The following is a 72089-nucleotide window of genomic DNA, read 5'->3' on the forward strand; positions in this document are numbered from 1 at the left end:
GGACATGACTGAACGACTTCATTTTCACTTCTCACTTTTATGCACTGGAGAAAGAAATGGCAACCCACTCCAGTGTTCTTGCCTGGAGAATCCCAGGGACGGGGGAGCCTGGTGGGCTGCCGTCTATGGGGTCGCACCGAGTTGGACACTACTGAAGTGACTTAGCAGCAGCAGCATAATGTTTTATAAGGCAAAATATATAAACAAATATAGGTAATATATCAATAGAGAAACAAAATGCAAATAGCAAAAGCTATTTCATTTGAGAAGAATAACACTTTTCTGAATGTCAGGGAGAAAGCAAAGAGGGAAAGGATAATGACCTGAACTACACTGACTTCTTCATATCTAGTATAAAGTCATCTTTCTTCTGATATATTGATTTACTTTGAAATATACAGAGAAACAGCATTTTTAAATTAAATCTTTGTCCTTTGTTCTGTACTTGTGACATTTTTAGGTGATAGCCACTATTTGGGGGGATATTGTGGAAGACAATTTATGTTACTCTAAAACTCTGCAGGACATAGTTGCCTTTTGGGGCATCATGTTACTGTGGGGCATCCCACAGACGCTATGGTTTTGACAGATATGTTTCTGTAATTGATGATGCACCAAGCCAATTGTTCCTTGTATTAAGGGGGGGGGGGAAAGCCTGTTATAGTTTAATTACCTCCTGATCATTTATATTTATTGGATAAAAAACATCATACTTTTTTTAAACTTATCTATCTACTGAATGAATATATTTCAAATTTAATTTTATTCTCAAGTTGAATCTGGAAAAAAGATACAATAATGAATCATTGTTGCATTATTAAAATGGCAAACAACATCTGAGGTATTTTTTTTAATTAGTTTAGGTGAGACAACTCAAATTGTCAAAAATTTCAAATAAAATGAGGTGAAAACAATTCTAATTTTAGATGATTTAATGATAGACTCCATATTTTAAAAATTGAAATATTAAACCTCTTTTTTCTTTTACTTTGCTCATGCTTATAATTGTTTGCAGCTCTAATTATATAACTAATTCATTTTAAAACATCTAAAATAAAGATTAAGCTTTAAAACCTAAAACATTAAAAACATGAATTGGACTTCTTTTCTTAAAATACATTCTTTCCAAATATGAGAACCAGATCAGAAAATGTTACATGACTAATGTAAAATCTATATTACCAAAATGTTAGTAAATCAAATGAATGATCAACTATAAGTGTTTGATTTTTCTTTTACTTATGAATTATTTCACAGAATTCAATAGTGGCACATAAGTAGATTACTAATTATTATATGTTTTCAATATTGTCATTACTATTAACTCACGCATACATACAAATGGTCATTTTTATTTCTGAAGTGAAAGTGTTGGTTGCTCAGTTGTGTCCATCTCTCTGTGATCCTATGGACTGTAGTCTGCCAGATTCCTCTATTCATGAGATTCTCCAGGCAAGAATATGGGAGTGGGTTGCCATTTTCTACTCCAGGGGGGTCTTCCTGACCCAGGGATCAAACCTAGGTCTGTTTTATTGCAAGTGGATTCTTTGCCATCTCGGCCATCAGGGCTTACCTTTTTATTTCTAATTTAATATAATTGAATCACAGGATTTTTTTAAAGGTTTCATCTTTACTTAGGTAAAATTTGTTTAAATGAGTAATAAACCACATTTTACATTTGAATTGGTTTCATGGAGAGATCCATGATCCCAAGGAAAGTGAACTAGCTTGTCAGTGGTTTAAAAAGGTAGAAATTGGTGAGCTGCATATTGGCTTCTTTTACTCACTTTAATTATTTTGTTTGTATCAATAGTTGTATACATGTAAACTAATAATTGTATATCAACATACAATTATTCAGCCTCAGTTCAGTTCAGTTCAGTCGCTCAGTTGTGTCCGACTCTTTGTGACCCCATCAATCGCAGCACACCAGGCCTCCCTGTCCATCACCAACTCCCAGAGTTCACTCGGACTCACATCCATCGAGTCAGTGATGCCATCCAGCCATCTCATCCTCTGGCGTCCCCTTCTCCTCCTGCCCCCAATCCCTCCCAGCATCAGACTCTTTTCCAGTGAGTCAACTCTTCGCATGAGGTGGCTAAAGTATTGGAGTTTCAGCTTTAGCATCATTCCTTCCAAAGAAATCCCAGGGCTGATCTCCTTCAGAATGGACTGGTTGGATCTCCTTGCAGTCCAAGGGACTCTCAAGAGTCTTCTCCAACACCACAGTTCAAAAGCATCAATTCTTCAGCACTCAGCTTTCTTCACAGTCCAACTCTCACATCCATACATGACCACAGGAAAAACCATAGCCTTGACTAGACAGACCTTTTTGGCAAAGTAATGTCTCTGCTTTTGAATATGTTATCTAGGTTGGTCATAACTTTCCTACCAGGGCTTATACAATTTTTTCATTCAATAATTTTAAATGCATCAAGTGTTAGTTCCCACTTATTGCCAATTTTGGGTTTTAAAATCTAAAAGTGCCCCATGTCTAATAAATGGCTTTGACTTTAATTAAAGATGATTTATGTAGCAACTTTTGATACTTTCTTCCTTCCACCACATCATAATAAGAAATACTGATAAAATATTTTTTCTTGCTACTAACTAGGTTTCCCATCATGACCACTTTAGCATTTGTTGAAGAACTGGTTTGGTGGTGCTGAATTCTCTCAGCTTTTGCTTGTCTGTAGAGCTTTTGAGAGAAGGAAATGGCAACCCACTCCAGTGTTCTTGCCTGGAGAATCCCAAGGATGGGGGAGCCTGGTGGGAGGCCGTCTACGGGGTCGCACAGAGTCAGACACGACTGGAGCAACTTAGCAGCAGCATTACAAAAATTTAAGGACTTAATATTACTGGCTATCTCACTCTTTCCCATTTTTCAATGTATTTTGGACTTTTCATTTTATATGCAGTGAATATCCTTCAGTTTACAGAATGGTACCATACACATATAGCAAAAAAGGTAAAAAGTGGAATTTGCACTATTGTGTCTGACTCTTTGCAACCCCGTGAACTGTAGCTACCAAGCTCCTCTGTCCATGGGATTTTTCAGCCAAGAATACTGGAAAGTGTAAGCCAGGGGATCTTCCTGACCTGGGAATCAAACCTGTGTCTCCTGCTTTGCAGCCAAGATTCTTTACTGTCTGAGCAACCCAGGGAAGCTCAGATTTAGTACTTCTACCTAACTCTAGAGCAGAATTACAATTTCCTTTTTAAATAACTATTTTAATTAATATTTTATATTTGATTCACTACTTATGCTGTATTAATTTATTTTAGTCTCTAGAGTGATCATGTTAATATTCACTGGGTGAGTGACTGATGACAGAGCAGATGAAGTGCTGCTTCTGGTACATGATTCTTTGTAATGATTTGAAGGAAACTGCAGGCTATGATGCTTATATTGAAGCTCAACTCCTCTCTGGCTGGCCTCCAGACTCCTCACATGTGTTTTCTGCCCAATCCACAGACAATATTAACAGAATTTTGCATGAAAATCTTGGCATACCAATATCTGTAAGGGATGTATAAAATTAAGTGTTAGTCATTCAGAAGTGTCTGAATCTTTGCAACCCCAAGGACCGTAGCCCACCAGGCTCCTCTGTCCTAGGAATTCTCCAGGCAAGTTTACTGGAGTGGGTAGCCATTCTCTTCTCCAGAGGATCTTCCTGGGAAAGGGATTGAATCTGGGTCTCCCACATACAGGCAGATTCTTTACCATCTGAGCCAGAAGCATAACATTTGCTATGTACAGTTGTCAAAGCTGTGAAATTTTTGGTCTTGCTTGGTTCTACCTTCCTTAGAAAAAAAAAGTGTTTTATTTCTTTTTTATTGGAATAGAGTTGCATTACAATGTTGTGTTAGTTTCTACTATACAGCAACATGTTCAGTCATATATATACATGTATCAAACCCCTTCTTTTTGAATTCCTTCCTATTCAGATCACCACAGTACATTAAGTAGAGTTTCCTATGCTGTACAGAATGTTCTCATTAGTTATCTTATACAAAAAAAGAATGCAGTTTTATATAGACACATATATATATATGAATCACTTTGCTTGTACAGTAGACATTCATACAACACTGTAAATCAACTATAATTTAATTTAAAAATCTAAAATATTAAAAATTAAAAAGAAAAAAAAAGAAAATCATTGGTTATAAAAGCCATTTCCCAGAAGCACAGTGCAAAAGTGAAATAAATGAGATTTTAATAGTAAGAAGTAAAAATAAAAGTCAAATAGTTTGTGCCTTTATTTTTAATCTATACCCATTTTTTTTATTCTTTCTGTCTCCCTTAAAAATCTAAATCAAGCCTAGTTAAGAGCTTTCTCATAGAAACACAGTGGTTCTCACTCCTTTTTCTCACTCCTTTATCTCCACATTGTCTAGTGTTAATTTCTAACATGGCCATAGGAACACAGGATTTAACTGTTCTCATCTAACTTTCTAACTTGGTTACAAAAATAGACTTATGTCAGAGTGACAATTCCAATTCTTCATTGCAACCTGGTAAATATAACGACCTGACTTTGGTGGAAGTTACTGTTACATCCTTAGTCCCAAAAGTCTTTCATTTTGTGCTGACTTTATACAGGCCAAGAATATGGGAACAACCTGAAACAAATGTGCAAACAAAGAAAATAAAGCAAAATAAAAACAAAAATGAAAACCAGGTTATGAGTATTATAATATCCCAAACAGATAAATTTTTTGCATAAAGTGAAGACTAGAAGAGCTTTCAGAAGAAATTACTGCCACTATTTCTACAGGGTTAGTCTGTTAGGTCATCAAAATACACAATAAAAGGTGAGACAGTTCCCTTCTCTTGCAAGAAGCTGATGAAAGATCAAAAGGGAACTTAAATAAAAAGGTAGGCTTTTGTAAATGTGTGTAACTTTCAAGGGGTATTCACTAAAGATTAAAGTAATTGAAATGGTAGTGGAAGTAACTGAAGAATGTAGTAGTGTTATTAGGTAACATTTGTAAAATGCAGTAGAAAATCACCTGGATATAAATATAGTAGAAAGAAAAAAAAAAGATTATAGATCCAATGTTTAAACACAGTTATTTTATCTGGCTTGCGTAAGTTATTACTTTATTCATATTCCCAGGCAAGTCTCTTATTAACTTGAATTAAAATGAGTTAGAATTACTTGCAAGAAATTCTTTTATATTATTTGGGATGTTAATGTTTGTGATGATCAGAGAATAATTTGATTTCTCTATTTCGTCAGCAGTTTTTAAACTAGTCCTTAAACTTCAGATTCATGAGCTGTCTTAGGGGAGATTTTTCACTGCTTTTTCTTTTAAAGCTGAAGACTCTGGGGTACTGGGAATTTAACATACCTTTGGGTAATAAATGGAAGGAAAGGAATAGCATCCAGTTTTCTTCCACGGTCAGGGTTCTTTCACTGCATCGTGACTCTTGCAATTATACCACAGCCATTTTTTTACCTCATAGGGACGTTGTTTCTCAGGCTTTGGGAAAAGTAAATTTAGAAGATATAAAAGCTGTAAATCTGTTTTAGGAGTTAAATTTTCTAAACTTCTCTGTATTATACAATATTCAGATCAATAGTATATGTCTATCTATGCCTCTCCATTGACTTTCAAATACAGCCTGGAATCATTAGTACAGGATGACCTGGCCCATGGCCTTCACAATCTGGCTTCTCTATTGTGTCTTACTCTCCTTATCCATCAGAGACTTTACTCAAACTGAACTCTGGAAACTTTTTAAACTTCACACTCCTCCATTTCTTCATTCAACTCCACACCTCCTTTGCTCCCCTACCTCTAAATTCTAATCATTTGTGAAACATTGTCAGGTGGACCCATTCTATCCTTTGAATTTCCATAAGGACTTAGTTTATGGAAATGTCTCTTGTATCTCTTTTATTTTGCTTGATGTGAGTATCTGTATAAACATTATTTTCTCTGCTAGTGCGTATTAATATGTAAAGATAGGACCTGTGTCTTCAGTATGTTCAATATTTGGTAAGTATTTATTAACAAACTGTTGAGTGAATAAAAGATATTCTGAAAGTAAAATATTCTGTGCGTACATGTGCTAAGTCATGTTCAACTCTTGGGACCCCATGGACTGTAGCCCACCAGGCTCCTCTCTTGATGGAATTCTCTAGGCAAGAATACCAGAGTGAGTTGCCATTCCTACTCCAGGAGATCGTCCAACCCAGGGATCAAACTCACTTCTCTTACATCTCCTGCATTGGCAGGCAGATTCTTTACCAACTCTGCCACCTGCTAATATTATATAATTGAACCTAAATTTCAAACTATTTTGTGACAGCAACACATGAAACAAGTTAAATATATAAGAACTAGTTCTTACAGCTGACATAAATAAAACCTAGTATTAATTAAACCTAATGCCCTACCCCTGAGAACGGTAGAAAATTCATGGGAAAAGTGGCCCCATAAATTCATCTATTTATTTCTTTAAATGTTTTTTCTTTCTCATTATTGAACAATAACTTAGCTGAGTAAATCATACTATATTAACATTTACTTTCATTTATATTTTGAGTATATTTAGAATATCTAATATTTTAGATATAATTTAGTCTCTTATTTTATTTTCAAGGTGTTAGTTTTAGGATCAAAATCGTAGTTTTACACTTTTGATATTGACATTTCTTTTGGTGTTCTAAAAGTTAACTGACATTTTTAGGTGTGGATTTATTTTTATTTTGTTGCTCAGATTTTGTCACCTTCATTGGATACAAGGATTTTCTTCTCTCAACTGCTTTTATCTTTTCCATCTTCTTATTTCCCTAGACTCCTTAGAGAACAGTTTACAAGATCTATTTTGCGGTGTATATAGTCTTCATCTGAGTGTAACTAATCTTTTAATATTTTTATTGTTAAATGTTTTCAATAATATTCCTAAAATTTCTGTGCTGTGTTAATTTCCCAATATGCTTGTTGTTTTTAAGAACACATTTTTATTTTATTATAAATGATTTAATTCCTTCTATCATTTATGTAAATATTATAGACACAATCATTTTGTATTCTACTCACATCTGTGTTATTTTAATGGATTTCTAATTCTACGTTTATTTTATATACTGAATCTCACTGATGTTATATTGATTCTACATTTTGAAATGTTTGGTTATGGGCTCATTTTAAGATTATTTTTATTTATTTTTTCCAGTGAGAATCCCTTGTGTTTCGGGCTTTAAGAATATGTCTTCAGAATGCTTTTATGGGTATTTTATTCATGCAGAAGCCCAGTATAAATTAAATATGATAATTTTGTGGCTCAAGCTTCAGGGATAATGCAGAGAATCTAAACTTAGAATAGAAAACCTGTACTTTTTTAAAAAGTTGCCTAGAGGTTACCAATAGTGCAGGTATGTTACCATGGGATGTGATAGAGATATGTCCAGGGGTCGGGGCAGAGGGGTTGCTTAGGTCTTTTGCCCACTCCTTAGATGGTGTTGTGTACAGGGGGTAGGTGCAGTACCCTGACTTGGTTCTGGGCTCTTCAGAAGTGGCTGTTGGGTCTCTTTTTTGGTCTTTTTGTATATTTTGTCCAGAATTTGTCTTAACTGCACATGCATACAGTTATTTTTAGTCACATACAGTTTCTTTGTATTTTATTGTTCTAAGAGATGTGTATCCAGATTCAGGCATTGCGACACTTCAGCAAATAGTCCCAGGTTCCTCTGAGAGACTATACATCCTTATTCTAAATGGGTAGGGGCCAAAGGTCTCTTCTGAAACTTCTTCCTGCTTAGACTCAGAGTCTCATTGACAAAATATATGTATGACATGTGTAGAGTTTTGTTTTGTGTGTAAATATACGTGTATAATGGAATTTGTAAGTTTAAGAGGTGAGAGGGAGTTGGTTTTTCTCTAATAGTGGGTGTATAACAAGGTAGGACCTTGAAATCCTTACTCTTAAAAAAAATAAAATGAAACACAGAGGCACCTTTAGTGCATTAGAAGTATGTGGAAGAATTATAAGAAATTACCTATTTAATACATGATTTTATTATTTTGCATAGAAAAAGCATGAATGCCACTATTTTTTAAAATGATAATGATTAGAGCAAAAAATATTTATGAGAGAAAAAATTAATCTATGACTATAATATTCCAGACAGAAGATTCACTAAACTTGTGGAGGTAGTGGAAGTGGAGATGAATATTCAGTTTTATACTTAGGAGATTTTACAGATGTAGAAGTAAAAGAGTGACATGAAACTCATTTGTAAGATTAAAGAAACGAAAGAGCTTAAAATACTGATTTTTTTGTTTGTTTGCCAACTTGTGAAAAAATCAGCTATTAATGACATTTTGGGGGGAAAATCAGGTCTCAATTGGGACTTTATAAGGTTAAAGTTTCTCCAGGAATTTTAAATACATGAGGGACTATAATTTTCCAGAAATGTATATCATACAGTTAAATTTTTATAAATGGGTCATATTTCCAGGATAGCATGTGAATGGGAAAGTAAGAGATGAATAGGTGGAGGCTTAGCAACTGTATGCATATTTGCACCAGTTGAAGAATAGTTCAACTAAAAAGAAACTGTCAAAAATGAAAGAGCTAGGAAAGAGTTATATACTAAAAAACAAGAGTAGGGAGTTTTAAAATATAGGGATCTAGTTGGAAATGATGAATCTTTTATATATAACAAGTAGGAAAATACTTAACATAAGCCATTTGATTTGACAGATAAAAGATGTTGCTGACATTTATAAGAGGAGTTTCTTCTTGGGTAGAGGGATTGGTGCTTACTGAAGTGGGCTGAAGCATTGGAAGTTCCAGATCTTCTCTATATAAGAAGTTTTACATAGAGTTGTAACCCATTTGGAACAGTTGGCGGGCCTGGGGCTACATCATACTGCACTTTGCATAAGACTGGAAAATCATCAATGTTCTTATTAAGTAATAGTGTTGGAGGTGTGTACTGCAAGATAATGATTAAAAAAGGTGGGAAAGAAATCCTTCTCAATTGTAAGTTGTGGGAAGAGAGGTGTTACATACGATTAAGAAGTTATGATCAAGGTAAAAGGGAAGGTTAATGAGGACATACATTAGTGAGTAACAAAGTAAAGCTATCAATATTTTCAGGCTACAAGGAATATCAAGTCATAAGAGTCTAAGATCCACAATTAACAAACTTATATTAACTCCACAGAATGTGCAAATGAACTACAGGGAGCCATTTTAGAGAATTATTCAACATAGTAAAAGATCAGAGATAAGACAAAACCACAATACAATCTAAAACAAATTCTCCCCTTAATTCACACTATACACTTGTGCAAAAACACACACGGCTTTGGGGTAGAGGTAAAAGGCCATTGTCCTGAAACTTCCAACCAAATATCAGCAATGGTCCATTGATCACCTTAATAGCCACCACAATCTCTTTGGAACTTGACTCAGCTGTCATTGTATATTGCATCTGAATTAAGGTCTTTTCAAAGTGAGATGCAGATCCTCTGGACAGAGACCCAAACTTGCATTGTTTAGAGAGTGAAGACAAAGTGTGCACTTCATAGTAACAACTGTTACATTTATCTGTAAAAACTCCAGGATTTTTATAATTAATGAACACTAATGTTTTGGTGCTTATGTGATTAATGTACATGCTGCCTATTTGGTTTTACTAGGTTTTACATATATGTAAATTAGGTCAAGAAGCAACAGTTAGAACTGGACATGGAGCAACAGACTGATTCCAAATAGGAAAAGGAGTACGGCAAGGCTGTATATTGTACCCTGCATATTTAACTTACATGAAGAGTACATCATGCGAAATGCCAGGCTGGATGAAGCACAAGCTGGAATCAAGACTGCTGGGAGAAATATCAATAACCTTAGATATGCAGATGACACCACCCTTATGGCAGAAAGTGAAGAAGAACTAAAGAGTCTCTTGATGAAAGTAAAGAGGAGAGTGAAAAGTTGACTTGGAACTCAACATTCAGAAAACTAAGATCATGGCATCTAGTCCCATCACTTCATGGCAAATAGATGGGAAACAATGGAAACAGTGACAGGCTTTATTTTGTGGGCTCCAAAATCACTGTAGATGGTAACTGTAGCCATGAAATTAAAAGATGCTTGCTTCTTGGAAGAAAAGCTATGACCAAACTAGACAGTATATTAAAAAGCAGAGACATTACTTCGCCAAAAGCCCATCTAGGCAAGGCTATGCTTTTTCCAGTAGTCATGTATGGATGTGAGAGTTGGACTATAAAGAAAACTGAGCACCAAAGAATGGATGCCTTTGAACTGTGGTGTTGGAGAAGACTCTTGAGAGTCCCTTGGACTGCAAGGAGATCCAACCAGTCTATCCTAAGGGAAAATACATTGCACTATTCCAAAGAGGCAGATGTATTTTCATCAAACTAAGAGGGAGGTGTAAGGTGGGTGGAGAAAAGTGGATAGTGAGAGGAGTTGAAAAGATTCGGTGGCACAAAGAATGCCAAAAGAATCTGAAAATCAGCAAGTAAAATGACGTTCTTAGAAACTAAGAGAGTATTACTTTGTTCTAGTGCCAATAGACATGGTAATGAGATTTTCTCTAATAAAAATTAATGCTATAAGGTTAATAATTAAGCAAGTGATCACAAGAGGCTAAAGTTCAAGATCTTTATGTGCAGGCAGAATTATTTTAAGTGAATCAAACACCAAGTTCACCTGATAAACTGTTCCCAAGGTTAATGCAGTTTTCAGCTGTTTCATAAAACATCAACTATTCTTTTAAAGTGCAATAATGTTTTTGTGGAGAGCTCAAATGTTTTTATGTTACCTTCTGAACACATAGCAGAAAGAATAGCCAGAAATTTGCTTTGTGTCTAATTATATTAATTCTGAAAAGTTTAAACATATCAGTTCATATAGATGGTAAATATTTTTTTCCTAAAAGATTCATTTAGTTCTACATCTGCATTATATAATTTGTACAAGTCAAAGATATGGTTTTTCCAGTAGTCATGTATGGATGTGAGAGTTGGACTATAAAGAAAGCTGAGCACAGAAGAATTGATGCTTTTGAAGTGTGTTGCTGGAGAAGATTCCTGAGAGTCACTTGTACTGCAAGGAGATCAAACCACTCACTCCCAAAGAGAAATCAATCCTGAATATTCATTGGAAGGACTGATGCTGAAGCTCCAATACGTTGGCCACTTGATGAGAAGAGCCAGCTCATTAGAAAAGACCCTGATGCTGGGAGAGAGGTTAAGGGGACATCAGAGGGCAAGATAGTTGGATAGCATCACTGATTCAATGGACATGAGCAAGATCCTGGAGATGGTGAAGGACAGGCAAGCCTAAAGTGCAACAGTCCATGGGGTTGCAAAGGATTGGACACAATTGAGTGATTGAAGAACAACAAATGAGTGAGAGGATTATTCCAGTTATTCTTGGGGAAGGGGCAGAAGTTCCCAGGAATTGGACCACCACTCAAGTTTTGACCTTTTATGATTAGCCTCAGAACTGTTATGGCACTGGTGAGTGTGTCCATTTGTGTGTGCTTATTTGCTCAGTCATGTCCAACTCTTTGTTACCCCAGGTATTATAACCTGCCAGGCTCCTCTGTCCATGGGATTCTTCAGGCAAGAATACTGGAGTGGGTAGCCATTGCCTTTTCCAAGGGATCTTCCCAACACAGGGATCAAACCTGGGTCTCCTGCATTTCAGGCAGATTCTTTACCATTTGAGCCACCAGGGAAACTCATGCTAATGCATTGCAATGAGTGTATATGGAGGCTCAAAGTCTACTGGCTGTCACATCTTCTGCCATCTTGGACCTATTTGGTTCCAATCATTTATGTCATGTCCTCAGGCTATGTCATTCTTTTAAAGGTTATGCCAGCCTCCTTCCCTCCTGTCTTAGTTTCACAAATCCATGCCCCATATGAAAAATAGAGTCCCTTGAGGATGGCAACTGAGTCATTTTCTGTCTAGATTCCCATTATTTAGCATATGAAATGTCACATTTTAAATGATCAATAAATAATTTATTACTTGAACAATGTATAAATGGACTTCATTAAATTTTGGAGAAGATATTCAGCATATCTCCCAGGGATATTTCTAGGGATAAATATTTAAATATATAGATTATCTTATGTCTTTACCTCTAGGTGCATTGACATCTTTTCTTTCTGTGAACACACAAGTGTATGCCACCAATTAAGATTTCTATCTGGACTGTATTCTTTAGTAGCCTCTTAGCTGCTTCCTCCACTCCCCTCAAGTGTTGCTTAAATTTACCTTTTCAATGAGGCCTGCTCTGACTCCTGTATTCAAAGTTTCAGCCACTACCTTCCTCCATTCCAACACCACTGTTCTCCCTAAATTTACTCACCATTTTTGTTTCTGTTTTTCTTTTTCCACAACATGTATCACCATCTAATACACTATAATTTATTTTTATTATATTTTGCCTTTGAATTCTGCTTCCTTGCTAGAAAGTAAGCTCCACAAGGGCTGGTAATTTTTTCATTTAATGTATTGATCCTGTGAACAAAGAACAGAAGAGCATTGCTCACCACCCAGTTTTACAAGGGCTAAGTTATAATCCATCGCAGTGTTCAACTACAGAGCACTCTGAGAGGAATTCAGGATGGAAAATGGGGAGGCACTGTGTGATTTTGAAAAACAAAACCTTAGATCCTCAGATGCATATCTCAGGGAAAGATTCCAATGACGCCAAACTTTTCATTTTCCTGTACATAGAAAAACCTTAAATCATTACCTTGAGATAGCTGTTCTTTGTGATTAGCAGTGATATTTTACCAATCTGTATCCTTGACTGTGGTGTTCCCTGGTGGTTCAGTGGTAAATAACCCATCTGCCAATGCAGGAGACCCAGTTTTAATTCCAGAGGCCAGGAGGATCCCCTGGAGGAGGAGAATATCAACTTATACTTGCCTGGGAAATCCCATGTACAGAGGAGACTGGTGGACTACAATCCATGGGATAACAAAAAACCAGACACAACTTAGTGACTAAACAATAGCAACAACATCCTTGACTGCATGTATTTCCTGGTCAAAAAATATCATTTATTAACTGGCCTCTTCCCTAAACCATCTCTTTGGAGCAGGTGCTCAAACCTTAGTGGCTATGTCCCAAGTTATAGTCTACAGTAAAATCTTGAATAAAACTTAACTCACAAGTCTTACATTGTGCATTTTTCTTTTTGTCAACAATCTAAATTCTTATAATAGTGTTTGATATAAAATACACACTCATTAAATATTTATAATTGAATAATAGAAGAATCACCACCACTTTAACCTCATTAGATTTTATTTTGCTTAAATAATACTCCATTTTATGCTTTAACCTTTATATAGTCTACACAGAGGGATAGGGAAGCTGACACTGAAGATAGAACCTCACTGACACAGAGAGACCAACTTTGATCTAGGTGTTTCTTTAAGCTCTTAATTCATGTTTTCTTCAGACACAGCTATACAGAAAATATTTGCTTGAACATATTCAATTATTTCCCTCTACACTGTATTCTACTTAAGAATCTGCAAACACAGTTTTGAAAGTAAAGATAGAATAAGTGAGGTAGAAGATAGAATGGTAGAAATAAATGAAGCAGAGAGGAAAAAAGAAAAAAGAATTAAAAGAAATGAGGACAACCTCAGGGACCTCTGGGACAATGTGAAATGCCCCAACATTCAAATCATAGAAGCCCCAGAAGAAGAAGACAAAAAGAAAGGCCATGGGAAAATACTTGAGGAGATAATAGTTGAAAACTTCCTTAAAATGGGGAAGGAAATAGTCATACAAGTAAAAGAAACCCAGAGAGTCCCAAACAGGATGAACCCAAGGTGAAACACCCCAAGACACATATTAATCAAATTAACAAAGATCAAACACAAAGAACAAATATTAAAAGCAGCAAGGGAAAAACAACAAATAACACACAAGGAGATTCCCATAAGGATAACAGCTGATCTTTCAATAGAAACTCTTCAGGCCAGAAGGGAATGGCAGGACATACTTAAAGTGATGAAAGAGAAAAACCTACAACCCAGATTACTGTACCCAGCAAGGATCTCATTCAGATATGAAGGAGAATTCAAAAGCTCTACAGACAAGCAAAAGCTGAGAGAATTCAGCACCACCAAACCAGCTCTTCAACAAATGCTAAAGGATCTTCTCTAGACAGGAAACACAGAAAGGGTGTATAAATTCGATTCCAAAACAACAAAGTAAATGGTGATGGGACCATACTTATCAATGATTAGCCTAAATGTAAATGGGTTGAATGCCCCAACCAAAAGACAAAGACTGATTCAATGGATACAAAACAAGACCACTATATATGCTGTCTACAAGAGATCCACCTCAAAACAAGGGACACATACAGACTGAAAGTGAAGGGCTGGAAAAAGATATTTCACTTAAATGGAGACCAAAAAAAAAAAAAAAAAACAGGAATAGCAAGGCCCATATCAGATAAAATAGACTTTAAAGGCTGTGAAAAGAGACAAAGAAGGACACTACATAATGATCAAAGGATTAATGCAAGAAGAAGATATAATAACTATAAATCTATATGCACCCAACATAGGAGCACTGCAATATGTAAGGCAAATGCTAACAAGCATAAAAGGGGAAATTAACAATAACACAATAATAGTGGGATACTTTAATACCCCACTCACACCTAAGGATAGATCAACTAAACACAAAATTAACAAGGAAACAAAAACTTTAAATGACACAATGGACCAGCTAGACCTAATTGATATCTATAGGACACTTCACCCCAAAACAATGAATTTCACCTTTTTCTCAAGTGCACATGGAACCTTCTCCAAGATAGATCACATCCTGGCCATAAATCTAGCCTTGTTAAATTCAAAAAAATCTGAAATCACTCCAATCATCTTTTCTGACCACAATGCAGTAAGATTAGATGTCGATTACAGGGAAAAAAATTAAAAATTCCAACATATGGAGATTAAACAACACACTTCTGAATAACCAACAAATCATAGAAGAAATCAAAAAAGAAATCAAAATATGCATAGAAATGAACGAAAATGAAAACATAACAACCCAAAATCTACGGGACACTGTAAAAGCAGTGCTAAGGGGAAGTTTCATAGCAATACAGGCTTACCTCAAGAAACAATAAAAAAGTCAAATAAAGAACCTAACTCTACACCTAAAGCAACTAGAAAAGGAAGAAATGAAGAACCCCAGGGTTAGTAGAAGAAAAAAATCTTAAAAATTAGGGCAATAAAAATGCAAAAGAAACAAGAGACCATAGCGAAAATCTAAAAGTTAAAAGGTGGTTCTTTGAGAAGATAAATAAAATTTACTATCAGCAATTATATGCTAATAAAATGGACAACGTGGAAGAAATGGACAAATTCTTAGAAAAGTATAATTTTCCAAAACTGAACCAGGAAGAAATAAAAGATCTTAACAGATCCATCACAAGCATGGAAATTGAAACTGTAATAAGAAATCTTCCAGCAAACAAAAGCCCAGGTCCAGATGGCTTCACAGCTGAATTCTACCAAAAATTTAGAGAAGAGCTAACACCTATCCTGCTCAAACTCTTCCAGAAAATTGCAGAAGGTAAACTTCCAAACTCATTCTATGAAGCCACCATCACCCTAATACTAAAACCAGACAGAGATGCCACAAAAAAAAAAAAAAAAAAAAAAAAAAAAAAACTCCAAGGCAATATCACTGATGAACATAGATGCAAAAATCCTTAACAAAATTCTAGCAAACAGAATCCAATAACATATTAAAAAGATCATACATCATGACCAAGTGGGCTTTATCCCAGGAATGCAAGGATTTTTTAATATCTGAAAATCAATCAATATAATACACCACATTAACAAATTGAAGGATAAAAACCATATGATTATCTCAATAGATGCAGAAAAACCCTGTGACAAAATTCACCATCCATTTATGAAAAAATACTCTGCAGAAAGCAGGAATAGAAGGAACATACCTCAACATAGTAAGAGCTATATATGATAAACCCACAGCAAACATTATCCTCAATGGTGAAAAATTAAAAGCATTTTCCCTAAAGTCAGGAACAAGACAAGGGTGCCCACTCTCACCACTACTATTCAACATAGTTTTGGAAGTTTTGGCCACAGCAACCAGAGCAGAAGAAGAAATAAAAGGAATCCAGATTGGAAAAGAAGTAAAACTCTCACTGTTTGCAGATGATATGATTCTCTACATAGAAAACAAAAAGAGAAATTAAGGAAACAATTCCATTCACTATTCCAAAGAAAAAAATAAAATAGGAATATATCTACCTAAAGAAAGAAACAAAAGACACACACACACACACACACACACACATATATATAAAACTATAAAACATTGATGAAAGAAATCAAAGAGGACACAAATAGATGGAGAAATATACCATATTCATGGAATGGAAGAATCAATATAGTGAAAATGAGTACACTACCTAAAGCAATCTATAGATTCAATGCAATCCCTATCAAGCTACCAACAGTATTTTTCACAGAACTAGAACAAATAATTTCCCAATTTGTATGGAAATACAAAAGCTTCTAATAGCCAAAACAATCTTGGGAAAGAAGAATGGAACTGGAGGAATCAGCCTGCCTGACTTCAGGCTCTACTACAAAGCTACAGTCATCAAGACAGTATGGTACTGGCACAAAAACAAAAATATAGATCAATGGAACAAAATAGAAAGTGCAGAGATAAATCCATGCACCCATGGACACCTTACTTTGACAAAGGAGGCAAGAATACATAATGGAGAAAAGAAAATCTCTTTAAGAAGTGGTTCTGGGAAAACTGGTCAACCGCTTGTAAAAGAATGAAACTAGAACACTTTCTAACACCATACACAAAAATAAACTCAAAATGGATTAAAGATCTAAATGTGATACCAGAAACTATAAAAATCCTAGAGGAAAACATAGGCAAAATACTCTCCAACATAAATCACAGAAGGATCCTCTATGACCCACCTCTCAGAATATTGGAAATAAAAGCAAAAATAAACAAATGGGACCTAATTAAACTTAAAAGCTTTTGCACAATGAAGGAAACTATAAGCAATGTGAAAAGATAGCCTTCTTTTGGGAGGGAGAAAATAATAGAAAACAAAGCAACTGACAAAGAATTAATCTCAAAAATATACAACCAACTCCTGCAGCTCAATTCCAGAAAAATAAATGGCCCAATTAAAAAATGGGCCAAAGAAATAAACTGACAGTTCTCCAAAGAAGACATACAGACGGCTAACAAACACATGAAAAAATGCTCAACATCACTCATCATCAGAGAAATGCAAATCAAACCCACAAGGAGGTATCATCTCACACCAGTCAGAATGGCTGTTATCCAAAAATCTACAAGCAATAAATGTTGGAGAAGGTATGGAGAAAAGGGAACCCTCTACTGTTGGTGGGAATGCAAACTAATACGGCCACAAATGGCAACCCACTCCAGTGTTCTTGCCTGGAGAATCCCAGGGACGGGAGAGCCCGGTGGGGTCACACAAAGTAGGACATGACTGAAGTAACTTAGCAGCAGCAGCAGCATAGAGAACAGTGTGGAGATTCCTTAAAAAACTGGAAATAGAACTGCCTTATGATCCAGCAATCCCACTGCTGGGCATACACACTAAAGAATCCAGAAGGGAAAGAGACACGTGTACCCCAATGTTCATCGCAGCACTGTTTATAATAGCCAGGACATGGAAGCAACCTAGATGCCCATCTGCAGACAAATGGATAAGAAAGCTGTGGTACATATGCACTATGGAGTATTACTGAGCCATTAAAAAGATTACACTTGAATCAGTCTAATGAGGTGGATGAAACTGGAGCCTATTATACAGAGTGAAGTAAGCCAGAAAGAAAAATACCAATACAGTATACTAACACATATATGTGGAATTTAGAAAGAAGGAAATATAACCCTATATGCAAGACAGAAAAAGAGACACAGATATATAGAACAGTCTTTTGGACTCTGTGGGAGAAGGTGAGGGTGGGATGATCTGAGAGAATAGCATTCAAACATGTATATTATCATATGTGAAACAGATCACCAGTCCAGGTTTGATTCATGAGACAGGGTGCTCAGGGCTGGTGCACTGGGATGACCCAGAGGGATGGAATGGGGAGGGAAGTGAGAGGGGTGTTCAGGATGCAGAACACATGTAAACCCATGGCTGATTCATGTCAATGTATGGCAAAAACCACTACAATATTGTAAAGTAATTAGCCCCCAACTAAAATAAATAAATTAAAAAGAATAAAAAAGGAAATAAAGTAAATGTTCATTAAACCATATCCCCAAAAGATTAGTTAAGTATGATTAAGAGAAGTTTTGATAGCGTAATTCAAAATATATATTTAAGAATTTGGGCTTTATTATCATAAATATTAGGAATTTTGTGAAATACTAAATAAATACTATGAACTATGCTGAAAATAATTGTGTTAGATTTTGTAAGTGAAGCTGAAGTGTGTAAAAGCCCATGGATATTTTAGGAAATGTTAACCACCTTGTTTACCATTCAAGTTTTTCAAATGAGCTAGTTTGAAGTCATTTCAAAGAAGACTAGGCATTAACTCAAAGAAAATATTCCAATGATGGGTAGGATAGGAGTCATTTTTACTTCAAGCTTGTGGAACTTAACATTCTTATTTTTGTGATGTGGAAATCACATGTAATGACTCCCATTCAAACTTAGCATGAAGCACTGGTTTTAAACTCTTACTTTCTATTCATCTCTGTCATTTTACTTTTCATTTTGAAAGCCAGGTAGACATAAATTGAATTTGGCAGCCTGTGAGGAAATGTTTGTAAATCATAAGAAGAAGTCAAATATGAATTTAAATCAATATGTCTATATCTCAAGAGTAATAAACCCAGTACATGATATAAATTTCATATCACAAAGGAGCAAATTTAAAGCAACTGTAGTTAAAATGTGAGGGTTTTTTAATATTCTTAATTTTTCCAGTGATTGGAAAAGGAAATACTTGTGTTTTTTTTTTTTTGAAAAATAAATATTTTGAAATGTTTTATAAGTGTTTTGTGATATATTTCAGTTCAGTTCAGTCGCTCAGTCATGTCCAACTCTTTGTGGCCCCATGAACCCCAGCACAACAGGCCTCCCTGTCCATCACCAACTCCCAGAGTCTACCCAAACCCATGTGCATTGAGTAGATGATGCCATCCAACCATCTCATCCTCTGTCGTCCCCTTTTCCTTCTGCCCTCAATCTTTCCCAGCATCAGGGTCTTTTCCAATGAGTCAAGTCTTCACATCAGGTGGCCAAAGTATTGAAGTTTTAGCTTCAACATCAGTCCTTCCAGTGAACACCCAAGACTGATCTCCTTTAGGATGGACTGGTTGGATTTCCTTGCAGTCCAAGGGACTCTCAATAGTCTTCTCCAACACTACAGTTCAAAAGCATCAATTCTTCGGTGCTCAGCTTTCTTTATAGTCCAACTGTCACATCTATACATGACCACTGGAAAAACCATAGCCTTGAGTAGATGGACCTTTGTTGGCAAAGTAATGTGTCTGCTTTTTAATATGCTGTCTAGGAGAAGGAAATGGCAACCCACTCCAGTGTTCTTGCCTGGAGAATCCCAGGGACGGGGGAGCCTGGTGGGCTGCCGTCTATGGGGTCGCACAGAGTCAGACACGACTGACGTGACTTAGCAGCAGCAGCAGCACGTTGGTCATAACTTTCCTTCCAAGGAGTAAGCGTCTTTTAATTTCATTGCTGCAATCGCCATCTGCAGTGATTTTGGAGCCCAGAAAAATAAAGTCAGCCACTGTTACCAATGTTTCCACTGTTTCCCCATCTATCTGCCATGAAGTGATGGGATCGGATGCCATGATCTTAGTTTTCTGAATGTTGAGCTTTAAGCCAACTTTTTCACTTTCCTCTTTCACTTTCATCAATAAGCTCTTTAGTTCTTCACTTTCCGCCATAAGGGTGGTGTCATCTGCATATCTGAGGTTATTGATATTTCTCCTGGAATCCTAATGTGCATTAAAGTTTTAACAGACTCTTTTTTTTCAAACAAAGTAAAATTAGTGTTAAAAAAGTGATAGTTCTGTTCATTCAACTTTGAGAAAGAGTGCCATACAAAGGAAAAGTGCCATACAAAGGCCTTGATAGTGAGTTAGGATATAGGGGCCACCGCCGCCGCCAAGTCGCCTCAGTCATGTCCGACTGCGTGACCCCATAGATGGCAGCTCACTAGGCTCCCCCGTCCCTGGGATTCTCCAGGCAAGAACACTGGAGTGGGCCGCCATTTCCTTCTCCAATGTAGGAAAGTGAAAGTGAAAGTGAAGTCACCCAGTCGAGTCCGACTTCCAGAGACCCCATGGACTGCAGCCCACCAGGCTCCTCTGTCCATGGGATTTTCCAGGCAAGAGTACTGGAGTGGTTTGCCACTGCCTTCTCCAATATAGGGGCATTACCTTGATAAAACAAATATTCTATTTGTCCTAGATTATATATACAGTGAACTGAGCTAATAGTATTGCTTATTCTGACACAATGAAAACCAGAGTTTGATAAGGTAAATTTTACCACAGATTTGTAGCCTCAAAGACAGTTTACAAATAAGAATGATCATGTGTAAGACCCTGGCCACTGAACCAATCTCTCAAAGATGTGGTTTGAATCATACTCCAGAAAACACAATCAAGTCATTTATGAAAAAAAAGTCAACTGTTTTTAATTCTCTTCTCCCTCAATTTGTCTACCAGTTGGAAACCAAAAGCGATGTTTCTGAAAATGGTTATCTCTTGATGTCAGACTATTATGGATTCATATTCCTGTTCTTGCAATTTATTAATTCTTTATTCCTGAACAACTTACTTTGGTTTTGTTTATACATATGGGATATGGGAAATGCAATGATACCTTACTTTCAAGAGTTCTCTGAGTATTAATGAGATAATGTTTACAAAGCACTTGATACAATCCATTTTCAGTAAGTAAATTAATATATGTTGGTCATTACTTTGATTATGATGATGACTACAACAGAGCTTGCCTGCTCCTCCCTCATCCACTATCAAAAAGAGAGCTCCAGGACACAGAATGTCATTTTTTTTAAAGGACTATGCCAAACTCAAAACTTTTTGAAAGTTTTGTTAAAGATAAAATTAGCCAGTTTGAGGTTGCTCAACTTACACTCTAGGGAAAGTCACTAGGATAGCCTGCTTAAACTCCCTTGGTTTTGTTCCTCATGATATTTTGCCAAACTACTGTCAAGGTCCCTTTATAATAATATCTTGATTTAAATACATGTTACTGTTTTGAGGATGGTTCTGTCACACCAGGTGTCCCTGAGGAGTTTGTCTTAATACATATTGTTTAGAATTCACATGACTGTTGAGATTTTTTTTTTCCACTGCAGATACCTATTATAGACCTTGTGTTTTTCTGGGGGAAATTATCTACTGGGCAGAGCATGATTTAATTTTCTTTCAAGTACCATATACTTTACTAACACTGTACCATATTTCATCTTTTTGACACCCTAAAATAGCACATAAACATGTCTTTGAGACCCCTTTTTCTTCCAAAACGTAGTTCTTTCTCTGTCATCTGTAATGGGTATAAGTGATTCTCCCTCAACATTTTCAAGTCCTATGTCCAGGGACCGAATGCATCACCTTTGGTTCCCTTGCAAACAACTGGAAGTTGTCCAGTAAGTATTGAAATCTGGGCAAAATTATATTTTCATACTCACAGAACTGTACAAAAAAGATCTTCACCACCCAGATAATCACGAGGGTGTGATCACTGACCCAGAGCCAGACATCCTGGAATGTGAAGTTAAGTGTGCCTTAGAAAGCATCACTGCAAACAAAGCTAGTGGAGGTGATGGAATTCCAGTTGAGCTCTTTCAAATCCTGAAAGATGATGCTGAAAGTGCTGCACTCAATATGCCAGCAAATTTGGAAAACTCAGCAGTGGCCATAGGACTGGAAAAGGTCAGTTTTCATTCCAATCCCAAAGAAAGGCAATGCCAAAGAATGCTCAAACTACTGCACAATTGCACTCATCTCACACGCTAGTAAAGTAATGCTCAAAATTCTCCAAGCCAGGCTTCAGCAATATGTGAACCGTGAACTTCCTGATGTTCAAGCTGGTTTTAGAAAAGACAGAGGAACCAGAGATCAAGTTGCCAACATCCACTGGATCATGGAAAAAGCAAGAGAGTTCCAAAAAAACATCTATTTCTGCTTTATTGACTATGCCAAAGCCTTTGACTGTGTGGATCACAATAAACTGTGGAAAATCCTGAAAGAGATGGGAATACCAGACCACTTGATCTGCCTCTTGAGAAAATTGTATGCAGTTCAGGAAGCAACAGTTAGAACTGGACATGGAACAACAAACTGGTTCCAAATAGGAAAAGGAGTACGTCAAGGCTGTATATTGTCACCCTGCTTATTTAACTTTTATGCAGAGTACATCATGAAAAACGCTGGGCTGGAAGAAACACAAGCTGGAATCAAGATTGCTGGGAGAAATATCAATAACCTCAGATATGCAGATGACACCACCTTTACGGCAGAAAGTGAAGAGGAACTCAAAAGCCTCTTGATGAAAGTGAAAGAGGAGTGAAAAAGTTGGCTTAAAGCTCAACATTCAGAAAACGAAGATCATGGCATCCAGTCCCATCACTTCATGGGAAATAGATGGGGAAACAGTGGAAACAGTGTCAGACTTTATTTTTTGGGCTCCAAGATCACTGCAGATGGTGACTGCAGCCATGAAATTAAAAGACACTTACTCCTTGGAAGGCAAGTTATGACCAACCTAGATAGCATATTCAAAAGCAGAGACATTGCTTTGCCAACAAAGGTCCGTCTAGTCAAGGCTATGGTTTTTCCTGTAGTAAGGTATGGATGTGAGAGTTGGACCGTGAAGAAGGCTGAGCAGCAAAGAATTGATGCTTTTGAACTGTGGTGTTGGAGAAGACCCTTGAGAGTCCCTTGAACTGCAAGGAGATCCAACCAGTCCATTCTGAAGGAGATCAGCCCTGGGATTTCTTTAGAAGGAATGATGCTAAAGCTGAAACTCCAGTACTTTGGCCACCTCATGCGAAGAGTTGATTCTTTGGAAAAGACTCTGATGCTGAGAGGGATTGGGGGCAGGAGAAGGGGAAGACAGAGCATGATTAGATGGCTGGATGGCATCACTGACTTGATGGACGTGGGTCTGGGTGGGCTCTGGGAGTTGGTGATGGACAGGCAGGCCTGGCGTCCTGTGATTCATGGGGTCGCAAAGAGTGGGACATGACTGAGCAACTGAACTGAACAGAATGATAGGTTTTAGGGCATGACTGGACTTGGGAAACAATAAGACAAATGTTAAGACTTTCATCTTTTGTGCAGATAATCTAATTTAAAACCCAGTTTATGTCCATGACCATTAAATGCATCCCTATTAAGGCATTTTGCCAGACAATGCCCTTGGTCACAATGGGATTCAATGGGTAAGTGTGAATCTTTCACACTTGGTATAATTAATTATATAATATAATTATATCATTGGTATAATTGGATGAAGGACTTCATCACTGTGTGAGATTCTTGAAGTTTGGAGCATTAAAATAGGCATTGGAAATAGTTTTTGTTTTCTTAATTAGAACCCATTTGTGTTCCTCTACAATTTGTAGCATTGGATGAAACAGCAAATTATCTCCTAAACTGCAAAAACAGTGTACACTGTTAGTTGGACCACCCCAGGTGGCATCTGAAATAAACAGAGAAAAGAAACCATTGTAATAAATAATATAGGAACAACTGGATAGTTACATGGAAAAGCATAAAAATAGATTCTTTTTTATACTGAGAAACATAATAAATTCAAAACAGATTAAGAAATGTAAAGGGAAAAACTGAAACCATGTAAGTAGTGGAATAAAGTATGATTCTGGTGATAATGATTGTTAGTCACTCAGTCATGTACAACTCTGCAACCCCATGGACTACAGCCCACCAGGTTTCTCTGTCCATGGGGATTCTCCATGCAAGAATACTGGAGTGGGTTGTCATGCACTCTTCCAGGGGATCTTCCAAACCCAGGGATCAAACCTGGATCTCCCACATTACAGGCAGATTCTTTACCATTTGAGCCATCAGGAAATAAAGTATGGTAGATTCTGTATAGTCAAGGAGAGGAGAAAATGACTTACCAAGACTTTAATCCAGGAAAAAGAAAAAAATGTACTACATTAAATATTTTCAGATGATGAAAAATGAGGAAAGCAGAAAGATAAGTAACAAACTGGTATCTATGCCAAAGATATATTAGCAAAATCAAACTCTGAAAGATAGTCTTGTCTTAATTCCTGGAATGGCAAGAGAGACCTAATTGATGTAGTCAAAGGTAAGGACTTTGAGATTAGGACATTATTTTGGATTGTCTAGGTGAGCCAAATCTATTCACAAATCCTTAAAAGACAGATGACTAGAAGAGAAAGTTTCAATGTAAGAGACGTTTGACCCACCATTGCTAAAGTGAGATGGCTCCCAAAATTGACTTTGTCCTGACCCCCAGAACCTGTGAATCTGTTACATAAATGGTAATGAGGATTGTGCAGTTGTAATTAAATCAAGCATCACAAGATGGGGAGATTATCCTGGATAACCAACTAGACCCAGAGTAATTCCATTGTTCCTTAGAAGAGAGAGGTAGGAGCATCAATGTGATAAGAAGGAGATGTGACAGTGGAACCCAATGTTGGAGCAATGTGCTTTGAAGTTGGAAAAAGGTGCTATAAGTTAAGAAACTGACAAAGTTGAAAAAATAGATTATTCCATGAAATCTCTAGAAAGAATGTGACTCTGCCAAAACTTTGATTTTAGAGAACAAATGTTTTAAGCCATGTTTATGGTAATATAGCATCAATAGGAAACTAAAAAAATGGCTATGAAAATGGAAGAATGTGGCCATAAAACAAGGGATATGCCAGATTCTGCTGCTGCTGCTAAGTCGCTTCAGTCGTGTCTGACTCTGTGTGACTCCATAGACGGCATCCCACCAGGCTCCCCTGTCCCTGGGATCCTCCAGGCAAGAACACTGGAGTGGGTATGCCAGATTCTAGAAGCTGGGAAACAGCCTCACTGACCACCACAATAAAATGGGGATTTTGGTCCATTATCTGCAAGGAAAAAGTTTGTTCTTCCTCAGAGCCTTACCCTGCAGACTTCTTAACTTAACCCAATGAGACCTGCTCTATACTTCTGACCTTTAAAACTGTAAGATAATTTTGTGTTGCTCCAAACCAAAAATTCACCATTAATCTATCCCCAAACCCTAACAAACAGAGCAACAGAGAAACAGAAACACACCACACACACACACACACACTCACACACTCTTTCCTAGGTAAATTTTTACTTACTCATTAGGATTCAAACCATATCCTAAACTTCAAGATTTTTCCTGACATCATGCTATGAATAGCCTTATGAAGGGATCCATGTGACAAAGAACTGAGACTTCCAGCCAATGATGACATGTATGTACTTGAAATCAGATCTTTCAACCCCAGTCAAGTTTTTAAAAGACCATAGTATCTGCCTAAAGTTTTAATGATTCTCATGAGACACCATGAATGAGAAAAAAAAACAACTAAGATATGTCTGAATTCTTAACCTTCAGAATCTGTTAGATAATAAATATTGATATCTTAAATTGATTAAGTTTCATAGTAATTTGCTCTAGCAATAGGTAACTAACAGGGCTTCTCCAGTGGTCCAGTGGTTAGGATTCTGGGCTTTCAATGCAGGGAGTGCAGGTTCAATTCCTGCTCAAAGAACCAAGATCCCACATGCCCTGGGGTACAAGAAAAAAAAAAAAAAAAGGCTAGCAAAGCCCCCTAATGTTAAGAGGGACAGTTAGTAGCTGGTTAAGCACATCAGCTTCTGAGATTCCCTTGAGTAAAAAATATGTTAGGTGAATTTTCAATGTGATGTTATTTCATTTACTATTTTATTCATTTACCATTTTGTGAGCATTTTACATAATCAAATTAAGGTACAAATTATGGAATTCATTTACCATTTTGTCTTATATTATCCTAACTAAAGCAAAGCTAAGTAAAATTCAAATCATCAAAATTATAAAGTAAAAAACATTTCATTGATTTAAATTGTATCCACAGATAATTCTACTTTATGCCAAATTAAGTTTATTATTCTGATGATAAAAATATAACACTTTTTTTGTTAAATCTTAAAATTTATATCAATGTATAAAGAGCAAAATTAAAGTACAGCATAACCTAATAACCATGAAATAATCTTGTCATGTATGGATGTGAGAGTTGGACTGTGAAGAAAACTGAGGGCCAAAGAATTGATGCTTTTGAGCTGTAGTGTTGGAGAAGACTCTTGAGAGTCCCTTGGACTGAAAGGAGATCCAACCAGTTCATTCTAAAGGAGATCAGTCCTGGGTGTTCTTTAGAAGGAATGATGCTAACGCTGAAACTCCAGTACTTTGGCCACCTCATGCGAAGAGTTGACTCATTGGAAAAGACTCTGATGCTGGGAGGGATTGGGGGTAGGAGGAGAAGGGGATGACAGAGGATGAGATGGCTGGATGGCATCATTGTCTCGATGGACGTGAGTCTGGGTGGACTCCAGGAGTTGGTGATGGACAGGGAGGCCTGGTGTGCTGCAATTCATGGTGTTGCAAAGAGTCGGACATGACTGAGCGATTGAACTGAACTGAATCTTCAAAAGGACACTGCTTTGACGTTGTTCAATCCTTTGAAGTCCTGAGTAGAATAAGTTCAGTTCAGTGGCTCAGTAGTGTCTCTTTTTGACCCCATGGACTGCAGCATGCCAGGCTTCCCTGTCCATCACCAACTCTCAGAACTTGCTCAAGCTCATGTCCATTGAGTCAGTGATGTCATCCAAGCATCTCATCCTCTGTCCTCCCCTTCTCCTCCTGTCTTTAATCTTTCCCAGCATCAGGGTCTTTTCCAATGATTCAGTTCTTCCCATCAGGTAGCCAAAGTATTGGAGCTTCAACTTTAGCCATCAGTCCTTCTAATGAATATTCAGGACTGATTTCCTTTAGGATTGACTGCTGTGATCTCCTTGCAGTCCAAGAAACTCTCAAGAGTAGGATAAAGGGCTTAATATGGCACCCCACTGCAATACTCTTGCCTGGAGAATACCATGGACAGGGGAGCCTGGAGGGCTGCAGTCCATGGGGTCGCTGAGGGTCGGACATGACTGGGCGACTTCACCTTCACATTTCACTTTCATGCATTGGAGAAGGAAATGGCAACCCACTCCAGTGTTCTTGCCTGGAGAGTCCTGGGGACGGGGAGCATGGTGGGCTGCCATCTATGGGGTCGCACAGAGTTGGACATGACTGAAGCGAGTTAGCAGCAACAGCAAGAAAGAATTATTTCTCTGATGGTTTTCAACCTGAGACTTTGGTCTTCTCCTGCCTCAAGCTCAGAGTAGAATTTATGATATTGACTCTCATTACTCTAGCTTAGTGATTGCAGAAGTTGGACTTCTCAGCCTCCATAATCATACTGATACGAAATGAGACTGGTATTTAAATATCTACAAAATTTTAACAGCAGTGCTTCATTTTTATAAGTTCATATGCACACTTGAAATTGAAAATAAATAAAATTAATCTGGACCAACAGTTATTGATCTAAATGAGAAATTTAAATAGTGAAATGGAAATTCAGTACTTATTTTTCATTAAACATTAAATTTCACTTTTGAACTCATTGCAGACAAAAAATTGTGTTAGAAAAATTAGAAACAATGATTATACATATACATTCATGCTCAGTCATGTCCATCTCTTTGCCAATCCCATGGACTGTAGCCCAGCAGTCTCCAATGGAATGTTTTAGGCAAGATTACTGGAGTGGTTTGCCATTTCCTACTCCAGGGGTTCTTTCCAACTCAGGGATCTAACCTGCATCTCTTGCATCTCCTGCATTGTCAGGCAGGTTCTTTACCACTTGCCCCATCTGGGAAGCCCTTTGAGATAAAGCAGTTGAGCTTGCTCAATCTTTATTTTTCATGGATGTAATTTTACACATTTTTCATCAATACTGCCAGGTAGCAACCAGAAGCTCCTTGTGTCTTAGAGTTTCCCATAAACACAATGGCATAAGTAATTAGTGCAGCATCAAATAGCTATGCCTAGTTATTCACATCTTTGTGACCACTCTTAATTGAAATAAAAGTGTTAATAAACTTTGAAACCATATTTACATAGGTTAGAAATATACCAATGGCTAACAAACACATGGAAAGATGCTCAACACCACTCATTATCAGAGAAATGAAAATCAAAACCACAATGAGGTACCATTTCACGCCAGTCAGAATGGCTGCAATCCAAAAGTCTACAAACAATAAATGCTGGAGAGGGTGTGGAGAAAAGGGAACCCTCTTACACTGTTGGTGGGAATGCAAACTAATACAACCACTATGGAGAACAGTGTGGAGATTCCTTAAAAAACTGGAAATAAAACTGCCATACGATCCAGCAATCCCACTGCTGGGCATACACACCAAGGAAACCAGAATTGAAAGAGACACGTGCACCCCAATGTTCATTGCAGCACTGTTTATAATAGCCAGGACATGGAAGCAACCTAGATGTCCACCAGCAGATGAGTGGATAAGAAAGCTGTGGTACATATACACAATGGAGTATTACTCAGCCATTAAAAGGAATACATTTGAATCAGTTCTAATGAGGTGGATGAAACTGGAGCCTATTATACAGAGTGAAGTAAGCCAGAAAGAAAAACACCAATACAATATACTAATGCATATATATGGAATTTAGAAAGATGGTAACGATAACCCTGTATGTGAGACAGCAAAAGAGACACAGATGTATAGAACAGTCTTTTGGATTCTGTAGGGGTGGGGCATGATTCGGGAGAATGGCATTGAAACATGTATAATATCATATAAGAAACGAATCGCCAGTCCAGGTTCGATGCAGGATATAGGAAGCTTGGGGCTGGTGCACTGGGATGACCCAGAGGGATGGTATGGGGAGGGAGGTGGGAGGGGGGTTCAGGATTGGGAACACGTGTACACCCATGGTGGATTCATATTGATGTATGGCAAAACCAATACAATATTGTTAAGTAAAATAAATAAATAAATAAATAAAAAACAAAACACAAACTAAAAAAAAAAATGAAAGTCAAATAAATCCATCTTGGATAATTTAAATAATAGCATAATAATAACAGAAATAATAATTCATTAATAATAGCAACTCCTTAGAAGGAAATGGAAACCCACTCCAGTGTTCTTGCCTGGAGAATCCCAGGGACGGGGAGCCTGGTGGGCTGCCGTCTATTGGGTTGCACAGAGTCGGACACAACTGAAGCGACTTAGCAGCAGCAGCAAACTACTTTTAATAACAATAGCATCTTTTATATAAAATCATGTGAAATGTTGTACTGGTTAGGAAAATGGGTTTTTGAACACTGGGACTCTGCCCTAACAGGATTTTATGGTCATCTAACATGTAAAAGAATACAGCATGAGCAATTGCCAGGACAAAAGGGGAAACTGTACTTAAAAATACAGGGATAGCACCTATAAAATGGAACTGTACACATGCAGAAGGAATTGGAGTTGGGGCCTGGAAGGATTCTGGGACACAACAAGCAACCTGTTACATACTGCTTGCTTTAGCTTTTCTCTGCACATCAGGAACATTTTTTTCTTCTCTTTCAAGACAGTCTTTTCACCTATTTTCAAATCCTGTCATAGAAACTGGATGCTTTATTGTGCCAACAACTGAGTATTTAAGTTTCAATCAAGCAGATAGACTCACTGATTGTCTTTCAGTGTATGTTTCATATTCCTGGGAGAGAATGTCTGATCATCAAAATCACAGCTTGGTTGTGTACTCACCCCTTTTAAGCTACCAAATAACTAGGTTGAGAGCCTGGGACCATACTCTAAATATATGACCAATGAAAGTCAAGATGCATTTTTGAGAGAGTAGGGGTATTTGGGGGACTAGATCCATACTATAAGCTTACTATAAATGCATGCATATTCAGAGTAATTTTCAATTATTTTATATTAATTGAATAGATCTCTCAACTTTCAATACTGTTTTTCAGAATTGTGTACCTTTAAAAATGTCTATGAATTGCATAGGCATGATTGTAAATTGAACCTAGAAACAAGTGAAATGTCAGTCTTTAGTAGAATAGAGGCGATCACTACAGTCAATATGGGCTCAGAAAAAAAAGTTTATTTGGCCAAATTAATTTGGGCACTTTCTTTGATAGAATTAATAAAGCAATATTGCTGTTGTTCCATACCCAAGTAGTGTCCAACTCTTTGTAAGTCCATGGACTGTAACACACCAGGCTCCTCTGTCTTCCACTGTCTCCTGGTGTTTGCTCAAATTGATGTCCACTGAGTTTGTGCTACTCTCTAATCATCTCATCCTCTGCCACATTCTTCGCCTTTTGCCTTCAGTCTTTCCCAGCATCAGGGTGTTTTTCAATGAGTCAGCGCTTTGCAAAAGTTGGCCACAGTGTTGGAACTTCAACTTCAGCAACAGACCTGCCAATGAATATTCAGGATTGATTTCCTTTAGGATTGACAAGTTTGATCTCCATGCAGTCCAAGGGACTCTCAAGAGTCTTCTCCAGTACCACTATTCGAAAGCATCAATTCTTCTGCACTCAGCCTTCTTTGTGATCCAACTCTCACATCTCTGAATGACTACTGCAAAAACCATAGCTCTGACCATATGGAACTTGTCTTCAAAGTGAGGTCTCTGCTTTTTTGCTATCTAGATTTGTCATAGCCTTTCTTCCAAGGAGCAAGCATCATTTAATTTCCTGGCTGAAATCACTTTCTGCAGTGATTTTGGAGCCCAAGAAAAGTAAATCTGTCATTGCTTTCACTTTTTCCCCTTTTATTTGCCATGAAGTGATAGAACTCAATTCCATGATCTTAGTTCTTTTAATGCTACTTTCAAGCCTGCTTTATCATTCTCCTATTTCACCCTCATCAAGAGGTTCTTTAGTTCCTCTTCACTTTCTGACATTAGAGTGGTATAATCTGCATATCTGAGGTTGTTGATATTTCTCCTGACAATCTTGACTCCAGCTTGTGATTCATACAGCCTGTCAATTTGCATGAATTGGGGTTAAATGAACACAGTGACAATATACAGCCTTGACACATTCCTTTCCCAAATTGAACCAACCAGTTCTTCCACGTCCAGTACTAAGTGTTGTTTCTTGACTCACATATAGGTGTCTCAGAAGAGAGGCAAGGTGGTCTGGTATTCCTATGTGTTTAAGAATAAGTGATTCACACAGTCAAAAGCTTTAGCATAGTCAATGAAGCAGAAGCAGATGTTTTTCTGGAATTCTTTGCCTTTTTTTTTTTTTTTATACAATCCAATGGATGTTGGCAATTTAATCTCCGGTTCCTCTGCCTTTTTGAAACCCAGCCTATACATCTTGGAATTCTCAGTTTACATATTGCTGAAACCTAGCTTGAAGGATTTTGAGCATTACCTTGCTACCATGTAAAATGAGCACAATTGCACAGTAGTTTTAACATTCTTTTGCATTTCCTTTTTTTGGGATTGGAATGAAAACTGACCTTTTCCAGTCCTATGGACACTGGTGATTTTTCCAAATTTGCTGACATATTGAGTGTAACACTTTAACAGCCTTGTCTTTTAGGATTTTAAATAGTTCTGCTGTAATTGGGAATAAGGAGTTCATGACCTGAGCCAGTCAGCTACTGGTCTTATTTTTGCTGACTGTATAGAACTTCTCCACCTTTGGCTGCAAAGAATATAATCAATCTGATTTTGGTGTTGACCATCTGGTGATGTCCATGTGTAGAGTTTTCTCTTGTGTTGTTGGAAAAGAGTGTTTGCTATGACTAGTGTGTTCTCTTGGCAAAACTCTGTTAGCCTTTGCCCTTCTTCATTCTGTATTCCAAGGCCAAATTTGCCTGTTACTGCAGGTGTTTCTTGACTTCCTACTTTGGCATTCCAGACCCTATAATGAAAAGGACATCTTTTTTGGGTGTTAGTTCTAGAAGGTCTTGCCGGTCTTCATAGAACTGTTCAACATCAGCTTCTTCAGCATTACTGGTCAGGGCATAGACTTGGATTACCATAATATTGAATGGCTTGCCTTGGAAATGAACAGAGATCATTCCGTCATTACTGAGTTTGCATCCAAGCACTGGATTTCAGTAGCATATTGGGCACCTACAGACCTGCAGAGTTCATCTTTCAGTGTCCTATCTTTTTTACCTTTTCATACTGTTCATGGGATTCTCAAGGCAAGAATATCGAAGTGGTTTGCCATTCCCTTCTCCAGTGGACCACATTTTGTCAGAACTCTCTACCATGACCCATCCATCTTGGGTGGCCCTACATGGTATTTCTCATAGTTTCATTGAGTTAGACAAGGCTATGGTCCATGTGATCAGATTGGTTAGTTTTCTGTAATTGTGGTTTTCAGTCTGTCTGCCCTCTGATGGAGAAGGGTAAGACATTTATGGAAGCTTCCTGATGAGAAAGACTGACTGAGGGGGAAACTGTGTCTTGTTCTGATGAGCAGGGCCATGCTCTGAAATCTTTAATCCAGTTTTCTGTTGATGGGTGGAGCTGTGTTCCCTCCCTGCTATTTACGTGGGGCCAAGCTATGGTGGATGTAATGAAGATAATGGTGACCTCCTTCAAAAGATACCATCTCAGTGCCCCCAAACCTGCAGCAGGCCCCCTCTGACCCACGCCTCTGCTGGAGACTCCTGGACTCTCACTGGCAAGTCCAGATCAGTCTCTTGTGGGGTCACTGCTCTTTTTTCCTGGGTCCTGGTGCACACAAGGTTCTGTTTGTGCCTGCCAGTAATTTGTTTCCCAGTCCCGTGTAAGGTCTGGCAACTCTATGGTGGGGTTAATGGTGACCTCCTTCAAGAGGGTTTGTGCCATACCCAAGTCTGCTGCACCCAGAGCCCCTGTCCCTGTGACCATCCACTGCTGACCAGTACCTCCACAGGAGATGATCAAACACAGTTCTGTCTGAGCCTCTGTGTGGACCCTGGGTCCTGGTGTGCACAAGGTTTATTTGAGCCCTCTGAGCATCTCTGGTAGGAACAGGGTATGACTCTAAATGTGAATTTGCCCCTCCTACTGTCTTGCTGGGGCCTGTCCTTTGCCCTTGGGTGTAGGGTAGCTCTTCACAGCCGCTCCAGGGCCTACCATCTTACTGGGGTTTCTCTGACATTGGACATAGGGTATCTCCTCACGGGCCCTGCAATGAAACGCAGCCACTGGTCCTGACCTTGGATGTGGGTATCTTCTCACGGCTGCTGGCTCCAGCAATGCACAGCCGTGGCTCCTGACCTTGGACTTGGGAATCTCCACACGGCTGCTTAAATTGAAGAAAATGGGGAAAACGATTAGACCACTCAGGTATGACCTAAATCAAATCCCTTATGATTATACAGTGAAACTGACAAATAGATTCAAGGGACTAGATCTGATAGACAGAATGCCTAATGAACTACGGACAGAGGTTCGTGGCATTGTACAAGAGACACGGATCAAGACCATCCCAAAGAAAAAGAAATGCAAAAAAGTGAAATGGCTGCCTGAGGAGGCGTTACAAATAGCTGTGAAGAGAAGAGAAGCAAAAAGCAAAGGAGAAAAGGAAAGATATACCAATTTGAATGCAGAGTTCCAAAGAATAGCAAGTAGAGATAAGAAAGCCTTCCTCAATGATCAGTGCAAAGAAATAGAGAAAAACAATAGAATGCAAAAGACTAGAGATATCTTCAAGAAAATTAGAGCTATCAAGGGAATATTTCATGCAAAGATGGGCACAATAAAGGACAGAAATGGTATGGACCTAACAGAAGCAGAAGATATTAACAAGAGGTGGCAAGAATACACAGAAGAACTATACAAAAAAGATCTTCATGACCCAGATAATCACAATGGTGTGGTTACTCACCTAGAGCCAGAAATCCTGGATTGTGAAGTCAAGTGGGCCTTAGGAAGCATCACTAGGAACAAAGCTAGTGGAGGTGATCGAATTCCAGTTGAGCTCTTTCAAATCCTAAAAGATGATGCTGTGAAAGTACTTCACTCAATATAGAAGCAAATTTGGAAAACTCAGCAGTGGCCACTGACTGGAAAAAGTCAGTTTCCGTTCCAATCTGAAAGAAAGGCAATGCCAAAGAGTGCTCAAACTACTACACAATTGCACTCATTTCACACACTAGTAAAGTAAGACTCAAAAATTCCCGAGCCAAGCTTCAACAATATGTGAACTGTGAACTTCCAGATGCTCAAGCTAGATTTTGAAAAGGCAGAGAAACCAGAGATCAAATTGTCAACATCCGTTGGATCATTGAAAAAGCAAGAGAGTTCCAGAAAAAAACATCTATTTCTGCTTTATTGACTATGCCAAAACCTTTGACTGTGTGGATAATTACAAAGTGTGGAAAATTCTGAAAGAGATGGGAATACCAGACCCCCTGACCTACTTTTTGAGAAATCTGTATACAGGTCAGGAAGCAACAGTTAGAACTGGACATAGAACAACAGGCTGTTTCCAAATCAGAAAAGGAATATGTTAAGGCTGTATAGTGTCACCCTGCTTATTTACCTTATATGCAGAGTACATCATGAGAAATGCTGGGCTAGAAGAAGCACAAGCTGGAATCAAGATTGCTGGGAGAAATATCAATAACCTCAGATATGCAGATGACACCACCTTATGGCAGAAAGTAAAGAAGAACTAAAGAGCCTCTGGATGAAAGTGAAACAGAAGAGTGAAAAAGTTTGGCTTAAAGCTCATCATTCAGAAAACTAAGATCATTGCATCTGGTCCCATCACTTCATGGTGAATAGATGGGGAAACAGTGGCAGACTTTATTTTGGGGGGCTCCAAAATCATTGCAGATGGTGACTGCAGCCATTAAATTAAAAGACTCTTGCTCCTTGGAAGGAAAGTTATGACCAAACTAGGTAGCATATTAAAAAGCAGAAACATTACTTTGTCACAAAGGTCCCTTTAGTCAAGTCTATGGTTTTTTCCAGTAGTCACATATGGATGTGAGAATTGGACTGTAAAGAAAGCTGAGCACCGAAGAATTGATGCTTTTGAACAGTGGTGTTGGAGAAGACTCTTGAGAGTCCCTTGGACTACAAGGAGATCCAACCAGTCTACCCTAAAGGAGGTCAGTCCTGAATATACATTGGAAGGTCTGATGTTGAAACTGAAACTCCAATACTTTGGCCACCTGATGCGAAGAACTGAGTCATTGGAAAAGACCCTGATGCTGGGAAAGATTGAAGTCAGGAGGAGAAGGGGATGACAGAGAATGAGATGGTTGGATGGCATCACAGACTTAATGTACATGAGTTTGAGTAAACTCCAGGAGTTGGTGATGGACAGGGAGGCCTGGCATGCTGCATCTATAGGGCTGCAGAGAGTCAGACATGATTGAGTGACTGAACTGACTGACTGCTTGCTGTAATTCCATCACCTCCACTGGTTTTCCTGTTGACTCATTGGAAAAGACTCTGATGCTGGGAGGGACTGGGGGCAAGAGGAGAAGGGGACGACAGAGGATGAGATGGCTGGATGGACGTGAGTCTCAGTGAACTCCGGGAGTTGGTGATGGACAGGGAGGCCTGGCGTGCTGCGATTCATAGGGTCGCAAAGAGTCGGACACGACTGAGCGACTTATCTGATCTGAATGCTTCCTGAGGGCCACTTGACTCACACTCCAGGATGTCCAGCTTTAGGGGAGTTTCCATACTATTGTGCTTATCTGGGACATTGCTGCTGCTGCTGCTAAGTCACCTCAGTCGTGTCCGACTCTGTGCGACCCCATAGATGGCAGCCCACCAGGCTCCCCCGTCCCTGGGATTCTCTAGGCAAGAATACTGGAGTGGGTTGCCATTTCCTTCTCCAATGCATGAAAGTGAAAAGTGAAAGTAAAGTCGCTTAGTCGTGTCTAACTCTTAGCGACCCCATGGACTGCAGCCCACCAGGCTCCTCTTTCCATGGGATTTTCCAGGCAAGAATACTGGAGTTAAGACCTTTTATTTATAGTTCTGTGTATTTTTGCCACATCATCTTTTATCTCTTCTGCTACTTTTAAGTCCTTTTTGTTTTTGTCCTTTATCATGCCCATACTTGAATGAAAAGTTCCTTTGATAGTCAGATTATTTTGAAGTGATCTCTAATCTTTCCCATTCTTTTATTTCCCTTATTTCTTTGCATTGTTCATTGAAGAAGGTCTCCTTATCTCTTCTTGCTATTCTATGGAACTCTGCAATCAGTGGGGTATATCTTTCACTTTATCCCTTGCCTTTTGCTTCTCTTCTCAGCTATTTGTAAAGCCTCCTCAAACAACCAGTTTGCTTTTTTTCATTTCTTTTTCTTTGGGATGGTTTTGGTCACTACTTCCTATACAATGTTACAAACCTGCATCCACAGTTCTTCAGGCAATCTACCATATCCAGAGATTCCCTGATAGCTCAGTTGGTAAAGAATCCACCTCCAATGAAGGAGACCCCAGTTTGATTCCTGGGTTGAATCTATTCATCACCTCCACTGTATAACATAAGGAATTTGATTTAACTCATACCTGAATGGCCTCATGGTTTTCCCTTTGTCTTTGTTATTTTGCCATTCAGTCTATTCCAACTATTTTGTGATCCACATTGACTATGTTGGCCAGGCTCCTCTGTCCATGGAATTTCTCATACAAGAATATGGGAGTGAGTTACCATTTCCTTCTCCAGGGAATCTTCCCAACCCAGGAATCAAACCTGTGTCTCCTGCATTGGTAGGTGAATTTTTAACCAATAAGCCCCCAGGGAAGCCCAAAATGACATTAAGAATGATACTATAGGCAGAATATATAGGTAATTTTTCATAATGTCTTCTAATGGCTTTGTAGCTGATATAAAGACATAGAATACATAAACCAACAATAAACTGTAACAAATTTTTGCTTTTATTTCTTGATTAATAGTTGCTTAATGGAAATCTCTTGTTCATTTGTAAAACTGGTAAGTTTGTCTTTTACATCAGTCATTCATAAGTTGTAATTTGAATTTTATAGTTTAAAATACAAAGAAAATAAATCTTATATTTTAGAAATAATCCTGAAAGGACTATGCAGGATTAGAAAAATTGTGTTATCTTGTAAATGGCCAATACTGAATCTAAATTCAGTCATTATGGCACAATGACAGGGACAATATGCAATCTTTTAATTCATTTAAAAAATCCATTTGTGCTAATATTCTTTCATACATTCAAAAGCTAGCCAAGACTGAAACTGAAAGAGAATTCTTGACTTTTCCTACTCAATTCAACACTTTAATCATCTCTTTTCTGATCCTTTATTTCTTTTTCATAAAATTTTTATAGATAATAGCCAGTCTTTAATTAAATAGGACAATTGTCCACCAATAGTTTGTATCAAGAATTTCACCTGATTTCATGTCAAATAATAATAGAAAGCAAGAACTATCTTTCCTAAATGTGTTCCTCTACCAGATGTGGTAAAGGTATGAATAATGATTACTGGTCCCTGCTGTGTCTTGCTTAGTTTGGTAATTAACACTCTCAGCTGTTATCTTTGTAAATGAAGGATCCTAGTGAGTTATTTAAAGACACAATAAATGGATGAAATAGCTTGTATGCAGTTTTGTTGAAAAGCTCATTTATAGGGGAAGGCATATTAGGTGGGAAGTAAAGTTCATCAGGACAACTTACCTAAACATGATCTAGTTTAGTTTGCATCCAGTATTTTCAGTCAAATCTTGGAGCCTGCTATTTGAATTGTTTGTGTTCTTCCTTGTATGTTTAGTCACTCAGTCATGTAATGCTCAAAATTCTCCAAGCCAAGCTTCGATAGTACATGAACTATGAATTTCCAGATGTTCAAGCTGGTTTTAGAAAAGCAGAGGAACCAGAGATCAAATTGCCAACATTCACTGGATCATCGGAAAAGCAAGAGAGTTCCAGAAAAACATCTACTTCTGCTTTATTGACTATGCCAAAGCCTTTAACTGTGTGGATCGCAACAATCAGTAGATAATTCTTAAAGAGATGGAAATACCAGGCCGGCTGACCTGTCTCCTGAGAAATCTGTATGTAGGTCAGGAAGCAACAGTTAGAACTGGACATGGAACAACAGACTGGTTCCAAATAGGAAAGGAGTACATCAAGGCTTTATATTGTCACTAAGATCATGGCATCTGGTCCCGTCTGTTAGTCAGTTCAGTGCTCAGCTTTCTTTATAGTCCAATTCTCACATCCGTATGTCAGGCAAGTGTATGCCCCTTGGTTCTGTCTTGTCACAACAAAGGTTTGGAGTGACGGACATTAAAGCCCTCAGCACGTCACAGCTCTCTGGTCTTGGACAAACCATGTTATAGTTCTTAGACAAATCAGTGTTACAGCTCTATTTTATTTAGAAGAATAAATAAATTCTTTATTCTTATTCTCTTATTAAGGAGAATCCATCCTTGAAGCGTGAGGGCATGCTAACCCAAAGACGTGAAGAGAAGAGAGTGGGAGAGTGTGCCAGCGTGCAGGAGACAGAGAGAGAGGGAGCCCTTTGGCTCCTCTTTTTATATGTTTTTTCCTCCCCCTGGGCCTGCCCTATGCAAACTGGGCTAGCCAGGAGTGCTGTTTGTTCTACCTGAGGTCCTCACTTAGGTCCTCTGACCTTCCTTTGACCTTCCTTTGTTCTATCTTCACGGGCTTTTCCCGTCCTTGTCTTTTAGCCACTGCCATTTTGGACTCCTGTTTCCTATTCTAACTATGTAACACACACATGACCACTGGAAAAACCATAGCGTCGACTAGACGGACCTTTGTTGACAATGTAATGTCCCTGATTTTCAATATGCTGTCTAGGTTGGTCAAAACTTCCCTTCTGAGAAGTAGTGTCTTTTAATTTCATGGCTGCAATCACCATCTGCAGTGATTTTGGAGCTCTGAAAAATAAAGTCAGCCGTCGTTTCCACTGTTCCCCTTCTATTTGCCATGAAGTGATGGGACCAGATGCCATGATCTTAGTTTTCTGAATGTTGAGCTTTAAGCCAAATTTTTCTCTCTCCTTTTCACTTTCATCAAGAGGCTCTTTAGTTCTTCTTCACTTTCTGACATAAGGGAGGTGTCATCTGCATATCTGAGATTATTGATATTTCTCCCAGCAATCTTGATTCCAGCTTCTGCTTCTTTCAGCCCAGCATTTCTCATGATGTACTCTGCCTATAAGTTAAAGAAGCACAGTATACAGCCTTGATGTACTCCTTTTCCTATTTGGATCCAGTCTGTTGTTCTATGTACAGTTCTAACTGTTGCTTCCTGACCTGCATATAGGTTTCTCAAGAGGCAGGTCAGGTGGTCTGGTATTCCCATCTCTTTCAGAATTTTCCACAGTTTATTGTGATCCACACAGTCAAAGGCTTTGGCATAGTCAATAAAGCAGAAATAGATGTTTTTCTGGAACTCTCTTGCTTTTTTGATGATCCAGCAGATGTTGGCAATTTGATCTCCGGTTCCTCTGCCTTTTCTAAAACCAGCTTGAACATCTAGAAGTTGATGGTTCACATATTGCTGAAGCCTGGCTTGGAGAATTTTAAGCATCACTTTACTAGTGTGTGAGATGAGTGCAACTGTGCAGTAGTTTGAGCATTCTTTGGCATTGCCTTTCTCTGGTCCCATCATTTCATGGCAAATATGGGAAACAATGGAAACAGTTAACAGACTTTATTTTTTTGAGGATTCCAAAATCACTGCAGATGGTGACTGCAGCCATGAAATTAAAAGATGTTTACTCCTTGGAAGAAAAGTTATGACCAACCTAGACAGCATATTAAAAAGCAGAGACATTGGTTTGCCAAAAAAGGTCTGTCTAGTCAAAGCTATATTTTTTCCAGTAGTCATATATGGATGTGAGAATTGGACTATAAAGAAAGCTGAGCACTGAAGAATTGATGCTTTTGAACTGTGGTGTTGGAGAAGACTCTTGAGAGTCCCTTGGACTGCAAGGAGATCCAACCTGTCCATCCTAAAGGAAATCAGTCCTAAATATACATTGGAAGGACTGATGCTGAAGCTGAAGCTGAGACTCCAATACTTTGTACCTGATGTGAAGAACTTACTCATTGGAGCAGACCCTGATGCTGAGAAAGATTGAGTACAGGAGGAGAAGAGTACGACAGAGGATGAGATGATTCCATGGCATCACCAACATCACCAACTCAGTGGACATGACTTTGAGGAAAATCTGGGAGTTGGTGATGGACAGGGAGGTCTAGTATGATGCAGTCCATGGGGTCACAAAGAGTCAGACACAACTGAGTGAACTGAACTGATAGTATTTTTTTAATTTATTTATTTTTTAATTGAAAGATAAATGCTTTACAGAATTTTGTTTTTTCTGTCAAATCTCAACATGAATCAGCCATAGGTGTACAAATATACCCTCTCTCTTGAGCCTCCCTCCCATCTCCCTGCCCATTCCAACCCTCTAGTTTGATAGACAGCCCGTGTTTGAGTTTCCTAAGACATATAGCAAATTCCCATTGGCTATCTCTTTTACATATAGTAATATAAGTTTCCGTGTTTCTCTCTCCATACATCTCACCCTGTCCTCCCCTCTTCCCATGTCGATAGGTCTGTTCTCTATGTCATTTTCTTCACTGCTGCCCTGCAAATAAATTCTTTGGTACCATCTTTCTAAATTATGTATATATGAGTTAGTATACGATACTTATATTTCTCTTTCTGACTTTCTTCACTCTGAATAAGAGGCTCTAATGAGATTCATCCACCTTATTAGAACTAACTCAAATTCATTCCTTTTTATGGCTGAGTAATATTCCATTGTGAATATGTACCACAACTCCTTTATCCATTCATCTGTTGATAGACATCTAGGCTGCTTCCATGTTCTAGCTATTGTAAATAGTGTAAATAGTGCTGCAATGAACAAAGGGATACATGTGTCTTTTTCAATTTTGGTTTCCTCAGGGTATATGCCTGGAAGTGGGATTACTGCATCATATAGTTGTCTTTTTCTTAGTTATTTAAGGAATCTCCATACCATCTTCCATAATTTCTCTATCAATTTACAGTCCCACTTTGACAAAATTCGGCACCCATTTATGATTAAAACCCTTCAAAAAATGGGCATAGAAGGAACCTACCTCAACATAGTAAGAGCCATAAATGATAAGCCCACAGTAAACATTATTCTCAGTGGTGAAAAGCTGAAAGCCTTCACCCTAAGATCAGGAACAAGCTAAGGGTGTCCACTTTTACCGCTATTATTCAACATAGTTTTGGAAGTCCTAGCTACAGCAATCAGAGAAGAAAAAGAAATAAAAATTATCCAGATTGGAAAAGAAGAAGTAAAGGTCTCACTGTTTGCAGATTACATGATACTGTACATAGAAAACCCTAAAGATACTATCAGAAAATTTCTAGAGCTAATCAGTGAATTTAGCAAAGTCACAGTATACAAAATCAATACACAAAAATAATTTGCATTCCTGTATACTAACAATGAAAAAGCAGAAAGAGAAATTAAGGAATCAATCCCATTCACCATTGCAACAAAAATAATGAAGTATCTAGGAATAAAATTATTGAAGTAGACAAAAAACTTTGTACAGAAAAGTATGACACTGATGAAAGAAAGTAAAGATGACATAAACAGGGGGAGAGATGGTCTATGTTCCTGGGTAGGAAGAATAAATATTGTGAACATGACTATACTACCAAGTGCAATCTACAGATTTAATGTGATCCCTATCAAATTACCAATGTCATTTTTCACAGAACTGGAACAAAAAATATTTATAGCATTTTTTATATTTCTGGATTTTGTGCAAATACTGCAAGATTTTCCAGTGGAATTAAGGATGAAGATAATGCACTTCAAAGCTAAAATTGCACCAACAATGTTAGACCTTAAGACTTTATTCAAGACTATTGCAATAAGGGAGAAAGTCCAGATTTAAGTCTGAGCTTAACTCCAGTGAAGCAGGTAGTGCTGGGTTTTTATGCACTGGTCTGAGCAAGTGGAATAGTACTGGAGAGTATTAGGCCATATGGATATGATAATCAGCTTTGTCTTTATGACAGAAGGTAGTTTTTCAACTTTCAATAAGGTACCCACCAAAGCTTGGCTCCTAGACTTCCACAGAACTAGGATATTGGGATGATGTCACCTTTGATAACTACATTTCAAAGACATGGCTTCTAGATTTTGGGAAAAAAAGGTTGCAAAACTGGTAAGAGGCTGTAAAAAGAAATGTACATATATCTCAAAGAAAAAACTTATCATTACAAATTTTCTAAGATAAATGCTCTAAGTAAAGAGGGATTAGGAACCTAGAGTCAGGAAGAAGCCTGTTTAAAATGTAGTCAAGTTAAGGAAAAAAGTAAGGTCTTCTGAGTCATGGTACTGAGGTACACTAGGAACTTCATCTTTATTTTCAACATTTAATTTAAAATGTAACTTAACTAATAGAAAAATGTTTTAATTTGTTAAAGTTTGAGATGTTGATTGTATTATTCATTTCAGATCAGTTCAGTTCAGTCCACAGTCCTGTCCAACTCATTTTGACCCCATGGACTGCAGCATTCCAGGCTTCCCTGTCCATCACCAACTCCCAGAGCTTGCTCAAACTCAAGTCCATCAAGTTGGTGATGCCATCCAACCATTTCATCCTCTGTTGTCCTCTTCTCCTCCTGCCTCCAATCTTTCCCAGCATCGCGGTCTTTTCAGATGAGTCAGTTCTTTGCATCAGGTGGCCAAAGTATTCAAGTTTCAGCTTCAGTTTCAGCATCAGTCCTTCCAATGAATATTCAGGACTGATTTCCTTTAGGATGGACAGGTTGGATCTCCTTGCTGTCCAAGGGACTTTCAAGAGTCTTATCCAACACCACAGTTCAAAAGCATCAATTCTACCGTGCTTAGCTTTCTTTATAGTCCAATTTTCACATCCATACATGACTATTGGAAAAACCATAGCTTTGACTAGACAGACTTTTGTTTGCAAAGTAATGTCTCTGCTTCTAATATGCTGTCTAAGTTGGTCATAGCTTTTCTTCCAAGGAGCAAGCATCTTTTAATTTCATGACTGCAGTCACCATCTACAGTGATTTTGGAGTCCAAAAACTTAATTTCTTACTGTTTCTATTGTTTCCCCATCTATTTGCCATGAAGTGATGGGACCAGATGCCATGATCTTAGTTTTCTGAAAGCTGAGTTTTAAGCCAACATTTTCACTCTCCTCTTGCACTTTCATAAGAGGCTCTTTAATTCTTCTTCACTTTCTGCCATGAGGGTCGTGTCATCCACATTTCTGAGGTTATTGATATTTGTCCCAGCAATCTTGATTCTAGCTTGTGCTTCATCCAGCCTGACATTTGTCATGATGTACTCTGCACATAAGTTAAATAAGCAGGGTGACAATATACAACCTTGACGTACTCCTTTCTCTATTTGGAATCAGTCTGTTTTTCTATGTCCAGTTCTAACTGTTGCTTCTTGACCCACATACAGATTTTTCAGGAGGCAGATAAGGTGGTCTGGTATTCCTGTCTCTTTAAGAATTTTCCACAGTTTGTTGTGATCCACACAGTCAAAGGCTTTTGCATAGTCAATAAAGCATAAGTAGATGTTTTTCTGGAACTCTCTTGCTTTTTCAATAATCCAGCAGATGTTGGTAATTTGATCTCTGGTTCCTTTCCCTTTTCTAAATTCAGCTTGGAGATCTGGAATTTCATGGTTCACATACTGTTGAAGCCTGACTTGAAGAATTTTGAGCATTGCTTTACTAGGATGATGGGCTTCCCTTGTGGCTCAGCTAGTAAAAACTCTGCCTGCAATGTGGTAGACCTAGGTTTGATCTCTGGGTTGAGAAGATCCCTTGGAGAAGGGAACAACTACCCACTCCAGTATTGTGGCCTGGAGAGTTCCACGGACTGTACAGTCCATGGGGTCCCAGAGAGTCTGACATGACTGAGTGACTTTCACTTTCACTTACTAGCATGTGAGATGAGGGCAATTGTGTGGTAGTTTGGACATTGGCATTGCCTTTCTTTGGGATTGGAATGAAAACTGATCTTTTCCAGTCCTAAGGGCACTGTTGTGCTTTCCATATTTGCTGGCATATTGAGTGCAACACTTTCACAGCATCATCTTTGAGGATTTGAGATAGCTCAACTGAAATTCCTCACCTCCACTAGCTTTGTTCATAGTGATGCTTCCTAAGGCCCATTATTCATTTATGATCATTTTAATATTGATTATTATATACATTTTTGATATTACAAAATATTTAATGCTATAATTCCCAGTCAGCTATAAAAAAATGAAATTCTTCATTTGCAGCAATGTGGATCAACTTAAAGAATATTATGCTTACTGAAATATCAGAGAAAGGCAAATATTGAATGTTATCACTTACATGTGGAATCTAAAAAATAATATAAACAAATATATATGCAGAATAGAAACAGATTTATAAAACAAACTAATGATTGCCTAAGGGAAGAGAAAGGGAAAGGGGTAAACTCATTGTATTGGAGTAAGAGATATAGACTACTATGCACGAAATAGATAAGCAACGGTGATATATTATATATCATGGGAAATTAACCATTATCTTGTAATATTTTAATGGAATATAATTTGCAAAAGTACTAAATCACAATGTTATATACCTGAAACTAGTATAATAGTGTAGATCAATTATGCATCAATGAAAAAAATCATGTTCAAACTGTAAAATAAAATTGTAATTTCCATTGTAATTGTAAGCTTTAATAAAATTGGCTCACCCTGTTCTGATAAAATTTCATAGTTATAAACAAATCTACATATAAATTCATAGTGTATTTAAGTTGGTCACATAATATCTGGGGAAATTTATTTGGCTATCTGACATTCAGAAATAATAATGTTAAAGGCAGCTATCATGTTTTAAGTACTTTCTGTGAAAGCTTCTACAGTAACTTACCATCATTTTCTCATTTCATCATTATGATAAATATCTCAGACTTATATATAAGAGACAATTTAAAGTCTTGTCCAATAATACAAGGATAATACAAAGAATTATCTAACTCATCTTTAGTGCTTTTGATGACAGAGTTCTCTGTCTACATAATCCACCTTCTCCTCTTTGTAACAATTGACTTCTCCATTAAGCATCTTAAACATATATTTCAGCCCAGTTGATGACAAACGCATCTAAATTCTACTCAATAAAATTATTAAGTCATGCTTTTTAATCTTGAGTGAGTTATATTTCTCAAAGAATAGGCTGATGTTTAAAACTTTAGAAAGAATTAAATTCTACTTTTTGCTTAATCCTCTAAAAATAGCTCATTGGATACTCTAAGAAAAATTGAGTATAAATTGAAAATGACACTTGAATCTCACTGCTTTATTAGAGGAGTAGACCTTATGTTATTTGATATACATGAAAACCAGAAATCTTAAATTCAAAACACTCTAACATTTAGGTCATTTCAGGAAGGCATGCAGGATGGAGGGACAATTAGCATATGATCCAGACAATCTAACCTTTTTATGATAATGCTGTGGACATAAGCCAGGTAAAACTCATAGCTGCTGTCAATATTCCTTTCTTTTAGTGACAGAGCATCAAAAATTACATTTAAAACTCAGAGACAAGCATTCTTTCCATGAACTAAAACAAAAGTCTTGGCTCTGAAATTTGCCTAATGACAATTATTTGTTTTATTGTTTGCTGATGTAAGTAACTGAAGAGGTATGTACATAAAAACACTGTCTTCTTAGGGATTATCAGGTATTGCGAAATGCTTGAGAGTTTGTTTGATGAAACAATATTCCACAATGTAACTATTTTAGAGTCACTAATGACTGACTGAAGATAATAAGCAGTTTATGCTGGCACTCAACGATCAGCAATGCGGTATTTATGTCTGAACAAATATATACCCTCTGAAATGAAAAGACAGATGGAAGCAGACTACATGAGTGCTGGAGAATTTATTTCATAAAAACAAGAAAAATATGGTTTGTGAAATGGGGGTAAGAATACATTTGATTAGCAGTTAGAAATCAGGATTCTACACTAGGCTCAGCTACCACTACTAACTCTTGAATGTACAGTGTCCTGATTCAGAAGTTAGACTTGTGTGATGATAAACATTTTAGTGGTCCTGAGTCTTGGTACCTGTTCTGCCATTTACCTTTAAGTTTCAGTAACTATATCTTTTAAATAGTAAAACAGTAGTCATTTTCTTGTAACATGGCTTTGAGAATTAAATGATATGATGTCTTGAAAGTACCAAGTTCAGTGCCTTGCATACTGCTATCAATAAATTTTAGCTGTTAAGAGAGATGATAATCTTTGTCTCAGTATCTAATACTATTTTGTATGGGATCAAAGATAAAAATGGGTTTTAATTTGGTTTATGATGTTAAACTTCTATTTAGTTAAAGCCCCAGTACAACACAGTTTATTAAACTTTCTGTGGGATGGATCATATATTCTCTTCAGGCAGTCTATTATGATTTATGTCAGAATGGAATAAAATGTACACCAAGTTGGAACTTAAAAATACACTTGAATATAATAATTTCACATAGCCCAATTTCAGACATTTAAGTCTCTGTCTCTGTTTGCACATTTTAGTCATTTAGCTTTTCTAATTAAATTGTATTTCCTCCCTCACTGTTTATAAAGAGTTACTTCTGTGGTTTTCAGCAGTGGCAACTTTAACTAGAACACTTAACTGGAATATTCAACTATCCTTTGATAGCCCCTTGAGTTTAGACAGCTAATATATCTCATGCTGCTGCTGCTGCTGCTGCTAAGTCACTTTAGTCGTGTCCGACTCTGTATGACCCCATACAGAGACCCAAATTCTTTACAATGAGAACTAATTAGTTGCTTTCTCACTAATATTTTCATATGAAATATTGATAAGGTAAGTAGAAAAAATAAGAAAATGAAACAAAATATGATAACCTATCAATTTTCTTATAAATATTTAGAGTAAATTCTCTTGATGACAAATGGAGTAATTATGAAAAGGGAGTTTAGACTTGATTCTTAACCATTGAAAGATTTTCTCAGAAGAATGACATAATCTGAGAAATTTACTTGTCATAGTCAGGGCCTCTCTGCATGTTTCCATGGTTGAGAAAAGACACAAAAAAAAGTGCCTCATATTCTAAACATTTCTGTAAGAACCCCCGTGTAAAAAAAGAAAAAAAAAAAAAAGAAGACAAAAATAACAAACATGATCCAGCACTTGCTGTCATTGAAAGTGAGTGAATAACTTCATTTCCAGTTTTCCTCACCTCCAGACTATCTTAGTAAAGATTTGAGATTAAATAATTTAATTAATTTTAGAATTAAAAATAAAGCCATTTGCATAGAATTAGTAGAGTTATTTTAAGATCCATGTCATGAAAAAGATATTTCATTTCATTCTACTAATGAATAGATTTGTTAAGAATGTCTAATGTATATTATTTTACAAAACTAATGAAATTTAAAAAATATGTTAAAGCATTATGATTGTCAGCATTATAAATATTTCTTTATTTTTTATTGTTTTAAATTTTTATTTTACATTGGAGTATAGCTGATTAAAAATGTTCCAATAGTTTCAGGTGAATAGCAAAGTGACTCAGTCATATACACATACATGTATTCTTCCCGAAACTTCCCTTCCACCCAGGCTGCCACATAACATTTAGCAGGGTTTCCTGTGCTTATTTTACACACACTAGGTCAGTTGTCTTGTCATATCATTAGCTCTGCTCATTCTCCTTCCCTCTTGAACAATTAAATGCTGCTTGTAAAAATTATTCTACAGTTCAATTCAGTTGCTCAGTCATGCCCGACCCTTTGTGACTCCATGGACTGCAGCACACCATGCCTCCCTATCCATCACCAACTCTTGGAGTTTACTCAAATTCGTGTCCATTGAATCGGTGATGCCATCCAACCACCTCATCCTCTGTCATCCCCTTCTCCTCCAGCCTTCAATCTTTCCCAGCATCATGGTCTTTTCCAGTGAGTCAGTTCTTCACATCAGATGGCCAAAGTGTTGAAGTTTCAGCTTTAGCATCAGTCTTGCCAATGAATATTCAGGACTGATTTCCTTTGGGATGGACTGGTTGGATCTTGCAGTCCAATGGACTCTTTTTTTTTGAGGGGGGGGTTCTCACTTTTATTGCTTTTATTTTTTTATTTTTTTTATTTTTAATTAATTTTATTTTATTTTTAAACTTTACATAATTGTATTAGTTTTGCCAAATATCAAAATGAATCCACCACAGGTATACATGTGTTCCCCATCCTGAACCCTCCTCCCTCCTCCCTCCCCATACCATCCCTCTGGGTCATCCCAGTGCACTAGCCCCAAGCATCCAGTATCGTGCATTGAACCTGGACTGGCATCTCGTTTCATACATGATATTTTACATGTTTCAATGCCATTCTCCCAAATCTTCCCACCCTTTCCCTCTCCCACAAAGTCCATAAAGAGTCTTCTCCAGCACCACAGTTCAAAAGCATCAGTTCTTCAGTGTTCAGCTTTCTTTATAGTCCAACTCTCACATCCATATATGACTACTGGAGAAACCATAGCTTTGACTAGACAGACCTTTGTGGCAAAGTAATGTATCTGCTTTTTAATATGCTGTCTAGGTTGGTCATAACTTTTCTTCCAAGGAGCAAGCATCTTTTAATTTCATGGCTCAGTCACCATCTGCAGTGATTTTGGAGCCCCCCAAGATAAAGTCTCCCACTGTTTCCATTGTTTCCCCATGTATTTGCCTGAAGTGACGGGACTGATGCCATGATCTTAGTTTTCTGAATCCTGAGTTTTAAGCTAACGTTTTCATTCTCCTTTTTCACTTTCATCAAGAGGCTCTTTAACTCTTCTTCACTTTCTGCCATAAAGATGGTATCTTCTGCATATCTGAGGTACACAAGCATTTGTCCCTGGACTGAGAATCTTACAGGGAGAATGACAAAAAAAGGAGTAAAAGTATTTGTAATATACTTATGTCAATTTTTAGGGATTGTTACAATTTGTAACACACTGACTTCCATTTCACAAATTAATAACATTTTGGATTCCTTCTATATTCAAAGCTAATAATACATTTTTGAATGTACACTTTGTTAAATTTTGAACTAGGTTGTACAAAATTCTATGGGGTTTAATGATGAATCAAGTCTTATATCCACTACAAAAGTCTTGATACAGAGCAGTTTAGTCCCTCAAAATATTTCTCCATACTGCCCCTGTATAGTTGAAACAGTCTTCTGCCTGGTGTCTCAGAAAACATTCTTTTCCAACTCTAAATTTTTGCATTGATCCAAGTTTTACATGTAAAACTTCCATAAATATTCACATGTAGACTTTTTTGTGTGAACATCTTCACTTATTTATTTATTTATTTGATAACTATGTAGGCTTGGGATTGCTAGGTCATAGAGCAAGTATATATTTAACTCTCTAAGAAAAGATCCAAATATTTTCCAAATGGATTAGCACTTTTCTTTCCAACTAGAAATATATGAAAATCTAGGTATTCACAACTGCATTGGCATTTGATATTGTCTGGATAGGTATGGGTATTATCTCATTGTTTTTTTAATTTATGACTACTGACATTGAACATAGTTTTGAATGCTTCTTTGCTATTATTCACTGAGGTGTCTGTTAAGAGACTGCTGGCTTTTGATTGTAATTTTTAAATCTTTATTTAAATGTCAGATTTGTTATCATAAGTAAGATTTGCAAATAATTACTCTCAGTTTATGTTGTTTTTTATGTTCCTTTTTATCAACAAGCACAAGCTTTATTTCCAAAATCCCACCTAACTAGCTTCTTTTTTTTAATAGGCTTTTCTTTTTGTTTTTATCTGTCACATAGCAAAAACTTTTAATTTCTCTAAAATTCAATTTCATTTTAATAGATATCTGAAAACTTTCGTGAACACCTTAGCACATATATTTCTCCTGTTTACTTTTAGAATTTGTATAGCTACATTTTACACTTAAGTCTATGATCCATTCTGAGTTAATTTTTATTAATATTATGAGTGCGCGTCATTGTATTTGTGTGTTTACATTCAGCTGTTTCAGCTATTCCAGCTTAATTTGTTGAAATAGTTATCTTTGATCTTAATCAAAACTCAGTTGACTTTGTGTCATTTTCTAAGCTCTGTGTTCCATTGTGCTGCATCTATATTTTCACCAATGCCATACTATCTTTGTTATAGTAGCTTTAGAGTTTTTCTGTTTTCTTCTGTTATATTGATTTCTGCTCTTCATAATTTCAATCACTATTTGCTTTTAATTAGCCTTCTTTTTTTTTTTTATTATCTTAAGGTACAATCAGTCAGTTCAGTTCAGTTGCTCAGTCGTGTCTGACTCTTTGCGACCCCATGAATCGCAGCACGCCAGGCCTCCCTGTCCATCACCAACTCCCGGAGTTCACTCAGACTCACGTCCATCGAGTCAGCGATGCCATCCAGCCATCTCATCCTCTGTCGTCCCCTTCTCCTCATGCCCCCAATCCCTCCCAGCATCAGAGTCTTTTCCAATGAGTCAACTCTTTGCATGAGGTGGCCAAAGTAATGGAGTTTCAGCTTTAGCATCATTCCTTCCAAAGAAATCCCAGGGCTGATCTCCTTCTAGAAAATACAGTAGAAAATACATTCACAGTAAAAATAAATGTTATAAATTCTATATAAAATAATACTGGTTCCAAACTTTCATGGAGAAATTTAAATAGTTCTATTGTATATATACAAAATAAAATTTCATAGATGGCCAAAACTTACTAAATTATGGCTGCATATATCAACAGAAAACTGTTTCTAAAAATATCACATTGAATAAAAAAATTAAAATACTGGAGTAATTGGAAAAGCTAACAATTAGGAAACTGATGGCTAGGGTTTGGAAGATTACCAAGTCTAATAGAGAGCTGTTGATAAAAATGTAGAAGCTGCAACAATATGTTTGAGTTAAAGATGCATGAATTTGCAGCCCCTTTCTCCCTTTGGTTGCTAGCCATGAAATCAACAGATTAGACATAGAAGAACAGCATGAGAGAAAGATAATAGGTGGGTAGTGGAAAGTTGTGAGGGGCTTTTATTTTTTAATGAATGAAAACAAGAGAGAGAAATAGAATTCACTTATATAATAATATAACATTCACTGTTACAAGATTATTTCTTTTTTTCAAAATGTTAGCATGTTATGCTTTTTCATTTTAGTTTCACAGATTCCCTGTGACACATTTCAAGCTGGTGCTGTTTTATAATTTTTTTATATGTCATTTGATCTGTTCCTTAGTTAAGGTAGTTATAGAGCTGTGACTAAAATCTAGGTCCAATTAACTTTTGGCATTGTGAGTTTTGCTTTTTTTTTTTTTTTTCACTTTAGCATGAAATTCAAAATTTCTCAACCTAAATCTGTCAAAATCTGACAAAATTGCATATCAACATTTCTCTTTTAAATACGCAGCATAGTGTATTTGGACTTTTAATTAGCAATGTGTTGTTTGAAAAACAAACAAAAGTTTTATCCAAGAAATTCTGAAAAGCCTCTTTCTCAAACTACCATTTGGCATTACTCCTAAAAGATTAAAACTTAACTGTTAGCAATCACATTTTCTCAAACTGTGATAATTTATCCCTCTAATTCCCACCATATGTTGGTTGTTTCTATTACTTATTTCTTCTCCTGCTTTCTGCAGAAGCTGAATGCCAAACTCTAAATGCAGATGTCCAGATATGCATTGGCACTCAGCATTCTCCTTTTATGGGATAGTACTTAAGTCTTAGTTTTGTTACAGAAAGTCTTTGGATGAAATAACCTCATTATTACGAGGCACAAACTTCATCAGTTTTTAATTACTCATTATGTTCTTTGTGTCTCATACTCTTTTCTTCGATAACTGAGGCCAACATTTTGTAAAAAATGAAACGAATATATTTTTTTTAATTTTTATTTTATTTTTTAACTTTAAAATATTGTATTGGTTTTGCCATATATCAACATGAATCCGCCACGGGTATACACGTGTTCCCCATCCTGAACCCTCCTCCCTCCTCCCTCCCCGTACCATCCCTCTGGGTCGTCCCAGTGCACCAGCCCCAAGCATCCAGTATTGTGCATCGAACCTGGACTGGCGATTCGTTTCATATATGATATTATACATGTTTCAATGCCATACTCCCAAATCATCCTACCCTCTCCCTCTCCCACAGAGTCCAAAAGACTGTTCTATACATCAGTGTCTCTTTTGCTGTCTCGTACACAGGGTTATTGTTACCATCTTTCTAAATTCCATATATATGCATTAGTATACTGTATTAGTGTTTTTCTTTCTGGCTTACTTCACTCTCTATAATAGGCTCCAGTTTCATCCACCTCATTAGAACTGATTCAAGTAAGACAGAAAACGTACAAAAACAAAACAAAAATAGTATTAAAAACCTAAGCACACAGTAGAATATTTTTCCCAAGGCATCTCTATATATAAACAAACCATCAACAGATGGATACATGGATGGATGGATGGGTGAGACTGAGAGCTCTCCCTGCCCTTGTTTCCCTGAAGATCCCATTTGGCCCTGTGAATTCTATAGTATTCATTTTCTATGGGCCCCAAAATGTATATAGTTCAGTAAAAAAAAAAAAAAATCTGTGTATTTTACCAATTCTTCCACCAATGTCTCTAGTAATTCTCCACAGTGGTGAAAATTTCTTATTAAACATTCAAAATCAAACCCTTGTATTCCCTCATTCAAAACCCTAGAATGGCTCCCCGTCACATCTACGATAAAATGAGACCTCTCAGCAAGGCTTATCAAGTCCTACCTAAACTGTCCCTGAATTGTCTTTCTGAGAGCGTCTTCAAGGACTTTCTCTCCAGCCCACTAGTTCCAGTTACATGGACCTGGAATAATCTTAGATCATTTCTCCTTGGGGCCTGGGCACTTGCTCTTTCCTCCAGAAAGAGTATTCTTCCACAGGTCTTAGCATGTATTAGTATACTTCTGTATTTCAGATTTCTGCTAAAATATGACTGCAGAGAAGAATTTTAACTAAAATGTAAATAAACTTAACAGTGGAGTTAAACTAGAGTTCTAATCCTTTATCAAAGGAGATGTTAGTTTCAAGATCCTTTTATGATTTAAAAATTGCAAAGTTTTTAATTATTAACTATTTAAATATTATTTTAGCAAGCAATATGTATTGATTTCAGGGTAAAATATAATGGAATTACTACACATTCCTTTATTTCCAATTCTCCTTCTTCCTATCTACTTCTTTAGGTTATATTATTCTTCTTTGTATGACTAAATTTACAGATATTAAAACTGTATTTATATGTGAATGGATTTATCTTTTAAATCACGGCTTGTCTCTTTCTGAATTGTTTATTTTTATCTTTTATCAGATTGATGGATTCTGTTTGCTAACTTTTTGCTTTGTTTCTTATAAATGTCCTGATGGTTCTTTGTATACCCTTAGTTAGAGTATATGTTTGACCATATTTGCATCCTGCCTTTATACCTAATTAAGTCACCTATGTAGAAATTTATCAGATTTTATGTTACTTCTGTCAAAAATTTATATTGTCAATCAACCATCTTCTGACTCTTGTTGCTTTGAAGAACTCTTGTTCTTTTTGAAGAACTAAGAAGACTAATTTTTCCCTTTGCATTACACTTAATTGTCTCTGTACTGATATTACTAATATTTGCCATATTTAGTTCTCATCTTTTAGAAACACAGACTGTACTTTGCAACTTACTTGCTGAAAAGACCATATGAGTAGTTCTACCCAATGGGGGATGAAAGGTGATAAATGACACTTCTAAGCCAAATTATAGAAAGATCAGATTTTTCATATGCTTTCTTTGCTACTATAACAAGGAGCCACCAAGTCCAACTGGGGAAGCTGGATAGTGGATCAAAGCCCACACTGAACCTGTAATTTGAATCAGAAGACATGTTTATATTTGACATTTTGATCTAGAAAATGGTAATATCATATATTTCAACTTAATGCAGTGAACATATAGTATAAGTTACAAAAAAGTCTTAGTTAATTATTGCACTAATTTGGGTGTTAGTTCATTATCACAGTTAAAGTATAAATACTGCTATCTTCTCTTTCTCCACTGAGATAAGATGTGCCCTTTGATTTTTCAGAACCAAGTCTCTATTTTAGGAAAGTTACCTTCTGTTTCATATTTGAATATGCTTTCTTTCCATTTGAACTGTATTCTTCTTTTGAAATTTTATTATTTTAAAGAGAATGCATTTTGCCTATGTTCCATAACAATCACCTTCTATTTTTACATTATTTTTTATTTCATTTACTATGATTTACTTAGGCTTAGCAATTATACTGGCATTTAGTTTTAATTATTTTGTTTTGCTTTTATTTTTTAATTTAGCTCTTATTTATTTAATATTTTAAATAAATATTATTTTATATTTTTGCTTTTATTTAATATTTAGCTCTTATTTATTTAATATTTTAAATAAATATTATTTTATATTTTTTGCCTTTTACTTCTGTAAAAATATCTGCTTTTTATTTTTTTGCTATATATACTTAGGGAAGCTATTTTTAACTTCCTTTTTCTTTTTTAATAAATACTATCCTATAATTCCATTGTAACTATGGTGAATGCTTTATATATTAATATTTTGTGTTTCCATTAGTAATGCCTCTTATGAAACATGGTATTTTGTAGTTATGTGTTTACATTCATCTCTTTTCCAAAAAAAAATCCTGTGTCTCATGTTTCACTGGAGAAGTGGAGCAAAGAAGTGAGTAAGGGGAATCATTATTGTTGTTGTTCAGTCACTCAGTCGTGTCCAACTCTTTGTGACCCCGTGGATTGCAGCATGCCAGGCTTCCCTGTCCTTCACCATCTCCTGGACCTTGCTCAAACTCGTGTCCATTGAGTCGGTGATACCATTCAACCATTTCATGCTCTGTCATCCCCTTCTCCTCCTGCTTTCAGTCTTTCCCAGCATCAGGGTCTTTTCCAATGAATGAGCTCATCGCATCAGGGGCCCAAAGAGGAGTAGTAGAGGAATTACAAATGAGGCAGTCAATTGTCTCATCTTAGTGTCATTGTTTTGAGCAATATCTCACCAGTTTTTTTTTTTTTTGTCTTCTATTTTGAGCTGTGTCTTTACCATATTTGAAGAACTGATCAAGAGAATCCAAGCAAAACACTTTAGATAGTAATCTTTTTGTGCTTGAATCTTCCACTCATTGCTTTCCTTGCCTCCTTCTTGCTTTCACTTCTGGCAAACTAGAGACTAGTTCTTGTATTAAATATAATAGAAATTTATTGTTTACATGATTTCTCTGAAACCTCTACTACGTGGGTCCTTTTTGTCAAATCTAGAGCTCTGGAGGACATTTCCCATTATTACCCCCCAACATCATCACTTAACCAAACTCCTTTGAAGTACCAAACTCTGATACCATCATTGTATTCAAATGATCATAGGGTTTATCTTTCAGGATAATAACATCTTATTTGGGAAAGATATATCCTATTTGATGTATGAGGCATCATCTCCACATATTTCTTTCTCTTGATCCAGAAGTCACAATTTTTGGTCCACTGTGGCTTAGAGGGTAAAGAATTGCCTGTAATGCGCTTGATCCTTGAGTTGAGATGATCTCATGAAGGAGGAAATGGCAAGCCACTCCCGTATTTTTGCCTGAAAAATCCCATGGACAGAGGGGCCTGGTGGGCTACAGTCCATGGGCTTGCAAAGAGTTGGACACGATTGAGCACGAACACGATGATGATGATGATGATGATGAGCTATATAGTGTTTGGATTTGACTGTGTGGTAGTCTATTAGTCAATATTTCAATGAGGGTGAGAAACATAATGCTTCTGTTCAACATTATATTCATAAAGATTATTGGTATGCAATTTATTTTTGGCCTTGAAAAGTTGTTGAATGAATGACAATAGTTGAAATAAAAAAATAAGTATGATATTTAGAAACAATAATGTAGGTAGTAATCTGACTTAAGACTATAACATTTCAGAAAAATAGCTTTGCATTTAGTATACATATATATATATATAATATATTACTGTCAATTTAAGTTTATGGCTGATATTTACAGTTCTTTTATAGACATTATATTGAGACCCAAAATAAACACAAAACTTTAATTTCTTCATAAACATGAACATTTATTTCCTAAAATAAGCATATGATGGAAAACTGGACAGTGAACATTTTCAGTGAGGGCAAATCATCCTATTTAACATGAGATAGAAATATACCATTGCTTTCTTTCTTCACTTCTTTTTCTTTCCAGAATCACCACATGACTCATTACACATTTTCTTTTCTAGGTTGTAAATAAATATATAGCTCACTTTAAGAAGTTTGCCATACAATTTTTCCTGTTCCCTCTTAATTTTGTACATTAATAATTTTATAGTAAGAATTTGTGACTATATAAAAAAGACTGTTACTTCTTAAGGCTATTAATAGGCCATATAAAAAAGAGATAATGTGTAGTATTTTCATTTACAAATAAACAGATACAGCTATTTATATTTTTAAGAAAAGTGGCTTTTGAGGAAGTTTTGCCAAGATTAGAAATAAATTTTAAAATCTACTCTCACTAGAAAGAAGGCAACATTGATAAATATTCTTTATAAGACTGATTTCTTCAGATTGTAAATGTGTCCCCAAACTAATGAAGTAAAACACTCTTCATCATGCCAGAAGATCATTTTTTTAAATCCTTCCAGGAACAAAAAAAGGAACTTAAATGCATTGTATTTAGTAGTAACTTATGACCTAAATCATTACCAAAATTTAATTACTACATTGCTGAGCAATTATTGCTAAACAATTATTCAAAGAAGTTTAAGTCTCTTCAACAGCCACTGATTTTATGTATAAACATTTTCTATGAATGTCAACATCATTGACAATGAACTTTTCAGGGAGAATTTGAAGTAAATTAATACGCTGACAAACCTAAAATTAATGAGACTTCAGTGAAAATAATCTTTGGTTCCAATGTATGACTGTTTGATAAAAGTTTTGCTGTATTCAAGCCGCAAGTTTATTTTGAAATCAGGATGGGTTCATTATCACAATGTTAGAATGATAATTAGGATTAAGAAGAAAGAGCGAAATTGAAAACTTGAAATAACATGATAGATTTTAATAAAATTTCCAATACCAAATAATATTTTGAAAAATAGACCACTTTGCTGGTTAGAGATTTACTGGAAATAAAGTGGAATAGGTTTAAATTAAAAAAAAAAGTTTTCTTGGCATTTTAGAAAGTAAAATAAACTTTAAATAAAACTATTATTATAAAGTAAAACAATTGCATAGGTGATTAGAAAAATTACTATCTGAAAATATGTGAGATAAATAATCTTAAAATATAATATATCACACAGTAATTTAGACAAAAATCTAAATACAAACTTTTAAAAAAATATACAGTCCATGAAATTCTCCAGACCAAAATACTAGAATGGGTAGCCTTTCCCTTCTCCAGGGTATCTTCCCAACCCAGGGATCAAACCAGGGTCTCCTATATTGCAGTGGATTCTTTACCAACTGAACTATCAGGGAAGCCTTTAAAAAAAAATTAACAGTGTAAAGAGTCAGGACAATTAAGGTGGTTTCCTTATTTTATTATTATTATCAATTCATATTATTTATTTTTCATAGTATGGTTATATATAGATAAGTATTGGTAAAAAGTGAAAGGCTCTCAATCTTTCTATTATAAAAATATCTGTCTGCACAGTATCAATAATCCAGATTTTTAAAAAGAGAAAGTCTTATCCCTTCTTTACCTATGTTGGAGGTAGGAACTTCTAGAAATGAAGACTCTACTAATTGAACATTCAGAATTCTAAAAATGGTGTGCTATGTGATTTGGCCCCATCCAGCAAAAGAAGCAAAAATTAATGGGCAAATTATGAAGCAAAATAAGATCTTAGACCTTTAACAAACTAATAAATGTTGGTGTAATTTAGGAATAATTGAAGAGGATTTGTGAAAGCTTAACCTTTGTATATTGTATATATAAAATATACATTTTCCTGATATTTTTTAGGAGAAAGAAGAGGCAAGGAGTGAGAGACAGAGAAGGGGGAGAAGGAGACAGAGGGGAGGAGGAGGAGGAAGAAAGAAATGAAAGGTAGCAGGTGCTTTGCTTTTCTACAGTAGATCATCTGTCCAGGAAAATACTGTTTGGCAATATAGAGCAATTAAAAAATTATGGAGACTGTGGAAGGTATGAAGGAGATCTATATATGATCCAGTCTCTGATAAACTTGTGGCAGAATGCAACTTTATTCCACTCACCATAAACTTGTGCACTTTTCCAGTATTTCTTAAAGTGTGGGCACTGCCTTGGTTATAATTTTTGAGGTTCTTTTTGAAGTGTAGGTATGTACATGTCCTACAAAATTACCAGATGATAATCATGTATAAATAAATCAGATAAAGAACATGATTAAGTGTGCAACTGCAAAAGTGTTAAAGAATATGTATGGTATGATTAATAATACAGTTTCAAAGATGAGGCAAACTTTGTTAAAATGTAGCATATCAATACAGTCAAGTTTAAACTTCATTAATATTTATCAAATGACATTGCATATATTTATTTCCTGATAAATGTAAGCAAAAATAAGCTTATTAAAATATAATGCTAGGGAAATGGACAGGAAATAGTGATTCTGCTTACATGGATGGAAAAATATATTAAAAACAATTTAATGATAAACTCATGTTATTTAAAAAGCTGCTGCTTTTGAGAAGAACTTATAGTAAGTAAGCTTCATATTACTACTGCACTGTATTCTTGAAATTAAAACAAAGTAAATTCTAATATTATAAATAATATTCTTTTAATCCTGTGACAGTTGAAACAAATATTTGTGTTTTTCTTTGCATTTTAAATAAATATAATTATTTATATACATAAATAAATGTTATTATATATATTTATATATATAGAAATATAGTTAGCCCTCTTTTAGCTCTTCCTGCCTCAATTTTATCCCAAAATAACAGATTATTTTGAGGAGGAGAGAGCTCCACTGAATGTTTTCTTTTAAATAAACCACTATACCTCCCTGAAATACATAATGACTATTCCATAGGAAGTAATCTGAATATGAGACTAATTCTCATCATATTAAATATTAAAATGTCAGCTAGGTACAAAGCTCTATACCTATCCTTTCTTAACTGGAGTATGCTCTGAAACCCAAAGCATATCATTCATTTGACTTCAAGAAACCAGGAACACCACTAGCCTGAACCCAAATAAACTCTGTGCCCTTGCTCAGAAAGTTATCATAGTTTCATAAGAACTGATAGTCATATTCTCTAAGAAATTGCAGCTTATTCAACTTCTATTCAAGTATATAATTGCTAAGTAGTACTAAATCTCTTTAATTCTACTGAATTTTTCTAATAGCCCCAGAATTATCTACTGATTTCCTTTTTGTTTGTTTTTTATTCGCATGGTTTGGATTGCTTCTTTTCCTAAAATTCCCTAATTAAAATTAAGATCTTTAATACATTACTCATTTGTAGGTCTACACTGTGGGTTGTCTTAGTAGGTGGAATTCAATCTTATTTTTAATGACACCTGACTGTTGAAAACACTTTATATGAAGAAGCTCTTCAATCTGTTTAGAAAAAAATAACTCCAACTATAGATCATTATAACAAAGTTCCATAAAGTATAGTAAGCTAAACTTCATTAATTTTAGTAATTCTTTCAAGTTAAACACACATTACAAACATGCATAGATAAAAAAATATGGCATTAATAAGCAGTTAGTTCAAAGCAAATAACAGTGACACAGAATATTTTTTCTCTAATTCTTTATAAAAATACTTGTATTAAATATAAAATATAATATATCTAATAATTATAAACAGTTAATTTTCCATGCTTTTGAAATTTTGATTCTTCTTCAGTCAGAAAATTTTAACTAATTAATTGATTGAGTTCAGTTTAGTCACTCAGTCAATTCTGACTCTTTGTGACCCCATGGACTGCAGCATGCCAGGCTTCCCTGTCCATTACCAACTCCTGTATCTTACTCAAACTCATGGCCATCAAGTCTGATGCCATTAAACCATCTTATCCTCTGTCATCCTCTTCTCTATCTGCCTTCAATCTTCCCAGGCATGAGGGTCTTTTCCAAGGAGTCTATTCTTTTCAATAGGTGGCCAAAGTATTGGAGTTTCAGCCTCAGCATCAGTCCTTCCAACGAATATTCAGCACTGATTACATTTAGGATGGACTGGTTGGAACCCCTTGCTGTCCAAGGGACTGTCAAGAGTCTTCGTCAACACCACAGCCCAAAAGCATCACTTCTTCGGGGCTCAGCTTTCTTTATAGTCCAACTCTCACATCCATACATGACTACTGGAAAAACCATAGCCTTGAATACACAGACCTTTGTTGACAAAGCAATGTCTCTGCTTTTGAATATCTGTCTAGGTTGGTCATAACTTTTCTTCCAAGGAGCAAGCGTCTTTTAATTTCATGGTTTCAGTCACCATCTGCAGTGATTTTGGAACCCCCCAAAATAGTCTGTCACTGTTTCCATTGTTTCCCCATCTATTTGCCATGAAGTGATGGAAACAGATGCCATGATCTTAGTTTTCTGAATGTTGAGTTTTAAGCCAACTTTTTCACTCTCCTCTTTCACTTTCATCAAGAGGCTCTTTAGTTCTTCTTCACTTTCTGCCATAAAGGTGGTGTCATCTTTGTATCTAAGGTTATTGACATTTCTCTCTGCAATCTTGATTCCAGTTTGTGCTTCATTTAGCCTGGTAATTCCCATGATATACACTGCACATAAGTTAAATAAGCAGGGTGACAATATACAGCCTTGACATACTCCTTTCATGAATTGGAACCAGTCTGTTGTTCGTGTCCAGTTCTAACTGTTGCTACTTGACCTGCATGCAGATTTCTCAGCAGCCAAGTAAGGTGGTCTGGTATTCCTATTTCTTTAAGAATTTTCTGTAGTTTGTTGTGATCCACACAGTCAAAGATTTTGGAGTAGCCAATAAGCAGAAGTAGATGTTTTTTTCTGGAACTCTCGTGGTTTTTTGATGATCCAGTGGATGTTGGCAATTTGATCCCTGGTTCCTCTGCCTTTTATAAATCCAGGTGGAACATCCAGAAATTCACGGTTCATGTACTGTTGAAGTCTGGCTTGGAGAATTTTGAAAATTACATTGTTTGTGTGTAAAATGGGTGCAATTGTGCGGTAGTTTGAACATTCTTTGGCATTGCCTTTCTTTGGGATTTGAATGAAGACTGACTTTTTCCTCTGACCTTGGCCACTGCTGAGTTTTCCAAATTAGCTGGCATATTGAGTACAGCACTTTCGCAGCATCATCTTTTAGGATTTGAAATAGCTCAACTGGAATTCCATCACATCCACTAGCTTTGTTTTTGTTTTTTTAATTCAATTTATTTATTTTAATTAGAGGCTAATTACTTTACTGCTTCCTAAGGCCCACTTGACTTCACATTCCAGGATGTCTGGCTCTAGGTGAGTGATCACACCATCGTGGTTATCTGGGTCATGAAGATCTTTTTTGTATGGTTCTTCTGTGTATTCTTGCCACCTCTTGTTAATATCTTCTGCTTCTATTAGGTCCATACCATTTCTGTCCTTTATTGTGCCCATTTTTGCATGGAATGTTCCCTTGGTAACTCTAATTTTTTTGAAGAGATCTCTAGTTTTTCCCATTCTATTGTTTTCCTCTATTTCTTTGCACTGATCACTGAGGAAAGCTTTCTTATCTCCCCTTGTTATTCTCTGGAACTGTATTCAAATGTGTATCTTTACTTTTCTCCTTTGCCTTTAGCATCTCTTATTTTCTCAGCTATTTGTAAGGCCTCTTCTGATAACTATTTGCCTTTTTGCATTTCTTTTTTGGGGGGATGATCTTGACCATTGCCTGTACAATGTCACAAACCTCCATCCATAGTTCTTCAGGCACTCTATCAGATTGAATTAGTTGATTCTATTAGTTAATTTTACTGTAATCACAAAGGATATGATTTAGATCATACCTGAATGGTCTAGTGGCTTTCCCTACTTTCTTCAATTTATGTCTGAATTTGTCAATAAAGAGTTCATGATCTGAGCCACAGTCAGCTCCTGTTCTTATTTTTGCTGACCATATAGAGCTTTTCCATCTTCGGCTGCAAAGAATATCATCAATCTGATGATGTCCATGTATAGAATTTTCTCCTGTGTTGTTGGAAGAGGGTGTTTGATATGATCCATATGTTCTCTTGGCAAAGCTCTGTTAGCCGTTGACCTGCTTCGTTTTGTACTCCAAGGCCAAATTTGCCTGTCAACCCAGGTATCTCTTGACTTCCCACTTTTGCATTCCAGTCCCTTATAATGAAAAGTATATATATTTTTTGAGTGTTAGTTCTAGAAGGTCTTGTAGGTCTTCATAGAACCATTCCACTCCAGCTTCTTCAGCATCACCAGTCAGGGCATAGACTTAGATTACTGTGACATTGAATGGCTTGCCTTGGAAACAAATAAAGGTCATTCTGTCGTTTTTGAGATTGCATCCAAGTACTGCATTTCAGACTCTTGTTGACTACAATGACTACTCAATTTCTTCTAAAGGATTCTTGCCCACAGTAGTAGATATAATGGTCATCTGAGTTAAATTCAGCCATTCCAGTCCATCTTAGTTCTCTGGTTCCTAAAACATAGATGTTCACTCTTGCTATCTCCTGTTTGACCACTTCAAATTTGCCTTGATTCATGGACCTAACATTCCAGGTTCCTATGAAATTTTGCTCTTTACAGCATCCTATTAACTTCCATCATCAGTCACACCCACAGTTCAGTGTTGTTTTTGCCTTGGCTCTCTCTCTTCATTCTTTCTGGAGTTATTTCTCCATTGATCTCCAGTAGAATACTGGGCACCTACTGATGTGGGGAGTTCATCTTTCAGTATCCTATCTTTTTGCCTTTTAATACTGTTCATGGGGTTCTCAAGACAAGAATACTGAAATGGTTCACCATTCCCTTCTCCAGTGGACCACATTTTTTCAGAAATCTCCACCATGACCCATTCGTCTTGGGTGGCCCTACACAGCATGGATCATAGTTTCTTTGAGTTAGACAAGGCTGTGGTCCATGTGATCAGTTGTTTAGTTTTCTGTAATTGTGGTTTTCATTCTGTTGGCTCTCTGATGTATAAGAAGTTTATGGAAGACGCCTGATGGGAGACACTGACTGAGGGGGAAACTTGGTCTTGTTCTGATGTGCGGGGCTATTCTCAGTAAATCTTTAATCCAATTTTCTGTTGATGGATGGGGCTGCACTCCCTCTCTGTTTGACTTGAGACCAAACTATGGTAGAGGTAATAAATATAATGGCGACCTCCTCCAAAAGGTCCCATACAGGCACTGCTACATTCAGTGCCCCAAACTCTGCAGCAGGCCACTGCTGACTCACGCCTCTGCCGGAGACTCCTGGACACTCATAGGTAAGTCCAGATCAGTCTCTTGTGGAATCACTGTACCTTTCTCCTGGGTCCTGGTGTCTACCAGGTTTTGTTTGTGCCCTCCAAGAGTCTGTTTCCCCAGTCCTGTGTAAGTTCTGATGGCTCTATGGTGGCGTTAATGGTGACCTCATCTAAGAGAGCTTATGCCATACCCAGGTGTGCTGCACCCAGAGAGAGCCCCTGCCCCTGTGTCAGGCCACTGCTGACTCGTACCTCTGCCAGAGACACTCAAACACAGTTCTGGCTCAGTCTCTGTGTGGTCTCTGGGTCCTGGTGTGCACAAGGTTTGTTTGAGCCCTCAGAGTGTCTTTGGTGGGTATGGGGTTTAATTCTAAATGTGATTTTGCCCATCCTAAGGGGGGCTCCTTAATTGATTAAGGGCTCCTTAATTGATTAAGGCTCCTAAGAGCCTTGCTGGGGCTCTCCTTAATTGATTAAATTGCATAATATATCAACATTTCTACTCCTACACTTGAACATGAGTAGAACTGAGCAAGCAGTTGGTATGTAATAAAACATTACTTAATGAGCAATATAAACATATGCAAATGCACAAGGAATAGTAAGTTAAAACCTTATGTTTTTAATTATAAAAAATAAAATGTTTTTAAAAATTTATATCTGGATTTTATTTTGGGAGGGTATTCAACTTCTCATAGAAGGAAAATGCTATAAATACTGATTTATACTTTAGTGATATGTTAGCTTTTCAGTAAGAGGTTCTGCCCACACATCTAGTGATGAATTAACTTTGAATCAATGTGACCAAACTAAAAACTCTAGCATAGCCAGCAATGTTTTAGATCTACTCAGTCTGAGAAAATTTGTTTTAGGGAGTCTCTTGAAGAAAGGTATGAACAACTTAGAGTGCAAATATATGTTTATATATTAGTATTAGTATATATTACTATTATTAGTAACATGTTCATCAGCTCACATAGTTACTATGTGTCTGTGTTATAAGATCTTTGAAGATATACTGTAAATTAAAGGAACATGCTCATATCGACAATGGGAGACAGGATATGAGCAGAACTCAAACTATTTTTCCTGATTTATCCTCCATATAAGCAGTCCCTAGCTATACCCACCCCTGTTTATTTTTCTGCATTCTGGGGATTTCTCATAGTTTCCAGTTTCTGCTTCTTTCTCCCACCCCAGGAGTCGTAATGCTTCCCTCTATAGTCTTTTATATTTGATGTTCAAGAAGGGAGCCAGAAGTTGCCACTAATTCACCATCTTGGTGTAAACCAACCCTGTTGACAGTTTATTGATGCAATACAAATTTAAATAATTGTATTGTCAGTAAGCATTATTTAGAAATTGTTTGTAGCAGATACTGTTTACTCACCTAGCATTCTTTCAAAATTTCCTTATTTTCATATATATATATGTGTGTGTGTGTGTGAGTGTGTTTTTGTGTATATATATATATATATATATATATATATATATATAACTATATGTATATAATTATCATTCTCCACACAACCATTAAGCCAACAATTATAAATTCAGACTCTAGCTATCACTGCTTTAAAAATATTGCAAATCTATTCTGTTCAATTACACATAATGGGAAGTTTGCTGAAAAAGGTATTTTCTGAATGTGATGATCCACATTTCTTTTAATGTCTGGATTTAAAACCTAGAATTGTTACAGCCTTTTTTTATCCTCCTGAAGATTAAGCTCATACATAAACAGGTAGGAGTCAGAAGAGTTTTAGGAAGTGGATCTGAGTCCTGAAGTACTGCATCTAGCACTACCCTACTTCTGGATTTTATTATAAAGAAGGATACATTTCTTACTATTTAAGCCAATTTGGAGTTTGGAATTTTTGTTACTTGACAATAAAGGTAGTCTTATTGATGTGTTTAAGTCAGTTTATCAAAGTGTTTTAAAGTTGTGTATATATATAGTTAATTAAGTTTCTTGACGTATGAGAGTTTAATGATATATAATATCAGTTGACAGTGAGGATGAAATTGTTGAAATTGGAAATTTCCCAACCAAGGAAAGAAAGTTCACTGGAAAAAAATTTAAAAACCCAAACACATCAAATGAAAATTTTCATTGTGTTGATAAGTATTGCAAAAATGAGTTTTCTACTTTTTAAATTATATTTAATACACAGCTGTGGAACTAAGCCAAAGTAATTATTTATTGCTTTATAGGTCTAGGAAAGGTACCTACTGAATTCTAAACTGCTCTGTGTGGGTAAACAATAATAACACTTTGCTTACTGTTTGTTAATGTAATTTTCCAATCAGTCCTAAACTACTAAAAATGTACTGTTTTAGAAAAGGTTTACAACTGTATGTTACTTTAACTTTATTTAAGGAGGTCTATTTTAAGTCTGATACCTACACTGTCTTCTGAATGCTAACAAGGAAAACTCATACGCTTTTCTTTTTTTTTTTTTTTTATTTTACAAGTGTCCCATTTTATGTTGGTCTTGATTTAGTGGGGAGATCTAACATGTTGTGAGTTTTTTTTTTTTTTCCTTAATCTTTATAAGGGCACCAAGGAGCTTCATTATTTATATGAGGAAGAAGCCAAACAAATTAAGTATGATTGTACACAGGACCAACTTATTTCCCACTTTTATAAAACATAACAAAAGCATTAACATTTATAAATATCAGAATAATTTTTAAAACTGATGCAGCCATTATGTAGAAGAGTATGGAGAGTCCTTAAAAAATAGGAATAAATCTACCACATGACCCAGAACTCCCACTACTAGGCATATACCCTGAGAAAACTACAATTTTAAAAGACACATGTACCCCAGTATTCACTGCAGCACTATTTACATTAACTAGGACATAGAAGCAACCTACATGTCCATCATCAGATAAATGGATAAAGAAGATGTGGTACCTATATATATAATAGGATATTATTCAGTGACAAAAAAGAAAATTTGAGTCAGTTCTAGTGAGGTGGATGAACCTAGAGTCTATTATACAAAGTGAAACAGGTCAGAGGAAAACAAATATCATGTGTTAGCACATATATATATGGAAACTAGGAAAATTGTAATGATGAACCTACTTGCAGGGAAGGAATAGAGACACATATGTAGAGAACAGACTGTGGGAAACAGAGGGTTAAGAGAGAGTAGGACTAATGGAGAAGAGGCATTGACATATATATACACTGTCATGTGTTAAATGGATAGATGGTGAGAAATTGCTGTGTAAAACAGGGAGCCCAGCCTGGGACTCTGATGACCTAGATGGGTGGGACTGGGAAGAGGAGGGAGGTTCAAGAGGGAGGGGACACATGCATAATTGTGGCTGATTCATGTTGTTTATGGCAAAACTCAACACAACAATGTAAGGCAATTTCCTCCATTGAAAAATGAATTTAAAAAGAATGATTTTAATAAGATAGAAAGTCTCTTATGTATATCATCTTTCTCTGTGTGTGCATACTCAGTCATGTCTGACATTTGCAATCCCATGAGTTGTAGCCCTCCCAGGCTCCTCAGTCCATGGCATTTTCCAGGCAAGAGTACTGGAGTGAGTTGCCATGTCCTCCTCTAGGGGATTTTCCCAACCCAGGAATAGAACCTACATCTCCTATATTGCAGGATAATTCTTTACTACTGAGCCACCAGGGAAGCCTGAAAGAAAATTATAACTATTTAAAGTTGTTGGCACTGTTTGAGCATACTCATTTCCCTAGATAATACTAACTTTGTATTTTGTTCTTTTAAAACCCTTGCGAATGATAAAATTGAGGGTCTGTTCAATTTAGTTTTGGTATCCTTTGATTGAGCTTCCCAGGTGGCTCAGCAATAAAGAATTCACCTGCCAATGCAGGAGATGTGGATCTGATCCTTGGGTCAGGAAGATCCCCTGGAGGAAAAAATAGCAACTCACTTCAGTATTCTTGCCTGAGAAATCCCATGGACAGAGGAGCCTGGCAAGCTATAGTCTATGGGGTTGCAGAAGAGTTGGACATGACAGCGATTAAACAAAAAGAAATTGTTTGGTTATAAAGAGGTTAAAAACAGACACAATATTATCACAGTAGAAACACTACAAAACACAGCAAAATAATGTACTTCTTAGAGAAAGTCCAACTTTCTATCATTGGCATTTTAGGGTAGGGATTTTCAGATACTCTGCAATAAAATCAGGAGGTTCCTATGTGACGCTAGGGGCAAAGAACCTGCCTGCCAATGCAGGAGACTAAGAAACATGAGTTCAATCCCTAGATTAGGAAGATCTCCTGGAGGAGGAGTATTCTTGTCTGGAGAATCCCATGAAAAGAGGAGCCTGATGGGCTACAGTCCATAGCATCACGAAGGGTCAGACATCACTCAAGCTTCTTGTCATGAACTTTGGATTTACTTTCTTCTCACTCTCCTTCCGCTCTCCACACACCCTGTAAACAGACCAAAGTAATAAACACCTAACTCCACCTATGACAAACCCTTTTTTCTGCCAACAAATAAAAACTAGTGCTTGGCAATGAAATTTGGAACTAGGGGCACTGGGCCAACTTTTGCATTATATGCATCACAGGACACAAAGAAAATGAGTATGTAAAGAAAAAAATGAAAAGGCAAGAGGAAAGAGATACAGAAACTACTCATCTAGTTATCAAGGGAGAATGATGGAGTCAACTTGTCCATAAGTTCTGTGTGGTCACCAAATAAAAGTTTAGATTAAGTCAAGGGCATCCTTGGTGCTCATGCTAATCAGTCTTCCTAGTGAGCCTTAGAGCTATGATAGTTTAACAATAACCTGAAACTTGGTGACGATAGCTATATGACGGTGCACCATTTCTACAGTGTAACGATTCACCTGTACATAGTAATTGGTTCTGTGATTACGCTTGCCAATTATCCCTAGAGATTAGTTTTTATAGTATTGTATCTATTTCAAATTATCTTGTTTCTCTTAATTTCCTGTCAGAATTAGTTAAAGGAGCCTTTTAGAAAAACAAAAAACAAATCTGGTCAACATTTTATATTCAACCGCTTTTTTAAAAGTGTAGGCTATAAAAAGCAGTCTTTTGTTTAAGCATAAATGAAAAAATAATCAATTATATTCTTTGGCTCATAATTTTTACAGAAGAAATATGATTTGGTACAGAATTATTGAAGACATTTATTTTTATCAAAGAGATTTTACTTCAATAATTTTCTATAGGGCATATGTACAAATGTTTATGATTTTACATTGCAAAATAATATATAAAACCAAATATGTAATTTAGATGAGTTTTTATGAAAGCTGTTCCTGTAAGTTTTATTAAAATATAATTAAGTCAATAATAAAAGTGTCTAGACTCTTGCCAAGTTTTTGTCAATGAACTCTTGTTCAAGTTAATTTAGAATGGAAATGTGTAAATGCATATTTATAATATTTTACTTTTTTCATGTTAGGGTTTTAAAAGAAAACATTGGATATGGGAGTCATGTTGTTGTTTAATCAAGAAATCATGTCTGACTCTGTCACCCCATGGACTGTAAACACCAGGCTCTTCTATCCATGGATATCCAAGGCAATAATGCTGGAGTGGGTTGTCATTTCCTCCTCTAGGGGATCTTCCCAACACAGGGATCAAACCCACATCTCCTGCATTGCAGGTGGATTCTGTACTGCTGAATCACCAAGGAAATCCATGAGAGTCATACAGAAAATCACACATTTATCACTTTTAGTGTGGTAAATCTGAATGGAAGAATCTGATATAGAATTCTGGGAGGAAGCAGTCTTTCCATTCTGCTAGATATACTCACCCAAGTTTAGAACTTGAGATCTGTGCCTAAGGGAGATTGTACTTGTAGCACCTACGAAACTTCCCTAACTTTATTAAATGGGACATATTGTCTCTCTCATATTAAGACATATAAAAAAACAGAAAGGGATGAATCTTATAGACGTTTGTAAGAAAGCAGATCATCAGTATAGTCCAGGAGGTCTATTTCTTGGAAATGGACTTGTTGAGGTATCCAATTTTCAGCTATCTAAAGAAAAAAAAATTAAGAAAATGACAGAGCACCTAAGAATAGTAATACTATACCATCTTGTTAAGGGCTTCCCTGGTGGCTCAATGGGAAAGAATCTACCTGCCAACACAGGTGATGTGGGTTCAATCCCTGGGTCAGGAAGATCCCCTAGAGAAGGAAATGTCAACCCACTTCAGTATTCATGTCTGGGAAGACCATAGACAGAGGAGCTTGTCAGGCTACAGTCCATGGGGTTGCAAAAGAGTCAGACATGACAGAGCAAATAAACAATAACAGCAACACTTTATTAAACAACAGAACTCAAGCCACTGTATTTTAGGTTATTACTATTCCACTAATTAATTAATTTATACAGAGGAAAAGAGTGTAAGGAGTGAGAAGAAGGATTGGAGACATTTCTCAGGTAAGAGTCATCATAGCAAAAAGAGACAGTTGCAGAGAGAATCCTCAAACAAACAAACGAAAAACTATTTCTTCTTCTTTAATAACACCTATATTTTTCTCATTTATTTTTAAAATGTATTTTATTGAAGTATAGTTGACTTATGCTGCTGCTGCTAAGTCGCTTCAGTCATGTCCGACTCTGTGCGACCCCTTGGACTGCAGCCTACCAGGCTTCTCCGTCCATGGGATTCTCCAGGCAAGAACACTGGAGTGGGTTGCCATTTCCTTCTCCATAGTTGACTTATAATTTGTGTTCATTTCTACAATATAACAAAATAATTCAGCTATACAAATATATTGTTTTCCCTTATGGTTTATCACAGTAGATTGGAAATAGTTTCCTGTGCTATGCAATAGGACCCTGTTGTCCTACTATATCCATTCACTACATAATCATTTGCACCTACTAATCCTGAATCCCAATCCATCCCTTCCTCACTTTCCCCTCTAGCAACCACAATGTCTGCTTTTTTCCAAAGATAAGTCTACTTGTGTCATATTTTATATTCCACATATGAGTGATATCATAGGTATTTGACTTTATCTGATTTACTTCTTTAGATACATCCATATTGCTGCAAGTGGCCAGATTTCATTCTTTTTTTTATGTTGGAGTAATAAGGGAAAAGGAGTATGTTAAGGATGTATATTGTCACCCTGCTTACTTAACGTATATGCAGAGTACATCATGAGAAACGTTGGGCTGGAAGAAGCACAAGCTGGAATCAAGATTGCCGGGAGAAATATCAATAACCTCAGATATGCAGATGACACCACCCTTATGGCAGAAAGTGAAGAGGAACTAAAAAGCCTCTTGATGAAAATGAAAGAGGAGAGTGAAAAAGTTGGTTTAAAACTCAACATTCAGAAAACGAAGATCATGGCATCCGGTCCCATCACTTCATGGGAAATAGATGGGGAAACAGTGGAAACAGTGTCAGACTTTATTTTTGGGCTCCAAAATCACTGCAGATGATGACTGCAGCCATGAAATTAAAAGACACTTACTCCTTGGAAGGAAAGTTATGACCAACCTAGACAGCATATTCAAAAGCAGAGACATTACTTTGCCAACAAAGGTTCATCTAGTCAAGGCTATGGTTTTTCCTGTGGTCATGTATGGATGTGAGAGTTGGACTGTGAAGAAAGCTGAGCACTGAAGAATTGATGCTTTTGAACTGTGGTGTTGGAGAAGACTCTTGAGAGTCACTTAGACTGCAAGGAGATCCAACCAGTCCATTCTAAAGGAGATCAGTCCCGGGTGTTCATTGGAAGGACTGATGCTACAGCTGAAACTCCAATACTTTGGCCACCTCATGCGAAGAGTTGACTCATTGGAAAAGACTCTGATGCTGGGAGGGATTGGGGGCAGGAGGAGAAGGGGACGACAGAGGATGAGATGGCTGGATGGCATCACTGATTCAATGGACGTGAGTCTGGGTGAACTCCGGGAGTTGGTGATGGACAGGGAGGCCTGGCATGCTGCCATTCATGGGGTCGCAAAGAGTTGGACATGATTAAGCGACTGAACTGAATTGAACTGAATATTCTATTGAATAAATGTATCGTGTCTCCTTTATCCATTCATCTGTTGATGGATATTTAGGTTGTTTCAATGTCTTGTCCACTGTAAATGGTGCTGCTATGAACGTAAGGGTGAACACAACTCTTCAAATTATTATTTTGTCTGGTTATATGCCCAGGCTGCTGCTGCTGCTGCTGCTAAGTCGCTTCAGTCGTGTCTGACTCCGTGCAACCCCATGGACTGCAGCCTACCAGGCTTCTCCTTCCATGGGATTCTCCAGGCAAGAACACTGGAGTGGGTTGCCATTTCCTTCTCCAAGGCATGAAAGTGGAAAGTGAAAGT

This window comes from Bos grunniens, chromosome 28, assembly GCF_055505025.1.
Source record: "Bos grunniens cultivar Pamir isolate PY7600 chromosome 28, Bosgru_T2T1.0, whole genome shotgun sequence".
Lineage (NCBI taxonomy): Eukaryota > Metazoa > Chordata > Mammalia > Artiodactyla > Bovidae > Bos > Bos grunniens.